This window comes from Coffea arabica, chromosome 3e, assembly GCF_036785885.1.
Source record: "Coffea arabica cultivar ET-39 chromosome 3e, Coffea Arabica ET-39 HiFi, whole genome shotgun sequence".
Taxonomy (NCBI): Eukaryota; Viridiplantae; Streptophyta; class Magnoliopsida; order Gentianales; family Rubiaceae; genus Coffea; species Coffea arabica.
Genome location: NC_092315.1, coordinates 16983584 through 17055672, shown reverse-complemented (window position 1 = coordinate 17055672; position 72089 = coordinate 16983584). Strand labels below are relative to the sequence as shown.

The 72089-nt window shown below is 34.5% G+C and overlaps 3 protein-coding genes, 1 long non-coding RNA gene and 1 pseudogene across 4 annotated transcripts in view; 3 read left to right on the top strand and 2 right to left on the bottom strand.

The window, feature by feature from the left end:
* The first annotated feature begins 12049 nt into the window (after positions 1-12049).
* On the top strand, positions 12050-15484 carry LOC113735671 (uncharacterized). The gene is made up of 3 exons (XM_072083770.1): positions 12050-14693; positions 14794-15067; positions 15212-15484. Exons 1-3 carry the CDS (start codon positions 12050-12052, stop codon positions 15228-15230), a joined length of 2937 nt encoding a protein of 978 aa, XP_071939871.1. The 3' UTR covers positions 15231-15484.
* A 21805-nt stretch (positions 15485-37289) lies between these two features.
* Positions 37290-37796, top strand: LOC113720568 (uncharacterized). The gene has a single exon (XM_027245329.1). The coding sequence runs from the start codon at positions 37290-37292 to the stop codon at positions 37794-37796; it is 507 nt and encodes a 168-aa protein (XP_027101130.1).
* A 2628-nt stretch (positions 37797-40424) lies between these two features.
* On the top strand, positions 40425-41210 carry LOC140038417 (secreted RxLR effector protein 161-like). Its single transcript, XM_072083769.1, has one exon. The coding sequence runs from the start codon at positions 40425-40427 to the stop codon at positions 41208-41210; it is 786 nt and encodes a 261-aa protein (XP_071939870.1).
* Positions 41211-63681: 22471 nt separating this feature from the next.
* Positions 63682-66565, bottom strand: LOC113719644 (auxin response factor 2A-like; annotated as a pseudogene).
* Positions 66566-70223: 3658 nt separating this feature from the next.
* The window catches only part of LOC140038677 (uncharacterized), a 2879-nt gene continuing 1013 nt past the window's right edge, over positions 70224-72089 (bottom strand). Inside the window, exon 2 of the long non-coding RNA XR_011842246.1 lies at positions 70224-70483. This is a non-coding gene — a long non-coding RNA (uncharacterized lncRNA). The remainder of the gene's footprint in view (positions 70484-72089) is intronic.

Sequence of the window (72089 nt, the reverse complement as noted above, 5' to 3'; positions counted from 1 at the left end):
GAAGACACGCAGCTGAAATGGCCACCAATAGGTCCCCTTATTGCGCTTAATATTGTGCCTCCTTTTTTGCAAGATGTGATACATTAAATTCAAAAGGAAATACTGATATAGTTTCAGCATCAAATGAAATCATCAGATGCATGTAGTGCAATAAGCTCTAAAACCACAAATGTGGCAAAAAGCAGTTTTCCTCTTCTTTTTTTGATGAGTAGAGCAAAATTCATCTTAGTTTTTAAATGCTCAACTCCCAATAGGAGACTAATGGTTTGGCAAAGTACATTATGTAAGCTAGCTCAATATAATGGCCTAGAGGATAACAATAATGTAATTGATCATTGCTTGAGATTTTCATTGTAGTGAACAAAGATTTAAAGGCTTATAGTGCAAGTGCTGGACATTGTTTACACAAGCTGCATCTTTCTTCGTTACCCACTCTTTTTATGATTCTTGCCCCTGTACTTTTTTCCACTTTTTCTGCATTTATTTTGTGTTTTTTCCCTGCTCTTTTTTCCTTTATTGTGTTTTATGAATTTTATGATCATCTCCCTGCATTTATGAATTTTTTGTGATTTGCAAGTTCATGAAATCAGTAGAATAAACTTGTTACTCTTAAGATTTTGAAAAAACAATTAAGTGCATGAGTACCGTAGGTTTGACGTACACATGGAAGAAAAAAAATGGAAGAACATGCATCGGATGCATGAACAGTAATGCAAACTTAAACAGAGTAATGCAAACTTAAACAGGACAGCAAGATATGAAGATAAATCATACAGGTGCATTTTTTCTTATAACTTAATAAGTAACTTGCCAATGAAATCTTTGATGCTGCATTAACTTGGTTGCTCAATAAAATAACTTTACAAAAAATTCCCTATAAAGAAGCAAAAGAAAAAAGGGAAAGAAATAAAAGTTGAAGTTAGGAGAATCTTGAGACTCCAACAAACCAGACCAAATTGGAATCCACATCTTTTGGAGGCTATGAATCATATCAAAAACAACTTGTCTAAGATGACATGCCACAGGATAGCTTCAAAATCTTTAGAGTTAATTAATAAGAAGCTTCAAAGTACACTTACATGTATTGTGTCAGAAACACCACTATCATTAGTCATCATTTGAGCGAGTTTGAGCACTATACTCTTCAATAAACATGCAGCACCTCTCTTACAAGCAAACATCACATATTAGGTTGCATTTCAGAGTGAAACACTATGAAGAAAATTTGGGCCTGCATAGCATGTAAACATGCATTAGAAGAGCTAATTACCCGTGCAAATGTCTCTGCATAGCATATAAACATGCATTAGAAGAGCTAATTACCCGTGCAAATGTATAAGACATTTGCCGCAGAATAATGAGTTAATGCTGCTATCTCAAAACAGAGTGCATAATTTTCAAAACAGAGTCCACTTTCTCATTACAGTGCAAAAGCATTAATGTGCAGATGACATTACAGATTGTAATGGCTAAACTACTACTTTATTCGTAATGGCTTATTTAACTGTATAAGCCATTACAGATTGGCTTACTCTTGGTCCCCTTAATAACATCTCTAACAAATACAACTACAAGGTGGACAACAATGCTCTTCTACTCCAAAGCTAACATTTATTTGTTGCAGAATATTTCACGTTCAGTTGGTAAATCCAGGTCAAAAACTCTAATTCAGCAGGGAGGAAACTTAAAAAAGTTATAGTAAACTCCACTGCAACACTAAACGCCATAACGCGCAATAAAACAATCATAACAATAACATGAATTTATCACTTTAGGAGTTTGTATCTCCAATTAGAGTAAACAATGTCTAACTAGTGTTTGGTAATGATAAGTTTATACAGTTAACTTCTAAAGTCAAAGGCCATAAGTTAAGATTACACAATCTGCCTCACTGTCACTTACCAACAGGATAATCCACTCGCTTTGCATATCTTCTCATTCCCTCAATATCTAGAAGTCGCCAAACTGATCAAAATTTCTTCTAAGCTCTTAGAAACTAAATATCGAATTGGCTCCCAAAAGGATACTTGACTTAGAATATTAAAGCATTATTACCTCAAAATCAGTTGTATGTAAGCCATTATAGTATATAATTACTCTTACAAATAGAATCAGAACTGAAACATTACATGAAAAACAGCACATGTTATTAACTTTCTCGAACAATTATAATAAATTGCTGTCAACTACACAAAAATGTTACAATTTTTAACTTATCAAACTCAGAAAAATAGTTCGCTAAAAGTAAAATTTCCACATACAAAATTCAAATTCTCAGGGGGTCTGGACAGTTCGTTTCACAAAGGATAGCTTCCCTTCCACTTTGTTTCACTCTCACAACTCTCTCAATCTCTCACCATTGAAAGATTGCAGTGGAAGATTGGGTCCATAAACTCAAGATTCAGCTCACTCGACCTACATTTGACAGAAAATATCGAAATTAGATGGAAAAATGTAACAGATTATTTACTTCAAATTATGCTGTGACAACCTTAGCTCTTGTTTCCTTAAGATTCAGTCTTCGAACTTTGGCTTTCCCCAAAAATTCATGGTCAATTTTCTGTGTTCTTGCCAGCAAGTAAGTGCTGCCCCGAGTTAGGGATTTTTGCTATCTACAACTCCACTACAGCTGCCCAAATCTTTTGGGTAGCTCAAATTATGAATGAAAATGGTGGGTTAAAATGATTTTCTGGATAATTTCAGCAAGATGATAATGGAGAGAAGGAGAAGATGTAGTGTCCGAAGTTGGCAAGAAAGGGGAAAGCAAGTTTTGGCCGAAATTTTTCTAAGTATTATGAGTGTTTTTGGTTAACTCTTGCTAAAATGATGTTGTTCTGTTTCTTTTGTTCACTCGTCTCTACTCTTTTAGTTTTCAGTTCCCGCTTCCATTTTAGCTTTAGCCAAAAATAACACTTTCAAATGACTTTTATACAAACTATTTGGACCTTTCTTTACAAAAACAACGCCTTCTCTAATATCTCTCTTTTTGTCCCCATCTTTGTGTAATTAAAATTGTTTATTATTTTGAGTTTTTAGCTCACAAGTTGTATTAAAACTTTATTTGTTGTATTAAAATTTTGGAATATGAAATTTAGTGTTTTTTGAGAAATTTTTTTACTAACATAGGTTTTTTTATCTCTACAAAAAAATAATGTTCAAAAACTAAAAAGCTTATTAAAAATATGTTTATGACTCAAAAAATATTTTAATGTAAATATTTTTTGTATCAATTTAATAATTTTATCAATTATATACGAATTATGGTCTGACAAGACCTAACAATCTATTTAGTTGATCAAATAACCAAAATAGTTTGCTAATACATGCATGAAACACTAAATGTATTTAGTACAAGTACTGATTCATAAACCATAAACAATGTGACTATTGTAATTAATAATAAACTCTAGTCATCCAATTATCAAGACTTTACTTAATTTCATATTAAAATTTATCGCTCTTTGCCATTGTTTTCCCACTATGCTAATCAGTAATTTTCTAGGTGTTGTCAAGAGAACTGGATAAGGAAATCCAAGATATTTTTTAACTTTATACCAAGTTATTAACTAAGTTTGGATCAATTATAAAATATATATACATTTTTTTATTACAATACCTTCCGTATTTTGCTAATGAAAAACATATGATAAAGTGCACAGGATAGGGTGCCATAATAGAATTAATGAAATCGATTTATCATATACGAGACTAAATTGCAAAAGATAAGATGTTATGGTAGAGTTAATAAATTAGTTTACCACATATGGGGCTAAAATGTAAAAGTTAGGGTGTCGCAATAGAATTAACAAACTTTATTTACAATATATGGGCCATATTGAAAAAATTAGGGTGTCATAGTAGAATTAATAAAAGTGAGTTAGTTACAAGCACTTTAGATAGTGACGACTAATTGCTGTCACTAACTCTGAACTGGTAACCTAAATGTGACAACAATGTAAGTTGTCACAGTAGGGCCCATTTCAGTGACAACGTTTTTTCAAGTCGTCACAATGGTGATTTCTTACCACGCCAGCTAATTGCATGTCATCCATATTATGACGACTAATCCCGTGCTATCACTTATGACGAGTCTACCTTCGGCCAACTATAACGACATCAAAAATCATCACTAAATTTGTTCAATTGTGACAAGTTTCTCTGTTGTCACTAAGAATGTTGTCACAAAAAGCCAAATTTCTTGTAGTGAAGTTGACCACCGTATAAAACTTGAAATATCAAAGTAGCGAGCATAAAAGTTTATAAAAATGAGCAATAACACTCCAAATAGCAAATAATTAGAAATCCAACATTTTCAAATGAAAGGATACAGTAGCTCTTGCGAATTAACTCGGCCATAGTTTCACCAAGTAGTAGTTGACACTCTGTCAACTCCCAAGTAGAGTAACTAGTCCAGTAGTGCACCATTTAACTCCAATCTCCATCCACCATTCAATCCCCATACCGGGCCCGAACTCCAATATAAATAGTGGTGGTAATACTCGAACTTACCAATTAATCAAGGAGATAACACTCCACTCGACAGAACAGGAGACCTAGGATTCGTTATCTAATCGACTAGGCCCTTGCCAACTCGACTCGATTAACTAGCCATAGGGTTTTTGGAATTTCAAATAGTATTCAAGTCATACATAGATATATCAAGCCAATTGCAACTAGTGCACAATAATAAGTCACATTAGGGCAAATGTGATAAAGTATATGCTTGTCCGACCAAACAAATCAAATATTATCCAATCGCATCAGTAAAACATATCAATCAAGTATCAAGTTCAATCATGCACTTGGAAGCACTCACCAATAGTTCATGGCTTGTCAAAATCAAGTGCAGGTTTGGACCCTTGTCCGCTCGTAAAGTCTGTGATCAATTAAAATGGCAAAATGCAAGTAAATAAGGTTTTCAAGATGCACTATCTTCGCTTAGTAATGCGAAGAGAAAGTCAAGTAAATGAACTTATGCCCTTGGAGGAAGAAAACGGTTAAAATGGTTAAGTTTTAAAACCATATATATATATATATACAACTCAAAAATCGGTTTGGAAGAGGTCGTGACTTCCTCCTTAAAACATGTAACTTGGCAAAAAATTTCAACTTGTGCGACATCCCTAAATTTGCCCTGAGTACCCGCAAGTACCCTAGGCCTGAGCCATCCAAAAATCACAGCCCTAATTGCACTTTCGCTCATTCAAACTACACGAAACCAAATGGGCAGCACCTCCCCTGTTTTTACCCATTTTTCCACCAATTCTGTGGCAACAATGTCACTATAAAACAACTCCAAATCAAGCACAAAAGTATAGGAAACAAAGGCCTCTTATTGTAAGCCTTAAAACCACCAAATTAAGTGCATAACCATCACATAAGCACCATGATATCCAAGTTGGAAATCAAACCCCTAAGTTGGAAAATTTACTACCAAAGCTGGAAATTCCTATTTAGAAGCTAAAAAGTCACAATAAAGCTACCAATCATCACACAAGTCCATAACCAAACTTAATACCAACATATCATGGATGAACAACACAAATCAAGGCTGAAAATCATAAACCCTAGGCTGAAATTTCACTAATCTTCACCAAAACTAGACTATCATCCATAAAATTCCAAGTTTCAAGCCATCTTCACCATAAATTGCAAAAATAAGAAGGAGAAAAGAAGTTGTTCACAACTTTTACCTTCAATCCCTTGAAGAAAATGATGAACCAAGGCTTTCCCTCCAAAGAAACTCTCCACTCCAAGCTTCCTAGCTCCCTTGGTGCTAGTTTGTTCGGTTTAGTTTTGTGATTCCAACTTAAACAAGGCAAGAATCAACGTGGAAATGGAAGTTTTTCTCCTCTCTTTTCCTCTCCAATGGTTCGGCCAAGGTGAAGAAAGAAAAGAAGAAAAATTGGCCAAGATGAAGATAAGAAGAAAGGAAGTGCTCTTGGTCAAACATCTCTTTGATCATTGACACTTGCCAACCAAGTTTTCTTTTTTTTTTTTTTTCTTTCCTTTTCTCAGTCAAATATTTTGGCTGAATTAAGGGTTAATTTAGGGAGATTTAAATGAAATAAAAACAAGGAGATTAGGGTAAGAAAGTATTGGTCAAGTGGTGTACTCAACCGATAACAAATGGCGCATATCGGTTCAAGCTTACTTTCTTAACTCTTTTGTACTTTTGTTTTAATTTATGATCCACTAACTTATTTTTAACACTTCTAATCACACACTTCCTTTTACTTAATACTTGCTCTTATCCACAAAATTTAGTACACACACCTCACTAACTAATCACACTACCAAAATGCGCAAAAACTGTAGTTTACTCTAACTATAGAAGCAAAAGTAAAACTCTCGATTCTATTATTTATTACAACTATTGAGGGAGTAAATTAGTAGTAAATGGAATTTTAAATTAACTTATTCAAAATAAAAGAAGATTATAAGAAAATATAAGCAAATTTTCAAATTCTCACAATATGCATAAGAAAATTACGCCATAACTAATTAAGATAATAGCATTCACTTAACTGGTAACTTCATTTGCAAGAGTAGCAAGCAATTCCATACCTCTAGGAGCTTTCTAGTATTATTTTTGTTACTTTTACTTCATGTTTATAGTATAGATTCAATTTCTAAATAATAAAGAAGTTCAAAAATCACTAGTAATTAAAAATCTTACCTGTGGATTTAACCCTTAATACCATATACTCAATCACGACTCGTATACTTGTGAAAAATCGCGTATGGGATATTTAGAATGTTATAAATGTAAAACTTAACTATGGAATGAGCTAATTGTTATATATATATACCCCGCGTTCGTCAATATGCTAATGGACCATTTGTACTAGTCGAATTGCATTGTTACAATACCTAAAAGAAAAAGAGAAAAGTTGATTTGGTGCAAAATAACTGTGATGATGTTAGATGGAGTAATTAAAAAATTCTTACCAATGGTCTAGCTTTACTGCCTGTTGTACAATTGGAGCTATCAAAATAATAGATAAATCTTGAGTTGAAAGTGTAAGATCTAGTATCAAAGGAAAAAAATATCATGTATAAAAAGTATGGAAAAGTTTGTATGCTAAGAAATAGGTCTGTGTCTCGTAGATAATAAATAATAGTATTTGGTTATAGTTTTATGTGGTGATAACCCAATCAATCACAGAACGTTTGGAAGATATTAATGAAGGACAAGAAGGGAAAAGGATACAATTGAAGAAAGGGAAGCTTTTACATCGAATATGAAGAGTTGGGGTAGGGTGGGATGGGGTGGAGGAGCAAAACTTGGACACATACAAGGCTAGGGAGGGGCAATTTTGATTTTAAACATATCATTAGGTGGCAAAAAATAATTTTGGTAAGGATCCGCTTCAAAACATAATAATGTTCCAATGAGAGCTGAAAAATAAATCAAATTACATGAAACTCAAATCGAGTTCGATTTAATAAGAACTCATTTGAACTAAGTTTTACCAATTACTCAAACCAAACTTAAGTAGCATTTTGTGTTTGGTAAATTATCAAACTCGGTTTGAACTCGACTCTATTAGCATAAAAGTGAAATTTAAACATAAAAAAGTTTAACATACTTGACCTCGACTTGAATTTGAGTCGATAAAAGTTGGTTTAAATTTAGTTATGTAAATAAACAAGTCAATGTTGATCACGATTTCAAATTATTTAAAAATAATAAAATAAACTTGAACATTAAGATGTTGATTTGATTATGCTAATTCATTTCCCTAATTCCAATGTCAAGAAATAAGAGTTTCAAAATCTTAGGGTTGACCGGCCCACCCACCACCCCATTCCCCACGTTGGTGCATCGTGACGAGAAAGAGACGAGGCAATACATCTTTATACCTTAAAATCTGGGATATGGTCCTCACCGTGACTTAAAAAGTCCTTTGGACCTTTGCCAACCAGGACACAACCTCAAATTTGATTGAAAACAAACACATTGCCGTATCCCAAAATCATTTTTACTTGATCCTTATCTAACAGTATTATCATTAACTTTTTGAGGTTGTTGTGCGTCCTTGCTTATATAATAACTTATTGATATGGTTACATCGAATTATTTAAAGTATATAATAGTTTTCCTTGTTTTGATCAATAGATCAATGTGGATAAAGGTTAAATCAATTAGAAAATGTGTTATCATTCAATTTGCTGGGTTTACAATGACAAAATTATGAAAGTTTGTACAAATGGAGGAACATGGTCCATTTTTGTTTTTGTCTTTGTTTTTCTTTTTGTATATAACTAAAATCAATTCTAGTGGCTAAGGTTGAGGTATCAAGAATTAGAAATTTTAGGTTTGAGTCCCACTACCTCCTCCCTACTTCTTATGTACCACCCTTCCCCTTCCAGAAAATAATTTTTGGGAGATATTGATGGAGGACAAGAAGGGAAAAGGAGACAATTGAACAGAGGGAAGATTTGGCAATGAATATGATGGGGTGGGATAGGGAAGAGGAGCAATACTTGGATGCATGCAAGACTAGTGAGGGCCAATTTTGATTTTAAACATAGTGTCAAGTAGCAAAAACTAATTTTGCTAACAATCCACTTGAAAAGAAATAATGTTGCAATAAGGGTTAAAAGACAAATCAAGTTATTTGATGTTCAAATTGAATTCGATTTGGTAAGAACTCATTCGAACTTGATTTTATTAATTACTCAAACCAAACTTAAACGATATTTTTTATTTGGTAAATTGTCAAACTCGAATTGAACCTAACTCTATCATAAAAAGTTTAGCTTACCTAAACTTAACTTAAGTCTGATTCGATAAAAATTCATTTAAGTTCAATTTCGTTAATAAACAAGCTAATGTTAGTGCAATTTCAAATTTATTAAAAATAATAAAATAAACTTGAACATTAGAATATATGCTTGATTAATTAGATTCATTTATCCCCTAATTTCACTGTCAAGAAATAAGGTTTTCAAAAGTTTAGCAGATGGTTGCCCACCCACCACCCTGTTCCCCTCGTTAGCATATCATGATATGAAAGAGACGAGGCAATATATCTTTATATCTTAAAGACTAGGATAGGTTCTCATCTTGACCAAAAGTCCTTGGCACCTCTAAAAATTATATGGGTAAAATATCAAAAAACTCCTTTTGTTTTGTTGAATGTTCATTTAGCTTTATTTTGGAAACCTATATTGTAACTCCTTATGGTTTCAACTACATAGAAAATTGAATGGTAAGCATCCAATCTAAAAGTTGTATATGAAATATCAATATTGCCCTTGCTATATGTGAAATGCTTTTTATTCAATTTTCAATTTAGCCAAAATCACAGAAAATTATAATAGAGTTTTGTAAATTCGAGGGAGTTAAATTGAACATTCAGCAAATCATAGGACTTCATTTATAGGATGACGATATTGACATTTCACATTGAACCGTTAGACTGGATGCTTTCTGTTCAATTTGCAATTTAGCTGAAACCACAGGGAGCTAGTGTAGATTTCTAAATTAGAGGGAGTTATATTAAACATTTGACAAATCACAGGGAGTTTTTTTATATTTTACCCAAAATATATGTATATGTTATTCTTATTTTGATCAGTAGAACAATAGATAAAAATCAAATGTATTTTTTTGATAGAAACGGGCCTATAATAAAATTAATGAATTGATGAGTCCATATAAAGAGTGGACAGTACAAAATGTGGGCAAGAAATGAAGAATCCCCCTAGATGATAGAATCATCAATTGAACTAGCATGCTTTGCATCTCAAGGGCAACAATGTTAATAACCCCAGCCACCCAACTAACTTTCCAGGTGGAAAAATTTTGCAATGCATTTGTTACATGAGCAATTGATTGCTGAAACTTCTATGTCTTGGACATACTTCAATATTTCGGTTGAGTTTTTGACTGCAATGTAAAATTTTAGATTTCATCAATATCATCAGCCCTAAACTTTCTCTTAAACCGCGGCAGCTATGGTTTGAGAGAAATTGCTAGGTCGTGAATCTAAGTTACATAAACAAAATTTTCTGTAGCTTTTGACCATTAATTTTTTATGTTTAGATTTAATATTTGGTTTTATTAGTTTTTTTCAGCTTATTCAACAGACAGGTATATAGGAGTGACGGCCTTATTGAAAATCAATAATAAACCAAACGAATAACGAACCAAATAGAAGATTGTATTGCTTAATATTTGTATTGCTTAATTAAGCTTGCCCAAAAACAGAAAAAGGGCACAACGTCATTTGATAATGATCAACTGATTTATAAACCAACCAAAAACTGCCCTTGGTTTTGCTGTCAATTTGAACTAATAACATTACTCATTTTTTGGCCATCACATCCAAAAAAAAAAAAAGAAAAGAAAAAATCACATACTTGGAATAGTGAACACTGCTTGATGACTAATCCTGCTTTTATTTGTATTTCACACTACAAAGTATGCATGTTATTATAGTAAGCCTATTTAAGCATTATTAGTTCTAAGGCTTAGCATCCACAGCCTGACCAGGATATCCACCATAGTCGCCGCCGCCACTTCCTCCATAGCCTCCATACCAACCTCCTCCAAGGTTCCCTCCTTGGCCTCCTCCTCCAGGATCCCCATAGTCAGGAGGAGTCACAAATGACTTGGCTGCATTGAGGATAATAAACCTTGTCAAATAAACTAGGAAAGACCTTGTCAAATAAACTCATCTGGGGACTGGGATCACACAATTGGAAATTTTAGATTTTGGACTAATGTGTTGCATGCTTTTTGTTTTAAAGAATACTAAATCGATTTTATTATATTCAGGTCAAAAAATTGTCTTTTGACGTGTAAGTCAAAATCAGTGATTTTTTAGATGTCCCTAAAATTGTTTAAACACTGCCTATTAATAGGTAACTTAATCCCAACCAGAATTAGTAACGATCACAACCTATTAATAGGTAACATAAGAGCAGTTAGGAGCAAAGAAAAACAAATTGAGGACATTGGATAAGAGAATAAATGGCTTACAATTGCTAGCTGACGTGGAAGTCTCAGCCAATTCCCCAGCAGCCACCTGTGAGGTCATTGTTAGAACTATAGCCAAGGAGATGCAAAAGAAAAGAAGTTTCTTGTAACCCATTTTTGCTCAAGAAAAAATTATGCACTGAAAACTGGTTTTGTGAAGGATGAGAAAGCTGGTAAAGATTGATCCCTACTTGTAGGAAAATCTGTGCCACATTGCTATCAAAATTGTCCTGCTAAAAATCTTTCTTTCCAATAAGAATGATTACAATCTATTCTTAAGAATAATTTGTTTTAAAACATACCCTTGTACTATCGAAAATCTTGCAATTTTGGGCAAGTTAATTTAATTAATATTTCTAAACTTTTTTCTTGTAATTTATTAGGATCTCCTATAAAATGTTTATAAATTGCATAAATTAGAGTTGCAACAAAGCCTGGTTCACTAATAGTCATAACTACTTCTTGTCCAGTTACTTTGGTAGTTCTACTACTTGCAGAATCAATTGTCACTTGTTTGGTAGCAGTTAAAATATAATTTCTATTGTCTTGGTTTAGATAATTATCCCACCAATTTTTCAATATTTTTGAGAATATATAAATTAATAATTGAGCACGTTCTCTATCCCCATGATCTTTTACTTTGAAAGCACTTATTGCCATACTTATATTTTGAATAATTTGCAAAATTTGATGTTTGGTTAATCCATCTATGTTCCACTCATAGATTGATTCTCCTGAATAATAATAACTTTGATGTAAATGAATCTTCTTTTGTCCGTTAATTTGAAATATCACTGGGTGTTTGGATTTCTTCTTTATCCGACATTTTGAATGGCTAGGTCCCACTTTTATTGAATTAGTGATAAAAGGATATGTAATCTCACAGAAAGATTTCATTACATTTCCTCGCCCATTGCAATTGACATGTTGTGTTTCAATCTCAAAATTAAATGAAAAAAAGACCTCTGAAGTCTTCCATGTACAATTAGGATAAGTACTGGCTTCATTTGTGGTACAAAGTAACAAGGATAGCCAACTTGAGTTAGTTTGAATGTCCTCATGGGTTCTTTCAAAATAATCGCCATATTCTTTTTGGTTCTCCTACTTTTCCCATCAATTCAACCCAAATGTGGAGCTTCAGCTTCTGCTGAAGAGGCTGTTGCTCTTTTGAAATGGAAAGCCAGTTTTCAGAGCCAGATCAATAGCAACCTAACCTCATGGAACCTTCAATCCATCAACGCCAAGAATTCTTCTAGCCTTCCATGCACTTGGGCTGGTATTTCCTGCATTAATGGAAGCGTCAACAGGTTGAACCTCTCAAATTGGAATATTAAAGGTAGCCTCCATGATTTCCCATTTTCATCCCTCCCAAATCTTGAATATCTTGATCTCAGCCTGAATCAGATCTTCGGCAGCATACCTAAACAAATAGGTAGCCTGTCGAAGCTCATTTATCTTGATTTCTGGGTAAATGAATTGTCACAAGAAATCCCACCTGAAATTTGCAACTTGAGAAACTTGACTCATTTGGCTCTTGCAAGTAATCAGCTCTCAGGTCCAATTCCATCAGGAATAGGGGAGCTGCATTATCTCGTGGAACTTTATTTGGATAACAACTATTTAACAGGTTCAATTCCAGCCAGTTTTGGTGACCTCAACAGGCTAGCGGAGTTGAGACTTTTTCAAAATCACCTCTCTGGTCCCATTCCCAGTGCAATTGGGAATTTGTTTTCGCTTCGATTTCTTTACTTGAATCACAATAATCTTATTGGTGCAATCCCAAAGTCACTGGGCAATTTGACCAATTTGATTGAATTGCTTCTCTTTGACAATCAACTTTCAGGTTCAGTTCCAAAGGAATTGGGTAATCTGAAATTCCTTACCAGTGTGGCCATGAATCAGAACCAACTTAATGGTTCCATTCCTGCTTCAATTGGAAACTTGAGTAATTTAAGAATGTTGTTTCTTCGAGATAACCAATTTTCTGGTACCATTCCACAAGAGCTTGGAAACTTGAATAAGTTGGTTGCTTTGGAATTGGATCATAATAAGTTCTTTGGTCCATTACCAGAACTACCATGTCAAAGTGGAATGCTCCAAAACATTACGGTATCTGAGAACATGCTTACTGGTCCAATCCCTAGAAGTCTGAAAAACTGCTCAAGCTTAATTAGAGCCCGTTTTGAGGGTAACCGTTTCCGAGGAAACTTGTCAGAGATGTTCGGAATCTATCCATTCCTGGATTTCATAGATCTCAGCAACAACGAATTCTACGGAGAACTCTCTAGCAACTGGGGTAAATGTAAACCTTTGAAAACCCTGCTGGTTGCAGAGAACAACATCACAGGTGGTATACCTCCAGAAATTGGAAATTTGACTCAACTACATACACTTAATCTTTCTTTGAATTCTTTATCAGGGAAGATACCAAGGGCAGTTGGAGAGTTAGCTTCTATGCTTAAACTGGATTTACATGACAACCAACTTACTGGTAATATTCCTCAGGTAATGGGAGTGTCATTGGAATTTCTAGACCTGTCCACAAACTCCTTGAGTGGAACTCTACCTGAAAATTTGGGTGGTATGAAACACTTGTTTCACATGAACTTGAGCAACAATATTTTAAGTCAAAGGATTCCACTCCAGATTGGGGAGTTAACCCAACTTTCTGAACTGGATTTGAGTCAAAATTTCTTCACAGGAGAGATACCATCTGAGTTTCAAAGTTTGCAGAGTTTGGGGACATTGGATCTCTCCCAAAATAACCTCTCTGGCTTGATACCAAAGGCTTTGGCAGAATTGCCTGGTTTATTGCACATTAATCTTTCTTTTAATAATTTGGAGGGTCCAATTCCAAGTGGTAGAGCCTTTGGATATCTAACCTTAGAAGAAGTAAAGGGAAACAAAGGTTTGTGTGGCAATATTACAGGGTTCCGAGCCTGTGAAAGTTCCCCGCCGATTAAAAAGCATGTCAAGTATAAAAGGAAGGAACTTGCTCTCAAAATTGTATTACCTCTTCTGGGATCATTCATACTTCTTGGTGCATTCTTTGGAGCTTTTAGATTGCATGATCAAAGAAAAACAAATTCAAGAGCAGAAGATATGGAGGTGAAAAAGGGTGATTTATTTGCCATCTGTGCTTATGATGGCAACGCATTGTATAACAAAATCGTGAGGTCTACAGAAGAGTTCAGTGAAATATTTTGCATTGGGAAGGGAAGTTATGGAAGTGTTTACAAAGCACAGCTTTCAATAGGTGATGTAGTAGCTGTGAAGAGACTTCAGAACATGCCTAATGTGGCAAAGGATAAAAGCTTCTTGAATGAGATCAGGGCTTTGACAGAAATCAAGCATCGAAATATTGTGAAACTCTTTGGCTTCTGCTCAAATGCTCGGCATTCAATTTTGGTTTATGAGTACCTTGAAAGAGGAAGCTTGGCCAAAATATTGAGCATGGAAGAAGAAGCCAAGGAACTCGACTGGCAAAAGAGGCTGAAAATCATCAAAGGTGTCGCTCATGCTTTATCTTACATGCACCATGATTGTTCACCAGCAGTTGTACATCGGGACATATCAAGCAATAACATTTTGCTTGATCCAGATTACGAGCCTCACGTTTCAGATTTTGGCACTTCCAAGTTTCTGAAAAAAGACTCGTCTAATTGGAGTTCTTTGGCAGGCACCTATGGATACATTGCACCAGGTAATTATAAATGTTTGTGTTTTCTTTTCCGTTAATTAATTTGTTAACTAATAAATTCAAGTATGATCACATATTATGGTTTTCCAACTTTATCTTGCAGAATTTGCCTATACAATGAAAGTTAACGAAAAGTGTGATGTTTATAGTTTTGGGGTCCTGACAATGGAAATAATCAAAGGAAAGCATCCTGGAGACTTGACTGCTAATCTGATGTCTTCAAATCATGAAGATGTAGAACTGAAAGACTTGGTCGACCGAAGACTTCGATATCCCAATCAAGAAACTCAAAAGATCCTGATATCCATTTTCAAACTTGCAAGAGAATGTCTACACGCTGATCCTCAATGTAGGCCAACAATGCTCTTTATTTCCAGGTTGATATCAACTCAGTGAACCATCTAAATAACTTCTTTGTGATTAACCGGGGCGATATGAGTCTCTTTATCATTTCTTTTCTTGTTAAATTAATAGATGCATCACATATGTGGAACTTGGATGATGTTTTCGAGTTTTTGCAGGTTTCTTGCCTCCTATTAAATGCAGAATGCAGTGCCTCACTTTTTTCCCCCTACATAGCACAATCAGGCATCAGCAGAAGATGATATGATGCAGAGCATGTATTCTATGTGAAAATAAAATTTGAATAGCTAATAGAGTTTATGGAATTGAAACTAGAACTAGTATAGGGGGCAAAGCAAGGTTTTGGAAATGTATCGTAATATTATAATCCTTGAAAGTAATAATTCTATGACATTGTCTTCAGTCTTAAGGGTCTTTGATCTGCTTTTATTATCTCCTTGTAAATCAAAGTTCATATTTTAACTAGTCCATAACTTGGACTTTTTTTTCCAAGTAAACTCCTTTAGTTTGTCTAGTAGTTTTTGAGTGCAGTTATTGACAAAAAGACTGCTCTGTTTGGATTAGCTGTTTTTGGAGGTGTTTTTGAAAAATTTTACTGTAACAGTGTATTTCAAAAAAATTTTATAGTAAAAATTTTTTGAAATATTTGATATATTGTATGGATGAAACGTTTTTTGAGTTATTGTGTATTATTATAACATTGTATTTGAAAAATTTGTTTTTAAAAAAATAGTCAATTTAAGGTTAGAAAGAGTATGGTTTTGGGTAGCACGATAAATTAAATACGCCAATACTACAATGAGATCAAAATCACGTGAAGAAGCCCAATTTATCATTTCAACCAATCCACAAGATGAGGAGCGAGATCAGAGTCCTCTAGCCAAACTGCTTTTGGAAGAGCTGCTTTCCTTAAAGTTTCCAGACTGCAAATGCCCAGTGCTCTTCAATTAGTTTATAAATTCACACCTTTGTTTTTAGTACATTCATTGAATTGGAAATGTTACTGTGCTCACAAACACTGATTCAAAAATAAGGCTAACCGATATCATAAATATGTCATAAATAATTAATATGTTATTTTTATTATCATATAGAATGCTAAAACGAGTCCTATGAATTCATATGCAGTTCATCGGTGTGTTAGAATTAAAATACTTTGGTTCATCATCGATGAAAATAACTTAAAATTTGAAACAACATGCAATATAGATTGAATAAATCTATTTTGACAATGACGACAAATCCAAAAGCAAAGAAGACAATTACATTGCCCCAAACATGAGGCAAAAAGAAAAGAACTAACTTTAGTTTAACATTATAAACAAATAAAAATAGTGGTTAATTTATGAATAAGTATTGGAAAGTCATAAAAAATCAAATTACATTGTAGATAAGCAATTAAAAATGAATTAGCAATAAGAAACATGGAAGTTAGTCAGAAATTCTTTTAAATTTCTAAATAATTTAGAGCTAAACCGTGAGGTAAATTTTCGGTTTTAAAACATTATCTAAAACTCATCCATGTACATACTGTTTGACCCTAAAATAAAAAGGCGTCAAAGATAATAAAACCCATTAGTCAATTAACAGAATATTAAAGATTAAGACCCTATTTGATAATCCAATTCAGCATTTAAATTTAATTGATTCATATTTTAATATGTTAAAAAACTTTTGATAATAAAAAATAGAATATTTGAATTAATTGAGTGGCACTGAATTTTCTAGACAAATTTTACTTCAAATAATAAGTGATAAGTTATTCACTTATCACTTAATGTGATATACACTCCAATGTATCAAATTTAGTTCTTAACAATTCAATAATTTAATGGATTCAGATATCAGATTTCAATTTTTAGACTTCAATATTATCAAATGCGCCCTAAGGGAAAAAGTGATTAATCGGTTAAGGAGTTTACAAGGAGATAAAGTTTTCATCTCAAAAAAAAAAAAAAAAGAAGAAGGCTAAGGATAGGCGTTCAACTGGAGGCAAATTCGTTGGAACATACGCTTGTCAATAGCAACAACACTCATTTTTCATATTACTTTCTCTGTTTAGTCAATAGCAGTTTCCAATTAGTTTCTTTTTGTTCAAAGTTTTGAGTCTTATTTTAAGTCCTTTTGTTCATAGCCGATCGGTGATTGGAATAATACTTTGTTATCGATGCTCTTTATCATTTCATTATACCTTTTAACGCTTCTTTGGATTCTTCCGTTAACTATCTTATATGCTTCATGCTTAATGAATCTGGCAGATTCAATCTATTACATTCATCAAGAATTAGAATTTAAAAAAAGGACACCAAATAATGCCACTGTCAAAGAATTTTAATCCATTTTCTATGGTTGTGTTTAGTATTTTCAAACAAAAGTAGTCTTTTAAAACTCATCATTGAAACACAAGTAAAAAATTGTTTTAGATGACAAAACATCATTAGATGAATTGATAAATATTTCAATTTTATTGTTTGAGGGAAAAATTAGTGTAAAAACTTTTGAAAAAAGATTTTGAAGATAAAAGAAGAAGAAGAAGAGCACAAATTTAACATACAGATCCAACTAGCTTAGTGGCAAAGACACTCCATGTAACATAATCTATCTATCTAGGTCAAGTGGCTAATTGGCCGGCCAGATTTTAGTTTTACAAGGGTTCTTTGGAATGTTAATTTATGCTTTGTGTTTTACTTTTTTTTTTTTTAGCATTATTTTCAGTGTAGAGGAACTTACGTTGCTCATTGATTATGACTGCTCGCATGTTATATGCGTGATAAGCTTTCAAGTTTCTTCCAATTTTGAAGCAAATATAATTTGTGTTAATATAGGATATAAAATGATCAACATTTGTATACTAGAAATGATTCTTGAAACAAAATTAATTTCTTTCATGCTATGTATTCCCACTATTTTGTGTTTGTATTTTTCTATGAATTATTTATCTTGGACATTCTTGAACTTTTTGGGCTAATCTCACTTCTCATCTAATATTGAACTACAACATACATAGCCCAATCTATAAAGATTGATTGTGGTTTAGATATCAGGTAATTACTGCTCATCTCCTAGAGATACTCAAGTTACCCTTTTCTATAGATTCATTAAGAAAAATTAGTCATAGAAGATAAAAATGGTCAATAAAGGGAAGGATAAACGGACAGAACAAGAAGACCTTTGAGTCTTCCTTGTATAGTAGGGATAATCATGGATTCTCTCTAAATAATCTCCATATTCCTTTTGGTCCCACTTTTCCCATCATTTTCAAGACTTATAAAAGTAATTACCATTGATTACAGTCGTCATGACTGTGTCGTCAATCATGAAATGTTTGAAAGACTTTGATGGAGGGCAAGAAGGAAAAAGGGGAGAATTGAAGAAGGGGAAGTGTTGGCAATGAGTATGATGGGGTGAACTGGGGGCATTTGTTTGTGGGGGGGGGGATATTGGACCCTCACAATACTAGTGAGGGCCAAGTTTGATTTTAAATATATTGCCAGTTGATAAAACCTAAATCACTTCATATTTGAATTGAGTTTAGCTTAGTAAGTATTCACTTGAAAAGCAATAATACACTAATAAAGACTAAAAAATGAACTAGATTACTTGATATTCGAATTAACTTTGGATCGATAAGAATTATTTGAATTTGGTTTGGCAAACTATTAAAACCAAACCTAAATAACATTTTGTGTTTGGTAAATTGTCAAATACGACTCAAATTTAGCTCTATTAGCATACAAATGAAATTTGTGTGTAAAAAAGTTTGATCTACTCGAACTCGATTTGAGCTTTGATTAGATAAAAATCCATCTATAATGTACTTGTAAATAAATAAGCCAATGTTGAGCACAGAGTTTCAAATTCATTAAAATTAATAAAATAAGTTTAAATATTAAAGTGTTCCATTAAATTAAATTCGTTTAATCCCCTAATTCCCGCCACCAATTTCCCCGCGTTAGTGCATCGTGATAAGAAAGATACGAGACAAGACATCCTTATACGTTAAGGACTAGGATTGGTCCTCATCTTGACTGCAAGTCTTTGGACCATTGGATCTCAAGCGTTCCAATCTAAAATAGAGAAGACAAAGAAAAATCGAAGAATGAAGAGATAGGACGGGAAGACCTTTGTGCCAAATCCACCAAAAAAGTAAGACCTTTTGTCTTCCTTGAGGGTGGGGACAACCATGGGTACTCTCCAAATAATTTCCATATTCCATTTTGTCTTACTTTTCCAATTATTTTCGAAGACTTATAAAAGAAGTTACCATTGACTAAAGTCATGCTGACCGAGTCAATCACAAAATGTTTGAAAGATATTGATGGAGGACAAGAAGGAAAAAAGCGAGAATTGAAGAAGGGGAAGTGTTGACAATGTGAATGAGAATTTGGATGGATCCGTCACATTACAAGTAGTATTTTACTCTATTTTTGAGATAAAATGATCCTTTTATTTTGTATTACACCATATTCTGATTTAGGTATATGAATATAATTTTCTTTTTACTACACCATTTTTTCAAATCAGTTAAACCAAAGGGCAAAATTACACGAAATTGAACATTTGGAACCCCATCAGCGGGTGGTGAGGCAAAACTTGGACACGTATAAGAGTAGGGAGTGCCAAGTTTGACCTTAAAACATATTGTTAGATGGCGAAAACTAAGATTGAAAAGGATTCGCTTACCAATTTTGCTAAGGATTCACTTAGTACCCCAATAAAAGATTTAAAAAAAAACTAAATTACTTGATATTCGAATTGATTTTGACTCAGTAAGAACTTATTCGAGCTTAGCTTCACCAACCACTCAAAACAAACTTAAACAGCATTTTGTATTTGATAAATTGTCAAACCCAAGTTGAACATGATTCTATTAGCAGAAAAGTGAAATTTACAAGTAAAAAAGTTTAACCTACTCGACTTGAAATTTAGTTTGATTAGATTAAAACTCATTTAAGTTTGGCTCTATAAATCAACAATCCAATGTTAAGCATAATTCCAAGTTCATTAAAAATAATAAAATAAATTTGAACATTATGGTATTTGTCTTGATTAATTCATTATTTTCTCCTAATTACAATGCCGGGAAATAGGAATTTAAAAATCTGGAATTTAAAAATCTTAGGGTAAGTCATCCTACCCGCTGCCCCCTTCTCCATGTTGGTACATCGTGTTAAGAAAGAGATGAGGCAATATATCCTTATACATTACTAGGAGGCATTCACCGCGCATATAATTCAAAGAGTGCCATGCCCAGTTTTGGTCAATAAGCTAAATTGAAATTGAAAAGTATAATAAAGGACATAACAGGCCATTGATGTAGCAAAGTTATGAGTAAAAAAATATTGTAGCAAACATACAAGTAAGAAAATACACTATGTAGATTATCAATCGTTAATGTTGAGATTGTTTATGTTGAGGTTGTCAATTAGACCTTCATCCATAATGTAGGAAGTGATTATTTCATGAGTTGCATATCTAATGAGCCTAAATGTGGAAGGAGAAGGCTTGATGTAGCATACAAGCATCTTGCCATGCAGCAGAGTCATCAGATGATGAGTTAAATATATGTTCTGGTGGAGATAGAAAAAGAAAGTAATATAAGCTACTGAAAAAATAGAAGGAAACAGTTGTTACACAAGAAGAAATGATAATTACCTCCATCCATAAATAATAGAGTTCAATAGTTGAAAAATTAGTTAGTCTTTCAGCTTCAAATGACATGGCATTAGCATATAAGGTTCCAGTTGAATCCGTGACCGCAATTAAAATGCAAGCCCTGGAATTAGTAAACAAATATAAATATGATACCAGTCATAGACTGGTTAATTTAAATACAATATACTATTTATAAGTACCTAGGTTGGAGATCAATGCTTGCTTGACAGTAGATGCATATAATTTTCTGCTTACGTATATAATTGTTTAGATGATTACAATTTGGACAAGCTATATCGGTTAGTTTCTGAGGTTTACAGTGGAATTCGATAACACCTCTAATCCATGCAGTTTTTGGTTTCTATAAAATAAAAGAACAAAAGAAGAAGTTGGAAAAGACTATTTAGTAAATATAAAGACCTTTAGTTGTCTAGTTAAATTGCAGAATTAGAGTTTTACTGAACGAAGCAAAGTAGCTATGTCAAGGATTCGATTGTGATCAATACGGGGAAGAAAGATGCATGGATTAGTATAACTGTTGATAAGTGCATAATTTGTGTGTTTTTAGTGTCTTTTATTAGTTAGTTTTGGTGTGTTTTAACTACTTTTATAGCTATTATCTAAGTTTCTAGTGAAAATATGCATTTTGTGGTTTGAAGTGTAAAAATTGCATTTTTATGGATTTTAATGGCAAAAACTTAATATTTTGTAGGTTTAATGATTCAATCATCAAATAGCATAAATTGAGAAGATAATTAGATTATTATTGATGATTTGAAATAGTTTAAAGAAGACATGAAGTGCAAAGAGGATATGCAAGCAAGAACAAAAGAAAGGAAGTTTCATAGTTTTGATATCTTGTGGTAATTTGGCAATATCTTGAGTTACAAGTATCAGATTAAGGTATTTCTTAAACCATTTTGAAACTAAAATATAGATCTACATTTGGTATGAGATATCAAAGTCCAGTTTGGTTATTTTCATTGTCAAAAAATCGAAATACAGAAGTTTAATTTCATTATCGAAAGTTGAAACAGAGTTCTGACCAATCAAATTATTCTGATCATTTATCGGTCCATAGAGCTCCAAATTAGATGATTCTTGATGTATTGGAAAGCTAACTCAAATATATACAATTTTATGTTTACACAAGAGCTAGTTCGGCCTCCATCATCAAAAAAATATCAGTTGAATTTGGACCAAAAATAGAGCAAGGATGAATTCTACCCAGAAAGTGAAAACCTGTAGAAGCAATACGTAGGGTGCAATATGTGATTCAAGGTCGCATTTTCAAGGTTGTGCATTCATCATTTTCAGCTGCAACTTGCTGCAACTTGTTCTTTGTTCACACAACTTTCCAACTCAATTCCTGCAAGCAATTTTGGCTGTATCTGACCAAAAAGAGTATGAAAAGTTGGAGAACCAACTCTTGGGAGTTTCAAGAGGCAAAAATAATAGCTAAAAACAACTTATTTGGCTATTGTATTCTCTATAAATAGCAGCCTTTGGAGGCCATTTTCACAACTTTGGAAGGCTAGAAAAACTGCACAAAAATATAGTTTTTACTAGAATTTTCTTAGTTCATTAGTTAGAGTAGATTAGTATAGTTAGAGTAGTTTATCCTTCTTGTATTTATAGTTATATTTGGATGAAGATTAAGGAGCAAGATGAAGAGGTTTGTCTCATATGACAAGGGTGATATCTCTTCTACTACTTTCTCTCTTGCATTTGATTTCATATTTAACTATAATACAAGTTTGGATTTGTGTTTTTATCATGTTTAGTTAAAGTTTGTGCCTAGAGTTATGAATGAACTTTCTATATCTTGTTAGTAATGTTTTCTTGGTTATTTGATTATATTAATTTGAGCAATTATTTATCACTTTTGCTTATCTAATCACGATTAACTGGCAATTAATTATGATAATCTTAAGGTGTTAAGTTTGCAACGAGAATTAGAATTTAACACTAGTTCAAGAAAATAAAAAATCTAGAGAGTACCCTCACAAGAGTAGAAATGCACCTATGTGGCTTTAGTGACTTTTTTCATGTAATTTCATAGAAGAAATGAACTTGCAGTTAATTCATAACCACGAGAGTAGGTATGGTTTAATTACAAGTATAATTGATTCACTACGAGAGCAGGTTTCATATGCATAAGAAAATTATGCCATAACTAGCTAAGATAATAGCATTCACTTAATTGGTAACTTCAGTAAGCAATTCCATACCTCTATGAGCTTTCTAGTGTTATTTTTGTTACTTTTACTTCGTGTTTATAGTATAGATTCAATTTTTAAATAATAAAGGAGTTCAAAAATCATCGGTAATTGAAAATCTTGTCTATGGATTTAATCTTTAATACCCTATACTCAATCACGACTCGTATACTTGTGAAAAATCGCGTATGGGATATTTAGAATGTTATAAATGTAAAACTTAACTATGGAATGAGCTAATTATTATATATATATACCCCGAGCTCGTCAAATATGCTAATGGACCATTTGTGCTAGTCGAATTGCATTGTTACAATATTGAAAAGAAAAAGAGAAAAGTTGATTTGGTGCAAAATAACGGTGATGATGTTAGATGGAGTGATTAAAAAATTCTTACCAATGATCTAGCTTTAATGCCTACTGCACAATTGGAGCCATCAAAATAACTAATAAATCTTTAGTTGAAAGTGTAAGATCTAGTATCAAAGGAAAAAAAATATCACGTATAAAAAGTATGGAAAAGTTTGTATGCTCAGAAATAGGTCCGTGTCTTTTAGATAATAAATAATAGTATTTGGTTACAGTTTTGTGTGGTGACTTTCACTCTTATGGCAATGATGATTGGAAAATATTCTTGAGCAGTTGCAATGGTAGGATCATGATCCTCTTCAAACTCATTCCATAAAGTTAAGATCAATGGTTTCATTCTAAGAACAAAAGAAGAATAAATGCTTCTGTTATAAGTTTAGTTGTGCATATAAAACATGGAAAAGTGAACTAGTTTAGGAGCTAGGATGCTTACTTTTGATTGACAATCACATAGTCATGAGCAATGGATGTTTTCCCCTGAAAAGTGATAGTTTTGACAAGTAAAGCATGTAATATAACTCCCATGACATCTGAGGCAATCCAAAATAAAAAAATATAACAGCATTCAAGCAATTTGTTGGGGGGCAGAAAAATATTGTATAGGATAAGTATTAACTTATTTATAAGCTGATCAGTGTCAGCAATTACATCTAACATAGTGAACAGATGCAGCTGAAAATGAAAAAGAAGAGATGGTTGATTGTGTTCTTAAACTTCTTGGATTAAGGTATCTTGAGTGGCAACCCAATAAAATGGATATTCGGTGGTGGGAGTATGAGTATCTTGCTGATCAATAGATGCTCTTGAATTATAGTATATTTTTAAACAGTACAAGCAATCCAGCTGTTGGATCAAACATCTCTTCTATAACGTGCATTTTAACTCTAGTATCCGATCATTAATGACTATTAGATTGGATCAGATTTTAATTTGATGATAAGAAAGAAAAGCGAAGAACAAGATATATATTACCTATGCATCGGCTAGCAAAAAAGTTCACTAATGCTGTTGAAAACTTGAGTCATGTATGACATGAGTTGCTTCAATAGCTTGAAGAGTAATACCCCAGTTTCTCAAAGATGGGTGAATAGAAGACAATGGGATACTAATATGATCCATTTTTGGGATATGTTGTATCATGGACGATCAGAATAATAGTAGGTAAATTTAATACAAATATTGGTGATTTAAATTCAGCATTTGTTAGCATTGTTTATAAATATACATGATATTGTATTAATTTTAATAAGTGGTGCTTTTATAAAATATGTTCTAATATTACTTTTTTTGGTCTAAAGACTTAAGTATTCACACAATTCGTATTGAATTATGGATATCCTTTTTTGTAAATAACATGTTTGGAACAGTAATTTGCTGTAGAGTATCACTAACGAAGTGGTTCATTCGAAATCATTCAAAACGAAAAATAACTTGAAGCATTATATTCGAGAATCGTATCAAGGCATCTAATCTTTGTAATAGTTAAACATTAGGTAGCACAATTTAAAATACTCAGGATGCAAGGGAAATTTGTTTGAGCTTGAGAAGTTGTAATATAGAATACATCTATATGATGCAAAATTGGCCCATAGGAAAGAAACAGGAATAGGTGAAGTACAAACAGAAATTCTGTGGTAATGTAATAAACTTTTTGAGTCCTAATCAAGGTGAATTCTGATTTAGCTATCATGCTATTTACCTGGAAAATAGAGTTACTTGTTTGGATTCAGCAATTAGCTTTTAGATGTATTGATAAGTAGATAAATTATTAAAAGAATTAAATGAAAACTTACAGGTCTGCATTTGTAGTTGATCCTTCATCTGAGACAACTATGTTGCTAGTAATGTTTTCTTTTTCTTATTTGAGTCTGTTGTTTGACCGTTCTTCATAGACAACTTGAAATGATGGAAAATTATTGTTTCCATATAAAATGCTATGAAGTGCATATGTTATAGATTTATTTTGCAAGGCTTTGTGAACAAAAGCCATTATTTCTTCATCCTTGGTTCTGTATCATGGGAAGAAATTTTGGCTAGTGTAGCTATTAACTGGAGAGACTTCTTGGTATTGATAAACAGGCATTTCTACATAATTGTATCCATATTGCCAACAACATTTTTTTCTGCTTACATGGTTCCAAATCATAGTTGTCAATCTCTTCCCCTTTTTTTTCGTAGATGTGTTACGAATGCCATTGTTAATTTCTGTGCAGAGATGAAATAAATTGTTGTCAAAAAAGAGTATGCAAGCAATTTAATTATGAAAGAGTACTCATCCGCTCGATGCTTGAAGAGGTCTTCACAATCTGGTGTTATGGTGGTTATCTAAATTTAACTTTTGATGAAAACCATCACCTATTAAACCCAAAATCTATATGGCGATTATTAAGAAATAAATTACTGATAAAATTACGGAAGCGTACCTGGATTCATATCGACAAACTGATATATGAATCTCCAAGGGTATTTGGGTGGTCTTCCAGGTCAACACGTATTCACCGATTCTTGAGAGAGCCCTTTAGTATCTCTCTGGTATCTTTTATGACGATGGAATATCAGGAAAGAGCTATATTTTGTGGTACTAGTAAATATGACAAATAGAATGATCCGTGTGACCTGGGGACCATAACCCTATTTATAGGTAACATTCCTGTTACCTTTTGGAACCCTATTTCAGCCTATCATAGAAATAGGAGCCCTTAAATCTCTACACATTAAATACCCACATCCTATTAGATACATTAAGTTCAAACCATATTTGATCACTTTAATTGGACTTAACCTTATTTGACAGTTTGTAACTCATAATTATTCACATATAAGTCCAACGTTGGATTAAGGATCCAACAATATTTCACTTGGATTATATGTGTAACCTTATAATTATGTTTCGTAATTAACCGTATGAGTTCAACTTTACTGTCATTGCTAAAATGTATCTGTAGCCAATTCGGTCTATCAATCACACCAATATAGGATCAAAGCCTTTGTTACAATTTCGTAACTCGACCCGTCAATGATCACACATATCGATACAATTGAATAACATGAATCATGATGTGGATGTGTAGCATGAAAATTTTATGTAATGTGATCAAAACATGCCTATTTCCAACTGGTTCACCTTAAATTTTATGAGATCAAACCATATCAAAGTCAGAGTGTAAATAAATCCAAACTTTATTTATGCATAAAATATCCTTAAATCATTAATAACCAAAAAGTATCATAAGAGCATTTAAAATATTAAACTCCCACTAAAACTGTACATCATTTAACAACATGACACCCATACGAGCAGTATGCTCATGAAACATTTTGGGTGGCAATCCCTTAGTAAGCGGATCCACAACCATGGAGTTTGTCCCGATATGCTCTATCGATAACTGCCCACTCTGTACTCTTTTTTTAACAGTCAGGAACTTGATATCTATATATTTAGATTTCGTCGAACTCCTATTATTATTGGAATATAGGACTACTGATTTATTGTCACGAAATAATTTGAGTGGTCTTTCAATACTAACCATTACACGTAATCCTGTAACGAAATTTCGCAGCCAAATTTCTTGATTGGATGCCTCATAACAAGTTATAAATTCTACAGCCATAGTAGAAGATGCTATGAGTGATTGTTTAGCACTCTTCCAGAATATGGCACCTCCAACCAACAAGTAGCTATAACCTGACGTTGACTTCATAGTATCTTGACATCCAGCATAATCGGAATCAGTATACTCAATGATCGCTAACTCATCTGACTTCCGATACGTGAGCATGTAATCTTTTATTTTCTGTAAATACCGCAAGACCCGTTTGGTTGCTTTCCAATGATCTAATCCAAAATTGCTTAAATATCTACCCAACATTCCAGTAATGTACGCAATATCCAGACGTGTACATATTTAAGCATACATTAGACTCTCTACTGCTGATGCATAAGGAATCTTTTGCATCTCTTTTTCCTCAAAAGCATTCTTAAGACATTGCTCAAGACTAAATTTATCTTCTTTAGCCACGGAAGTGTCACTTGATTTATAATTTTGCATGCCATACCTTTTGAGAACCTTTTCGATATAGCCCTTTTGTGATAGTTCTAAAATACCCCGAGATCGATCCCGGTGTATTTGTATGCCTAACACAAAAGATGCATCACCAAGATCTTTCATCTCAAAATTCTTAATTAGAAATTTTTTGGTTTCATGCAATAGACCAATATCATTGCTGGCAAGTAAAATGTCATCAACGTACAATACCAGAAAAATATACTTGCTCCCACAGAACTTATGGTATATACAATTATCTACTAAATTCATCCCAAAATCAAATGAGATGATCACTTGATGAAATTTGAAATACCATTGTCGAGACGCTTGTTTGAGCTCATAGATGAATTTTTTAAGTTTACAAACCATATTCTTTGGATCTCTTGATATAAAGTTTTCTGATTGCACCATATAAATCGTCTCATCAATGTTACCATTGAGAAACGCTGTCTTTATATCTATCTGATATAACTCAAGATCGAAAAGTACCACTAATGCCATGATAATTTTAAAAGAGTCCTTTAAAGAGATTGGAGAGAAGGTTTCTTTATAGTCGATACCTTCTTTTTGTGTAAATTCCTTAGCGACAAGACGAGTTTTGTATCTTTCCACATTGCCTTTCGAATCCCTCTTGATTTTAAATATTCATTTACAACCAATGGGTTTCGTACCTTCTGAAAATGGGACAAGATCCCAAATATCATTGTCCTTTATGGATTTAATCTCCTCATTTATGGTATCAATCCACTTTTAAAAATTTAAACTTTTCATGGCTTGACGGAAGTTGATTGGATTATCTTCCATCAACCCAGTGTCATCCTCATGTTCTTGAAGGAAAACAATGTAATTATCTGGCACTGCACTTCTCCTTTCTCCAGTGGATCTTCTTAATGGCACTGGTTCTTGGAGAGGAAGAGTTTGTTCTTCTATAGCAGTTTATTCTTCGACATTGTCTTGATTTGTCATGTTATGATCTTATTCAGGAATAGGATTCTGAACAAGATCAATGACACCTGTGGAAATAGTAATATATTCCTTTTTAAAGACAACATCCCTTACTATATTTTCTCCCCCAAACTCGACATCCTCAAAGAATTGGGCATTTTCTGTTTCAAAATTGATTTAGTTGTGGGATCATAAAACTTGTAACCTTTGGATCTTTCAAAGTATAAAATAACAACTAATCATTCTTATTCTAATTTCTTTTCATTTGGCCTATAAGTCCTTGCCTCATCTGGACATCCCCAAATATGTAAATGCTTAAAACTGGGCTTTTTTCCTTTCCAAAACTCATAAGTGGTTTTGATAGTTGCTTTAGTTAGAACTTTGTTAAGGATATATGCTGCAGTCTTAAGTGCTTCTCCCCAGATTGACTCTGGTAAGGTAGAATGACATATCATACTCCTTACCATGTGTTTAAGCGTTCTATTTCGTCTTTCAGCTACACCATTCATAGTGGGTGAATTCGGCATAGTATACTGTGAGATGATACCGCATTCCTCTAAATATTTAGCAAAGGGTCCTGGACGTTTGTTTATCTGAACCGTCATATCTACTATAGTACTCACCACCACGGTCAGATCTGACGCTTTTAATTCTTTTATTGAGTTGATTTTCAACTTCAGCCTTAAAATTTTTGAACACGTCTAGTGATTATGACTTTTCTGAAATGAGATATATGTAGTCATATCTTGAAAAATCATTTATGAACGTTATAAAATATTATTGACCATTCCAAGCAGATGTGAAAAATGGTCCACAAATATCTGTATGTATAAGTTCTAAGACGTCTAAGGACCTATTGGCTTTAAATCTCTTTTTATTGGTTTGTTTCCCCTTTACACAGTTAATACAATCATTAAAATCTGTAAAATTCAAGGGATCGAGAATTTCATTTGACACAAGCCTTTCCATTCTCCGTTTGAAGATATGTCCCAATCTCTTGTGCCATAATGCAGCTGAATTCTCATTGGTTAATTTTCTCTTTACTTCTCTGGTACTCAAATGCAGAGATTTATTAAATGAGGCAATTGTATCAATTAAATATAGATTATCGTAGTACTTTAAAGAACTAGAACTAACCAATTTTGAATCATGAAACAATTCAACTTTTTCATTTTCAAATGAACAAGAATAACCAAATTTGTCCAAATCAGAATTAGAAATTAAATTTCGTCGAAAAGATGGTACAACAAATGTCTCATTAAGATTCAAATAAAATTCAGTCTTTAACAATAATCTAAAAATTTCAATTGTCTCAACATGAACTGTTTTGCCATCGCCCATGTAGATATATCTTTAATTATCATTAGGCTTTCGACAATTCAGACAACCCTGCATAGCCACACTGATGTGAGTTGTTGCACCAGAATCTAATTACCTTGTGTGTCTAGATACCGAAGTTAAATTAATCTCAGAACAAACCAAATTAAGAAGCATATCTTTCTTAGCACGCCAAGCGTGATAGTTGGTGCAATGTTTCTTTTTATGCCCTTTAACTCCACAAAAGAAACAACTATTCTTTCTCTAATCATCTGTTTTTCTTGTTGTTTCTTTTGTGGCGCTGTACCTGCAGCTCCTTTTTCCTTCTTTCACTTAAGTCCCTTATTTTATTATAAGTGGTTGATACCAGATAGACACTTTCTGCCTGATCTTGATTCAACATTTCCTCTTCCTCTACACAGTGTGAGATGAGTTCATTTAGAGACCAAGTCTCTTTTTGATAGTTGTAACTCACCTTAAAATGGCTAAATTGTGTAGGAAGAGATATTAAAATCAAATGCACTAATAACTCTTCAGAGAGTGTCAATTTAAGTGCATTTAATTTTGAAACAAAATGAAACATTTCAATAATGTACTCTCTGATATTGTCTTTACCACTATATTTCATTGAAACTAGGCGTGTCAAAAGTGTACTAATTTCAGTTTTTTCGTTTTTGACAAACCTTTTTTCAATGTTTTGAAGGAACTCTTTAGCGGTTACTTTTGTTTCTAACATTATTTTTCTGAATGCTTCTAGAACGGTCTTCTTAATGATCATCAGACACAAGTGATTTGATCTCTCCCACCTTTTCTTATCTCTCTTTTCATCAGAGGTACTCTGATCTGTAAGAGGTGGGGGAGAATCATCCCTTAACGCAAGGTCGAGATCCATTACTCCAAATACTATTAAAAGATTTTCTTTCCAAAACTTGAAATTTGTGCCATTCAACATAGAAATATTATTGATGTTGGTAGTAATATTCGTAGGATCATTTACAACTGAACAAAAAATATTAAATAATTAAAACAAACTCACATAAATCAAAACAATAATAAATTTAAATAAAAGTAACCCCATCTCAAGATACCGATGTTCCATTAATATTTTGTTTTTGGACAAAAATATTAACTTCTAAGTGATATCTTAGTGCAGTAATAAATACTGATAATAATAACATGTCAAAAAATAAATTTTTCTTTGGGTCAATTTATAAATCACATGTAAAAATTCAAATAATTATCACGTATTTATTACCACAAGTACACATGTAATTTTATTAAATATTGACCTTCCTTTGGGCCGATCAATATTCATAAAATTACAAGTACCCAACTAGTTATATTTTAAAATAAATTAATTTTCATAATAGAGATCACTTTGATGGCATATTATTTCAATTAATTTATTCTAAAATATATATATATTCATACCAATATTCAAATTTAAAATTTTTAAAAAAAATTTAAAATTATCCAAATTAAACAAAAATTTTGATCAAAGTCAACTTTGGTCAACTCTGGTCAAAACGTGGTCAAACTTGGTTAAACCAGTCAAATTGGATCAAAACTTATTGGACTAAAAGCCCATATCCATAATTTGATTCAAATTTATCATGCAAATCCAAAAATTTCTTGAAATCCATGTCTTATTTAATTTTATTAGGGTTCACTTAAATTAAAGAAACCCTAATTTCCTTAATATTATTTCTCAAACAAGAAAACAAGTCAAAGAGTCCAATTGTAAACAATTGAGCTACAAAGGCATAATGAAAAAGTCACGGCAAAAAGAAAATATTTTGGCTTTCTGTTTGAGAAAAAGACAAACTACTTGACAATCAATTATGATCCCGAACCATGTGCTAACTAGTCATTAAGCTAAGCCGAATTCTCCAGATGTTAAAAGTAGAGAATCGGCCAAGTAATATTGCATGAAAAAACAATGAATCGTACGACTAAAGCTGGACTATGGTAGGACCCTCTGAATTTCATGTATTCAAAAGCATTGAGTTGTTTGGAATAATTTGACCGAAGGCAATTCATGTCTATTGACTTTTGCAGCTAGTCATAGATTCAATACGTGAACATTCAACCAAGGCTATACATTACTTGCGTAAGCATCCATGAACATAAAAGCCACATAAAGACTGCCATGGAAGCCGAACCCACGAATTCTTTTTTTTTTATTGCATATGACTCAAAGTGGCGCCGTGCAAACAAAACCTGATTTATCATAATTCTAAATTCATGTAGTACGGCAGAAGCAACCAACATCATACACATATATGATCAAAACAGTGAATCAACAAGACTTGAACATATAACAATAATATATTTAATAGCATCAGAGTCCGCATCTAGTAGCCATGAAAACAGAACCAATAGTAATAAAACTATGAATTACTAAAACAAAATTATTTCCTAATAATCAACCATATGGGGCTCTGATACCACTTGTTAGGGTGGTTATCTAAATTTAACTTTTGATGAAAACCATCACCTATTAAACCCAAAATCTATATGACGATTATTAAGAAATAAATTACTGATAAAATTGCGGAAGCGTACCTGAATTCATATCGACAAACTAATATATGAATCTCCAAGGGTATTTGGGTGGCCTTCCAGGTCAACACGTATTCACCGATTCTTGAGAGAGCCCTTTAATATCTCTCTGGTATCTTTCCTGACGATGGGATATCAGGAAAGAACTATATTTTGTGGTACTAGTAAATATGACAAATAGAATGATCCGTGTGACTTGGGGACCATAACCCAATTTATAAGTAACATTCCTGTTACCTTTTGGAATCCTATTTCAGCCCATCATAGAAATAGGAGTACTTAAGTTTTTACACATTAAAGGCTCACATCCTATTAGATACATTAAGTCCAAACCATATTTGATCACTTTAATTGGACTTAACCTTATTTGACAGTTTGCAACCCATAATTATTCACATATAAGTCCAACGTTGGATTAAAGATCTAACATCTAGCTGTTATAGAAAGAAGTATAATGGAATTATTATAAGAAAAAAATGCGAGAAATTTGGGGTAAATGGCGAGAGCACATGTGTAGTATAAGGAAAGATTAAATCGTAAATTGTAAAAAAAATAATGTTAATGGTGACAAAGATTTGATTAGAAATAAAGTGGAAGGACAAGACAGTTATAGTATGATGAGCTATTTGTAAATGTACTAGATATTCTTTGTTTAGAGATAAAAAATGTTAATAAATGTATGGTAAAATTTATAGAATGGAAGTTGTAATTTTTTTTGTAGTTTTGGTGGATGGTAGGAAATGCAATAGAACGAATAGGAATATTCTGAACAGGAAAGAAAACTGTGTTCGATTAGTATTGAGGCAGCTGGAATATTTGATTGAGATGAGATATTACAGTGTCAGGAATCTGTTTAGCTTTTGCAGTAATGGAATATATTCCTGACCAAAATTTTAAAGCACTTCATGTACTCGTCACAAATGTTGTCTATGCTTGCTTATAGGAATGATTGAAAGTAGTTTAGCTTTTTAGAAGGATGAAAATATATTTGATAGTTAGGTGCATGGAACAGTCATGTTCATTATAAGGAAGATATGGATACATATCGAGAAAGATTAGGAAACTAAATTAATCAGCAAACAGATTTCTATTGTCGTTAACAAATACTTGTTATACAGTTAATTAAAACAGTGAGTCTGTTGAGTTAACTTGTAAATAATGTTACATATCTAAATAAAGATTACTCAACTATAAAAATACAGTGGAAATGTATGGCACCAAGGAAAAATCCTCTCAACTCCATTACTATCAAAGATTAATACAGCGAAGGTTGTCTCCAACTCTGGAATGAAGACAAGAATATCGTTATGCTGGAGATGATGCTACAGAACAAAGTTTCTCCAATTTCTTTTCAATCGGTTGCGTTTTATGCCAACCTGAATAGTGTTGTGTCCAGTTTTGAGAATTATAACTGGAGTTTTGTCATTGTTCACAAAGTAACGAACAAAGCGAGGGATTTTCTAACAACAAGAGAATAAAAGTTAGGCTATTAGCTGAAATGACTTTATCAATGAAAATTTTTTTGAAACAGCTAGAATAGATTGATTACCAAACTGCATGGATAGGCTGAGTCAAAGGTTTGATAAAAGCGGGTTGAATTAGACAAATCTTGAGAGAAATCTGGTTTTAGTGATGAGAAAACTGCCTATGATTGAACAGATGAAAAAGCAACATCTGTCAATGGAAAAGAATCATGTGATAGCATATAGTAAGCATCATGCATAAGGAAATAGAATAAAAAAGTTAGCTATACCTTGAGAAGTTTTAGCGTTGTCTAATGCAAAAGATTTGGTAGAGGAATTGTCCACTGAAGATAGACTTGTTTTTTGAGTTCACAGAAATGAATAACATAAAAAATGAGATCTCTGCATGTCGAAGTAACAGCAAATCATACTGATTGGTAATGTTCTGAAAACAATATTCTTTCCAACCTTCTCCAAAATAGTGATTAGTAACCATGATAGTCCATTGGTGTATCATATGTTTGAAGGTGATTGTATTGCGATGGTGCTATCTTAGCAACATTTCAAATTTAATAGGCAGAATCTGTTGGAGTGTATGCCCTAAAACAATGTATTTGTTTTATTTTATGCATTCCTTATTATATGTTTTGTATTTTAATAACTTCTTATTTATCTGTTAAATATTAGTTATAACCGATAAAGTCCTTAGAATATTTACTGATGTGATGGTAGTCACAAGAGTTGGTGACCATGAGATATCAATCGCATTTATATTAATATTCTTAGAATTCCCTAGTTATAGTACTAATGAAATAGGACATCTTTAGTACGGTAAAACTAGTACACAGTTAGCCTCTGATTAAGGTAATTAGTGGTTGTTCTCATCAACCATGGTATGAAGATATCTAGACTAATGTGTAGATGATTTGAAGAGTTCAAATGCATTGGAGTGATCCGTTTAGAAATCCCGTTAGGATATCTATCTAGTGCCAATGGTGTATCTCTAGTGAAAAATTGTGTAAGTGATCCTACGACTTGAGATCACCATAGTATCTTGAGTGTGAATCACTACATTTTGATTCTAATTACTTGTTACTCTTCATGAGTACCTTAAAGTGTAGAAGTTGGATGTAGTGTGAAGCACACAAAGAAAATGGGTGATCAAGATAGAATTTACCACTCTGATAGAAGGAGTTGACATCCGGATGGCCACTAGTAGAAAATTAACCCTAAAGTCGAATATTAGATAAATTGAAGAATGTCTTCAATTTAACCTAATTCAGGGTAAATTTCGGGAACTAGAAAAACTTAATTAGTCATCAGGGAATTGGCACTTATTCCTCATTCCTGACTAATTGGATATCTTTGGTGAAAGGATAATAATTACACGGTAATTTTTCACGGAAAGGTTAGGTCAAATTCCCTTGACTAATTCCGAGGAATTGGGCAATCGCGATGTGTTGCTAGACACCGCTCGTGGTCTAGAATTATGGATTGATGTTTTATTATAAGTTATGATAAAATAAAGTCGTTTATTTTATCTAATTATTAAACCATAATTATTACCAATTTATTCGGGACCTATTGGGTCACACGCAATAGAGATTTAATCCTGGATTAAAACTATGTAAATTATCGGGGTTTAATTTTAAAAGAAAATAAATCCCAGCCTATTTGAGTAGATAAGAGTAAACGATTATCTCTTATCTGTCAGATAACTGATAGATAGAGTCTTGTGTGATGAGAAGTCTTATCGTTTGATTTTGAATCAGACAGTAAGACTCATCATTCTATCTTATTATCTCTCTCTCTCCTTTTAACTCCTAAGGGAGAGATAGAGGATGTGCTTTGAGGGTGAAGGTAACCAAAAAGGCAAAAGGGAGAGTCTGTGAGCGTTACATACTTCGAATAAGAGCAAGAAGGGCTAGCAACTTTTTCTTGCTCTTTAATACATAGTTCGTGAGACGACCCAGAGTTGCTCTAGCGTGGATATCAGTAGAGGCAGGACAGCTGGACTGCTCAAGGGCTGACCATCCTCAACAACACTACATGGAGATGCCGCAAGGATTAAGGTAATCCTATAACCCTCCTTTTAATGCATCATACGTAAAATCTAGGGTGATTCCTGGATAGTTTTAGGGAAAAATTTTTATTTTTCTGCTCCATAGTGTCCCTAAAACCTAACAGTGGTATCAGAGCCATCCCTAAGAATTTTACGTATGATTTTAGGCAATTTTGGATTCATGGATTAATATTGCTAATTGGATTTAATTGAATATGCGGAATTATGGTAGAATTATTATTTTTTTAAGTAACTGGCTCTTTTGAGAATTTTGAAGTTTTTGAATTAAATTTTTTTTAATTGTTAAAAATGTGTTATGGGATCTATTATTCATATTTATTAGGTTGGGAATTGATTCACAATTAATTTGATTAATTAAAATTATTTTCCCAATTATTTTCCTAATTTAGTTAGGAATAAGAATGACCTAATAAAAATTAATTTTACCAAAATTTCTTGCATATGAATGGACCCAAAATTTGTTTGGGACCTTAGGAGTTAAATCCAATTAATCCATGAATTGAGATTGCTTGTTTACATGCTTTTCTTTTATTTAAAGTTGTTTAAATTGTGAGAATGCATGGTGGATGGTTGTGGATATAGTACGCAATATGATTGTGATTTTCTTGAATGGTTATGATTATTCTTGATTTGAATGGTTGTAATTATTTTAAAATAGGGCCTGCGTGTCCTGCCTTTCTTATTTTCTAATTGTAATTTCTTTTCTCGTCTAATATCCCTCCGAATGTATTTCGAGGTTTCTTCTATACTATTTGTAATGTGCAATAGATGGAAATAGATGAAAGAAATTTGTATAATTAGTATAGAAATTGTAATTTTTGAAAAGCAGAAAAGAGGCATACGACGACGAAGGGGTTCATCTCGTATTTAGAGACCTTAGTAAATTGCTAATTTCCCTAGTGGCCGGGGAAATTAGTTTAGGAATATCCACAACCATCCACGATTTAAATTCATGCTTATAAGTTTTGAAATGGAATTATGCTGATGAGGCCAGACGAGCAATTTTTCCAAATTTTAATTATGAAATATTTTGGAAAAAGGAGACAAATCCCTCAACTGCAATATTAAATCAATGAAATACCTTCCATCATTATAGTTTAAAACTAGAGTAGTTATTAAGTGCTAGTTTGTTGGGATTCACCCAAGCCTGCCTTACTTACTACGTGTTTTTGCTATGAGAAATGTTCTCAAAGAATGATGGGTTTGATTTAACTAAAATTATGATTTGTTGGGATTCACTCAAAATCATTAATTTTAAAGGTAAGTGTTGGGTTGGTTCTTATAGATTTAAAGTCAAGAGTTGACGCCCAACTGATCTAAGAATTACAAATAAGTTGTAATTGGTGAAGTACCTACCTTTCATAATTATTTTTGATTTGTTGGGATACACTCAAGATCGAAATAAATTAAGATGGGATCCTAACCACTATGGAACTTTAAAAAATTCCTGAATCAATTTAAGAGGGTAATTGATTTGAGAAATATAGTGGAAATAAAATCATAATTTTTGAAGTTTTTATGATTTTATTAAACAAAATATTTTTCTAACAAATTCTATCTTTTCATTTTGTTGTAGAATGAGTAACAATTTGAGCCTTCGTACCATTCTCACTGATTGCAAACTTAACGACACAAACTTTCTCGATTGGCATCGCAATGTCCTACTCGTTCTCACTCATGAAAAAATTGAATATGTACTTGATGGGCCTATGCCCCAGGAACCTGAACCAAATGCTCCTGCTGCTGCTCGAAATGCTTATAAGAAACATAAGGATGATAATAGGGAAGCTTCATGTATCATGGTAGCTTCCATGACTCCTCAGCTTCAGCAACAGCACATGAACATGGGGGCGTATGATATTGTACAACACCTGAAAGAGTTGTTTGAACAACAATCAAGGACGGTTAGATATGATACCTCCAAAGAATTGTTCAGGTGCAAGATGGCAGAGGGAGCACATGTTGCTCCGCATGTCTTAAAAATAATTGGGCTAATTGAAAAATTGGCCGAATTAGGCTTTAAGATGGATCAGGAGCTGAATGTTGATTTAGTGCTCCAATCTCTGCCAGATTATTTCTCATAGTTTGTTATGAACTATCAGATGAATAATCTGCAGCACACTTTGCCTCAATTGTTGAATGTGCTGAAAACTGCTGAGAAAGAAATCAAAAAGGGGAAAGGCTCTACTGGTGTGCTTGTCGTTACTTCCTTTAAGAAGAGGAAGAGGCAAGAAAAGGGATTTAAGAAATCCAAAAACAAACCCATCCAAAAGCCCAAAAAGGTAAAGGCGGACCAGTCCAAAGCAACCTGCTTCCATTGTAATCAAACTGGACATTGGAAAAGGAACTGCAAGTCATACTTGGAGAGCCTGAAGCAAAAGAAGCTTGCTGAAACTTCATCATCAGGTACATTTATGATTGAGATTAATGTGTCTACTTCCAAATTAGACTCTTGGGTATTAGATACCGGATGTGGTTCTCACATTTGCACATCTATGCAGGGTCTAAGGGATGGTAGAAAGTTGGGGAAAGGAGAAGTCACCTTACGTGTGGGTAATGAAGCAAAAGTTGCTGCTTTAGCTGTAGGGAATTATTATATCACTTTACCCAGTGGATTGATTTTAGAATTATTAAATTGTTATTGTATTCCGGCACTTACTATAAACATCATTTTTATTTCCTGTTTGGATTTAAATGGGTTTCGGATAACCCAGGAGAATAAATGTTGTTCTTTTTCTAAAAATGGTGTGTTTTATGGTTCTGGAAGTTGGAATAACGGTTTATATATTCTAGATCTTGATCATCAAATTCTCAATGTGAGTGAAAAAGGAATGGGAAAAAATAAACTAAATAAAACCTACCTCTGGCACTGTAGGCTTGGTCATGTAAATGAAAAACGCATCTCCAAGCTATACCAACATGGATACTTGGACTCATTTGATTATGAATCATATAATACATGCGAAGCTTGTTTACTTGGCAAAATGATCAAAATGCCCTTTAATAGAAAAGGAGAACGAGCCAGTGATTTACTTGACCTAATACATACTGATGTATGTAGACCAATGTCGATTACTACTAGAGGTGGTTTTTCATACTTCATCACCTTCACAGATGACCATTCGAGATATGGTTATGTGCATTTAATGAAATACAAATCTGAATCCTTTGAAAACTTTAAAGAATTCAAGAATGAAGTAGAAAAACAAACCAATAAAAGTATTAAGGTACTACGATTTGATCGTGGTGGAGAATACTTAAATGACGAGTTTGGAGTTTATTTAAAGGATAATGGAATAGTTCCGCAATGGACTCCTCCAGGCACACCACAGTTAAATGGTGTATCTGAAAGGAGAAACCGAACCTTATTGGACATGGTTCGTTCTATGATGAGCCACTCAAGTGCCCTAAAATCATTTTCGGGATATGCATTAGATGCAGCCTCTTATACTCTTAATAGAGTACCCACTAAAGTTGTCGACTCCACACCATATGAGTTATGAAAAGGAAAGAAACCAAATCTATCTTATATGAAGGTTTGGGGCTGCCCAACTTATGTGAAGAGGGCAGAGTCAGACAAGCTTGAAGCTAGATCTGACAAATGTTTGTTTGTTGGGTATCCAAGAGAGTCTATAGGATACTATTTCTACAATCCAATTGAGCAAAAGGTATTTGTCTCAAAACATGCTATATTTCTAGAGAAAGAATACATTCAAGAAAGAAGCGGTGGGAGTAGAATAGATCTTGAAGAAATTCAGGATCATCAAACAAACATTGAACAACCTGTAGTAGAACAGCTTCAACCACATAATGATGAGGTAGATACAGAAGCTGTTGATACACAAGGGCTTCGTAGGTCAGTAAGAACACGCTCAACTCCCAAGAGATACCAATTTCTTGTGAGCCATAGCAATGATGTGCTAGTCATTCAAGATGACGAACCTACTACCTACCAAGAGGCAATAAGCAATCCAGACTCCTCTAAATGGTTAGAAGCCATGAATTCTGAAATAAATTTCATGTATGACAATAAGGTGTGGACCTTAGTTGATCCACCTGAAGGGTGTAAATGGATCTTCAAGAAGAAGACTGACATGGATGGTAATGTGGTTACCTATAAAACTAGACTGGTAGCCAAAGACTACAAGCAGAAAGAGGGAATCGATTACGACGAAACTTTCTCACCAGTAGCTATGCTTAAATCCATTCGGATATTGCTTGCAATAGCAGCAAATCATGACTATGAGATTTGGCAGATGGATGTAAAGACCGCGTTCCTAAACGGGACATTGCATGAGGATGTGTATATGACACAACCTGAAGGCTTTACATCTACAAATCCTAGTCAAATATGTAAGCTACAAAAGTCTATTTACGGACTTAAGCAAGCATCTAGGAGTTGGAACATCCGATTCGATGAGACGATCAAAGAATTTGGATTTCTCAAGAATCCGGATGAACCTTGTGTGTATAAGAAGGTTAGTGGGAGTTCGATTGTTTTCCTTATTCTATATGTAGATGACATATTAATAATGGGAAACAACATACCGATGTTACAATAGGTAAAGGGTTGGTTGTCGAAGAACTTTTCCATGAAAGATTTAGGAGAAGCGGCCTATATATTAGGCATTAAGATCTAGAGGGATAGAACTAAAAGGCTACTAGGTCTTTCACAATCTACGTACATAGAAAAAGTGCTAAAAAGGTTTAGCATGGATCAGTCTAAGAGGGGTAATTTACCTATGACTCATGGTATAAGCCTTTCTAAAAATATGTGTCCAAGGACACAAGTTGAGACTGATAAGATGCATACTGTTCCATATGCTTCAGCAATTGGATCAATTATGTATGCTATGTTATGTACAAGACCTGATGTCTCATATGCTCTGAGTGTCACAAGCAGATTTCAGGCTAATCCAGGTGAGGGTCATTGGACAGCCGTTAAGAACATTCTTAACTACTTAAGAAGGACCAAAGATTTGTTCTTAATATATGGAAAAGGTGAGTTAGAACTCAAAGGCTATACGGATACGAGTTTTCAATCAGATAAGGATGATTGTAAATCACAGTCAGGCTTCATTTTTACTCGTAATGGAGGTGCCGTCTGTTGGAAGAGTTCCAAACAAGACACCACAGCAGATTCTACAACAGAGGCTGAGTACATTGCGGCCGCCGAAGCAGCTAAGGAAGCAGTTTGGATCAAGAAGTTCGTAACTGAACTTGGTGTGATTCCAACCATTGTTGATCCGGTCACTTTGTACTGTGATAACAATGGGGCTATAGCTCAAGCCAAGGAACCCAGGTCTCATCAGCGATCCAAACATGTGCTTAGAAGATTTCACTTGATTAGAGAAATCGTTGCTAGGAATGATGTAAAGATAGAGAGAGTCTCCACAGAGGATAACATAGCTGATCCTCTCACTAAAGTCCTTTCTCAAAAGAAGCATGATAGTCATGTATTATCTTATGGGATGGAAAACATGGAAAATATGTTTTAGTGCAAGTGGGAGATTGTTGGAGTGTATGCCCTAAAACAATGTATTTGTTTTATTTTATGCATTCCTTATTATATGTTTTGTATTTTAATAACTTCTTATTTATCTGTTAACTATTAGTTATAACCGATAAAGTCCTTAGAATATTTACTGATGTGATGGTAGTCACAAGAGTTGGTGACCATGAGATATCAATCGCATTTATAGTAATATTCTTAGAATTCCCTAGTTATAGTACTAATGAAATAGGACATCTTTAGTACGGTAAAACTAGTACACAGTTAGCCTCTGATTAAGGTAATTAGTGGTTGTTCTCATCAACCATGGTATAAAGATATCTAGGCTAATGTGTAGATGATTTGAAGAGTTCAAATGCATTGGAGTGATCCGTTTAAAGATCCCGTTAGGATATCTATCTAGTGCCAATGGTGTATCTCTAGTAAAAAATTGTGTAAGTGATCCTACGACTTGAGATCACCATAGTATCTTGAGTGTGAATCACTGCATTTTGACTCTAATTACTTGTTACTCTTCATGAGTACCTTAAAATGTAGAAGTTGGATGTAGTGTGAAGCACGTAAAGAAAATGGGTGATCAAGATAGAATTTACCACTCTGATAGAAGGAGTTGATATCCGGATGGCCACTAGTAGAAAATTAACCCTAAAGTCGACTATTAGATAAATTGAAGAATGTCTTCAATTTAACCTAATTCAGGGTAAATTTCGGGAACTAGAAAAACTTAATTAGTCATCAGGGAATTGGCACTTATTCCTCATTCCTGACTAATTGGATAGCTTTGGTGAAAGGATAATAATTATACGGTAATTTTTCACGGAAAGGTTAGGTCAAATTCCCTTGACTAATTCCGAGGAATTGGGCAATCACGATGTGTTGCTAGACACCGCTCGTGGTCTAGAATTATGGATTGATGTTTTATTATAAGTTATGATAAAATAAAGTCGTTTATTTTATCTAATTATTAAACCATAATTATTACCAATTTATTCGGGACCTATTGGGTCACACGCAATAGAGATTTAATCCTGGATTAAAACTATGTAAATTATCGGGGTTTAATTTTAAAAGAAAATAAATCCCAGCCTATTTGAGTAGATAAGAGTGAACGATTATCTCTTATCTGTCAGATAACTGATAGATAGAGTCTTGTGTGATGAGAAGTCTTATCGTTTGATTTTGAATCAGACAGCAAGACTCATCATTCTATCTTATTATCTCTCTCTCTCCTTTTAACTCCTAAGGGAGAGATAGAGGATGTGCTTTGAGGGTGAAGGTAACCAAAAAGGCAAAAGGGAGAGTCTGTGAGCGTTACATACTTCGAATAAGAGCAAGAAGGGCTAGCAACTTTTTCTTGCTCTTCAATACATAGTTCGTGAGACGACCCAGGGTTGTTCTAGCGTGGATATCAGTAGAGGCAGGACGGCTGGACTGCTCAAGGGCTGACCATCCTCAACAACACTACAGGGAGACGCCGCAAGGATTAAGGTAATCCTATAACCCTCCTTTTAATGCATCATACATAAAATCTAGGGTGATTCCTGGATAGTTTTAGGGAAAAATTTTTATTTTTCCGTTGCATAGTGTCCCTAAAACCTAACAGAATCTGCGTGTAACAGAATAAGTTCATGCTTGAATGTTGACTTGACAATGAAAGATAAAAGAACAGCTAAATTGTAGGGAAAAATTGTTACCTGTCCTGTCTTTTCATTTGATAAGAAAGTAATATGTTTGAGGAGCATTGCTTGTCATATGAGAGTAATCTATAGGGATAATACTTTCTGTTGCCATTAAGCTTTTAATTCTAGCTCATGAGAAATTTTTGACAATTTAATGCTAAAGTAATAGCTTGGAAAAGAAAATGATAAATATATGAATGTGAATAGCTGGTGAGCCTAGTTTTTGATAAGTCTAAGTTGTCAATATATAATAAAAGAAATCAGTAGAAAAGATCTTTTTTTGAAGTTGTGTATGAGTTTACTATATCATGCGCTATTTCACGGAGACAACAATATGTATATATAAAGAATGAGTGGAACAGAAAAGACATGTATTTTATACTATTAATTAATAATAATTAATTCATTTACAACTAATGTAAGATGTGCAAGCAGTGAAGAGTACTTTACATGTATTAGTAACTCTAGGTGAAGAGAGGTATTTGATGCAATTGATAGGACATGTTTTACATTCAGTGAATGTTAATTTTACAAGTGTATGGCTAGTGAGTAAATCTAATTCATGAGTAGAAGCAGACCTAGGAAATGACTTAAAGATCAAATTGGATAAGTGATGGCAGAACTTTATCGAGAATTCAAATTCTATTGAGCATGGTTGATTTAATGGTAGGATGACTTTAATCTGATTAAGATGTAATGAATGAATAACACAACAAGGTTAAATGGCAGTAAAATGCTTAGCTATAAAGTTACAAACTAAGCAAAAGTTGTCTTGATCAAGCAGCGAGTTTCAAAAATGAGCTGCTGATAGCATAGCTATTGTATCACAATAAGTTGCTGTACAAAAAAATAAATAACCGCAACATACAGTGGACTCAGGTAGCTATGTCTGTCAATTCAAAAAGGAAAGAGAACAGTCTTATTAATTTTTGGTTTCTTCTTGGAACTTTCGCCTGCAGTTTGGGAGGAATCTCTACCTGTTTCATGCGAGAGATCAAATTTTTCAGAAAGGCAAAGGTAAGCTTTTGAAGCTATTTTGTTTTCTGCAACAGTTGTAGTTCCTATGCCATCAACAGTTTTAGTTTACAAAAGTATAATTTATTTAGATATACATTATATCGAATTGTGTTGAATCAACATCTGTCCAATTGTATAATAGAATTAGAAGAATAGCAAAATCTTTGTTTGAGTTTCATAAGCTATGAGAAGATTGTTTCAACAATGGAATTAGAGCTTTGATAATGTTAGCAATAATAAACAATGTTGCTACCGAATCAGTCATACCTAAAGTGATCATTTGTGCATTATCAACTTGGAGGTCGATTAACAAAGAGTCAATTTTTGACTCTGTTGTTGGTTGAATAGCATCAGTAGTATCCACAAGGTCGTAATAGTAGATAATTGTATAGAGCTATCCTGCATCAGCTATTTGAGTTTGCATTGGCTTTATATGCACCAAAAACTACTTTGACTTCAGTTCCTTATGGACAGTTTCGAGAGGGAGTTCAATGTTCCATGAAAGACAAAGAAAAAACAGAAAATGAGTAAAGATGTGAAGGTTATATTTGCAATCTAGGTGCGGCTTCTGGTAAGAATTAAAATGAAACAATGATACTTTGATTTTTTTTAATGATAATAGGCCTGCTTAAAATGTTCTATTATCTCAAGAGCAGTGAATATCAGAAGTTTTTCTACTTAGTCTCCAAAGATAGAAGCTGTGATAACTCCAGAATCATCACGTAAATCCAAATCAAAGTGACACCTATAAATATATATATAAGTGTCAGAGAATTACATTATAAAAACAATTGTTAAATAATTATTAAAGAAGGTTTATATGCCAGTGAAGTTTAAAACAATTATCTAGGCTGGGCAAGATGCTTTTCTTTGCATGTATTACATATAAAAATAACTTCATAAGCTGCTGTTATGCCTCACCAACATTTCTTGCAGCTTATATACCAATATTGTTGAAATATGTGTTGAAAAGAGAACTGTGCCTTCATCCATGTACTCTAAAGGGAATAAGTTAGAGTTTGAATTTATATGTTGATATGCATATAGAGTGCTAAATAACATAGAAGGGGAAAAAATTGGTAATGGACTGACATTTGAAATTAAGGTGATCTTCTGATCTACTTTGAACGATATTTCAGGGTTATACTTAACATAACTCTTCTCATTAACGATTGTTGCAAGTAGCTTGCCATTTCTCATCACCCTAGAACAGAGTAAACGGAAAAAGTAATGGGAACAACTGACTGCAGTTTAACAACTACTAAGTATAATATAGCTAATTAACCAATACCGGTTCTTTAGTTCTCTTGCTTCATGTATAGAAGAAGGATCAACCAGGATCGCAGAATCAAACCATGTGGACAACGTAACTCCTATAGTATAAATCATTATGCTATCTTAGCAAATTCAGTGTTTCGGATGATTATGTAAATGTAATTTAAAATAACAGGAAGGTAATGCAGAGTTACTATTGTAATTGTTAACTTTAATGCTTTGGCATATAATAACAGGATAGCTATGCATGTTTATCGATATTTGTTGTGCTTCATTCTTGATGAAATCATCCCACATAGAAAGCAACACAACTTGTGATCTAACACCAAAACATCAATTATTAGTTAAAAAGTATCAGATATATGTAGAAGATAAAAATAGAGAGTGCAAAACTGGAAATGGCAGAAGAAACAAAATTTTCACTCCACATTGACAAGAACAAATTTCTAAAGAAATGGATTCTTTAAAATCCTTGGTAACAATTTTGTTCTCCAGCGCTTCAATAACTATGCCTAGCATATCTGCAAAACAAGATGTTCTCATAAAAGCTATTATAAGCTACCAATGCATAATATGTGTCTAATATATAGTATACATACCCACAGACTTATCCTTGTGATCCATGTACAGTGCCGAGTCTTTGAATTTAGTGTAATTAAATTTGACAGGCATTATATCTTCATCATCAGCTACCTCTTCAATGACAGTTTTACTGGTGATCATCCACTGCATTGTCAGTTCATCTATCTGATATTTGGGGGGGATTGGTCTAACCATAGCATTTGATATCTTGTACTTCTTGTATACTTGCAAGATTAGTCCCACTCTAGGAATGTCATGGCTGAAAATAATGCCTTCAACTTTTGATTACTATTACATAAATGAAAATGTTAAGGCATTTGTTACGTATAAATATGAATATAATGTAAAACAGAAATTTTATATGGAAAATTTATGTTCATGTACCTTTGCATCAACAAAGATAAACTTCTGCTTCTTTGTTGGCGTAGACAATGATTGGGTAACTTGTTGCTTTTCTTGAAAAATAATGTTGCATGTCCAATCTTGCATATCAAGTACAATTTCTTTGATGGATAAAAGAATAAAAGAAATAATGTTGCATGTCCATTTTAAATGTAAAAGAATAAAAGAAATATGTAAGAAATATCAGTTTAATTAAAGAGTGCTATTACTATTCTAACAATAAGGAATAATAATCATGGCTAACAAACCTCATGCTTAAATAGCTCTAATGGATTCAGTTCTAGTGTTGAGTCAGCCTGAATATTTCTTCAAAGACAACATTCCTAGTCTTGCAATCCAGTTTTTTGGCATCAAAGGTTCCAGGTACAATAAGAATTTTAAGTGCTGTAGAGGTTTTAACTCTAGATAAAACAACATATAGCTGGCCATGAGAAAAAATCGGCTCATGAAGGTAGATTCCAACATAATCCAAAGTCTGGCCTTGGGATTTGTTAATGGTCAAGGCAAAACAAACACGGACAGAAAATTGTATTCTTATAAATGGCAGGCCATTCTTTTCATCATTAGACGCTTGCAAAGGAATTCTATGAAGGAAAATTCTCTTTCCTCAATGCTGACCAAAAGTTATCTCAGCAGAAATGGTATTTTGTCTTAACTCTCTACATATGAGTTGCGTACCATTGCACAATCCTTCTGCAGGGTTCAAGTTTCTCATAAGCATAATCGGACAATTTTCCTTAAGTAACAACTTGTGAGGAGGAAGACCATTTGGATTTTGAGAATTGAGAAAATCCTCATAATCTACTTGATGCCGTGGATAAACAGTTTTATCAGAACTTATATAAACATGAAGATTTCCTGAAAATCTTTTGATCATCATGTCATTTGTTTCATCGACTGAACTATTTTTTGGAGAAAGAATGCATCTATTGATCATACAATAGGGATATGAATGCATCTATTGATCATACAATAGGGATCTTTTGAATAGGTTGTTAGATCTGGGAAAACAGATTTCATCAACCTGTTCATAAGAAATCCGAGTTAGGATATATACATGGTGAACTATAGAGTAAAAACTTAGTAAAAGTAGCACTTTAAAGGGAAAAGTCAAAAACCTATCCAAGGATTCTTCTCTTTCATTATAAGGAATGATCATGTCACTAGATAAAGTTATTTCACCATGTGCATTGACAGGCTCTCTTCCTTTGCCCACTCTTAATAAAAATTCTGAGAATGCTGGATCTAAGATTGCTCGCATGTTTTCTGTTAACCTCAGCTTTTGTAATTTAGGCCACAAAGAAGAATTAGCACGGCTAGATTCTATAAGAACTTCCTTTGTAGCCTGTATAATAAGAGGCAAAGTTTGCTAGAAATCACCACCAAACACAACAATTTTGCCTCCAAAAGGAAGGTCACAGTCCATTGTATCTCTAAGCAAATCATCGAAAGCTTCAACAGTTTCTCGCTTGGCCATTGAAGCTTCATTCCATAAAATTAATTTTGATTCAAAAAGCAATCTTGCAACACTACCCTGTTTACTAAGCTAGCAAGTTTTAATTTTAGAAAAATCTAATGGTATTTTAAAATTAGAGTGGGATGTTCTTTCTCTCAGAAGAATAGATGCTACGATGCCTGATGTTGCAGTAGCAATAGCAATGTGACCTTGGGATCTTAAAGTAGCAAGAAACGACCTATACAAAAGGTCTTACCAGTTCCTCCAGGACCACCAATGAAGAAACTCTAATCACCAGAAGAAAAAACTGTTTTGAGATCAAGTCATAGGCACGATGTTATTGAACATTTAATTTGGAAGCCATTACAAGATCTTGTGGCAGAACTTCAATATTTCTTTCATTCTCTACTTCTTTTGTTAGTTGGTCAGAGTAGGCGTCTGTTGAAGTGTTTGGAGCTAGATGGTAATCAACAAAGTTCTTACCTATATGTTCCACTAATTTACTGATATCTCCAAGGACTTTATTTCTGATCTCATCAGCTAAATAGGGACAAAGATGTTGTAATTGATGGTCATCTCTAGACAACTCTAGTTCAAATTTTTTCCAAAGAAATTTAGGATCCGCTGGAGAACAATGAACAAGAAGAGTAGCAAATTGCAGTCTTAAGGAAGATGGCATTTGAAAAACAGCAGCTTCTTAAAGGTTTTCTTCTATATATGTATCAAATTGTAAGAGTCCAATGGCTGAACCAGCATCTCTAAAGCTATTCATTTTCTGACCATTAACAGTTAAAAGGTCATCAAAAGATGTAAGCGCTCAAACATGAGTCAGTAGGAGCCTAAGGTAATATCTTTCTCCCTCACGGGAACTAACTGTCACCAATCTTTCAATGGCCTTTTTGTGCTTTCTCTTAGTCCAAACTTTAAACTTAGAAGACCAAACAAAATATTCTGAAAATTCTTCATAGAAGCCCTTCAAATTTTCAACTTTTGTGTTCACTTTGTTCATTTTGAAGAACTCGGTCAGCATAGTTTTTGAAAAATCAATTCTTCTCATCAATTGGAAAAGGTTCGAGTTCTTGTTGAAGGTGATAAGCTACTGGCCAGGAAAATGAACTTAGAGAGTATAAATTGCTGGAGTCATCTCATTTAACCTGAATTCATAGTTTCGCCAAAAAGCCTGAGAGGGTGAAATCCATCTCCCTTGCTGGAATTCTTTAATTTCGTCGACATCAACACGGCCATCATCAGAAGTAATTTTAAAACTGACAAGATCATGGCCTTTAAAGTTTAAACACGTACTTGTATAAATATTTGACAAGCTTTAAAGTAGAACAGATTTCCACACTCATGTGGCAATCGAACAAGGCTAGGAGATATGAATTATATGGGATGACCCATCTGTTGGCAAGTTGAAACCTACAGACAGTTATTTTTCTACCATCATCTCTTCTCATATAGTATGGATAACTATCCTCAGCATGAGTTATACAATCACAAAAGTTTTTTGGGTAATGGTTTTTATAGGCACCATTTTTCATACAAGGGCTACTTTTGTCCACTGTTCCACAAGGGCCATGAATCATGTGTTTAAGGATAAGAGAGTACAAATGAGGATGCTGTTTGGGATCTGGCAATTCAGCACAAACTATTCTATCAAATGACTCAGGGTTAAGTAACTTGAATTGTGGCTTCAAGATTAATAATAAATGAGCATGCAAAAATCCACGTTTTTGAAATTCAATAACATAAATACATGTAACCACCTGTCCAAAAATATTTTCTTTGAAGGTTCAGCTTTGAGCATCTCAAATTTTGCTCTAAATACTTGAGACAAAAGATCTGGTCTATCTTGAGATTTTTCTCTAAACTGCAAATTATCCTGAATTTCTTTCCACATTGGATTACATGTCATAGTTAGAAAAATATCCGGTTTTCCATATTTTTGTGCCAATGCCATCACATCGAGTTATCTATGCCTCATATCTCTCGGTCCACCTATGAAAGAAGCTGGTAATATGACCTTTCGACCAACTCTTGAACCTTCAGTTTGGCCAATTGAAATATTATCTAGAACACCTTCGAGAATTTCTGTCTGAATTTCATTCTGTCTCTTCCACTGAAAATCCAGTCTAGATGTTTCAATTTTTACATAGGAATCAACCGAAAATTGCTATAGCAATCTAAGTGCATGCAACAGCATGGATCTATCATTCTCTCTTATCTTTTTTTTTTTTTTTTTTTTTCCCGAAACGATAGGATTTTTCATTGCTTTAATGAGAAAGAGTACATATACGAGCAACGGCTCGAGAGAAGCTATACAAAAAGTGTTCTAAGAACACTGAGGAAACAGTCTTTCCTCATCAACAATAACGCCTAAAGCATCTTCACTTAATTTTTTGCTAACTAACATATGTTCTTGTCTACATAAGTCAAAAGAGCACATGCAAAACAACCTCTGTAACTTAGAGATGTCTTCCAGTACTGTTGCCATCTTGATGTCCGCAGGGCTCTGCTGTTTGATTTGTCTCCATAGCTCCTTGTTACAAAACTTCAGCTTCACCTTACTCCAGTTTCGATGCACAGCTTTGCACAAGGCCAGCTTCAGAGCTAGTGCATCATCTAGGACTTTGCTTCCCAAACTGATCTCATTCATTAACCACCTTGTCATTCTATTCCTTGCATATTCCTTAACTGTGACTCCTATCCCAACAGTATGCTGTCCTTTTTTCTTTGTTGTTTCTATCTCCATTATCACAACTCCCTCATTCGTAAAGTTCTGATCTTGCATATCTTGTCTAGGGGCTGTTTCTTCTGTGCTCTTTCCAACTGTCGTGCCCTCTTCCTGCAGCTGTTCCATCCAATCCTTGTGTGCTCTTGTTATTGTTTTGAAAGGTGTAACTATGTCAGATTTCTCGAATTCCCTCTTATTTCTTTCTTTCCACACCTGCCATAGGATATTAGCCGTTAAACCAATGTGTTCCAACCCCTCTGGTCTAAGCCGTGCTTCTGAAATCCTTAGCCACCATCGCTTGAAGTTCCCTTGGTGGTCCTTTGCCCCATCCCACTGGATAGGAGCTGCCTTCCAAATGTTCATCGAATGAGGACAGGTCAACAGGAGGTGTTCTACTGTTTCCTGTGCAGTTCCACAAGTTGTACAAGTAGGATCACCCTGTCCCGTTCTCCTCCTCACTGCTTCCTTCACTGGCAGGGCTCCTTGAATGCATTTCCAAATGAAGAACTTGATCTTGTGCTTAATATTTAAACTCCACAGAGTGTTCCACATTTGAACAACTTGGGGGCTACCATCTGCATAACTGGAACTTGCTCCATCAGGGTTGCCCTTTTTTCTTTTTCTGTTTTGCTTCATCAGGAGATTGTAGCCCGAGTTGACAGTGTATTGCCCTCCCGCCTTTGGTTGCCAATAAAAGCTATCCTCCCTCTCTGAAAGACCCAAGGGAATAGCTAGAATTTTGTGCGCATCATCTCTGTTAAAATTTCTGAAGATGATATTCCTATTCCATCTTTGATGACATATGAGCTCTTCCACCTTTTCCAGCCCACAATTGTTCCTTCGACTTGTAGTCGGCCTACCTGTAGTTGTATCTGGAATCCACTTATGTTCCCAGATGCTTGTACTACGCCCATTCCCTATCCTCCTAATCAGTCCTTCATTGAGTAGGCTTCTTGCTCCCATTAAGCCTTGCCAAAACCATGATGCATTTTTGGTGGGACTGCAATGTAAGATGAACTCCTTTGGAAAATATTTAGCTTTTAACACTTTGGTCACCAACAGATTTGGTCTAGTAATTAACCTCCACATTTGCTTTCCTAGCAGAGCTTGATTAAAAGCTTCAAGGTCCTTGAATCCTAGACCTCCTGCCTTTTTTTCCCAAGCCATTCTTTCCCAAGAAATCCAGTGTATTTTGTTCTTTCCATTAGATTCTCCCCACCAAAAATTGGCCATCAGTGCACAGACATCTTTACACAATTTCCTTGGCAGCTTAAAGCACGACATAACGTACGTAGGCATAGCCATTGCGACTGCCTTCAGCAATACTTCTTTACCTGCAGGGCTCAGAAATCTGTTTTTCCAGTTCTGGAATCTTTTCCTTATATTGTCCCTCACAAAGCCAAAAATCTGTTCTTTAGTTCTTGAGACAACCATTGGGAGCCCCAAGTATTTGCCTTGTGTTGCCTCTCTCATTCCTCCCAGAGCTTGACAGATTTCCCCCTTCTTCTCGCTGACCACGTTTTTGCTAAAGAACACTGCAGATTTGTCCAAATTGACCAACTGCCCTGAGGAGTTTTCATATACTTTCAAGACTTTCATAATCTCCCCTGCCACTTCCTTATTTGCTTTACAAAAGATGATAGAATCATCAGCAAAAAAAAGGTGAGTAAGAACTGGACCCTGCCTGCTGATCTTTAGACCTTCAATTCGTTTGCTTTCCTCAGCTCTTCTCAACAAGTTCGAGAAGCCTTCTGAGCAGATTAAAAAAAGGTATGGGGACAAAGGGTCCCCCTGCCTGATTCCCCTCTCTGGGGACACATAACCTTTGACTTCCCCGTTATAGTTGAAAGAGTAACTCACTGTCTTCAGGCAGCTATGGATCCAGTTGATCCATGTAGCACAGAATCCCATTTGTTCCATCATAGCAAGCAGAAAGTGCCACTCCACCCTATCGTAGGCCTTTGCCATGTCCAATTTGATTGCCATGTAGCCTTCTTTCCCCTGTCTTTTGTTTTTTAGATAATGCATATACTCATGAGCAATAATCACATTATCCAAAATTTGTCTATCAGGAATAAAAGCAGATTGAGTTTTGCTTATGCAAGAATCTAGAACATTCTTCAGTCTATTGGCCAAGATTTTGGATATGATTTTGTAGATCACACTGCATAGACTGATAGGCCTGTAATTTTTCAAATTGATTGGATGCAGAGTTTTGGGAATGAGAGATATGACAGTATGGTTCACAGACTTAAGCATGAGACTTGAGTGAAAAAAAGCTTTGATTGCTGGTATGATATCATTCTTAATGGAGCTCCAGAAATTCTGAAAAAACAATGGAGTCATTCCATCATGACCTGGTGCTTTTTCTGGATTCATAGAGAACAAAGCCTCATGAATTTCTTTCTCGCTAACTTCCTTGATCAGATTATCATTCATCTCCTGAGTGATTGAGTGTGGAATACCAGATAAAATTTCTGTCATTTCACCTCTCCCTCCACTCGTGAACAGCTCCTTAAAATAGACAGCAATTTCAGTCACAACCTCATCCTCATTGTTAGTCCAAGACCCATCCTCTCTTTGTATTTTGCTCAAATTATTACTCACTCTCCTCCCCTTGACGTAAGAGTGAAAATACTTAGTATTTTTATCCCCTTCCCGCAGCCAACTAATTCTAGCCTTTTGACTCCAAAAGATTTCTTCCTCCTTATAAGCTTCGGCCAGCTGCTTCTTAAGTTCCCTTACCTCCCCGTTTCTCTTATCTGAATCTGAGTTCCTAACTCTATCCAGCTCTTGCTTAAGATCATTAATTTTGCTCCTAGAGTTAGATTGGACTTTATTTCTCCACTTCAAAAGTTCGATTCTGCAATTTCTAATCTTCCTAGTTACTTTGAACATTTTAGAACCATGTTCCTCCTTGTTCCAAGCCTGCTCCACCACTTCCTGAATCCCCTCTTTGTGGAGCCATCTCTTATCAAAATAAAACCTCTTCTTCTTCCTTCCAATCCCTGGATTAGTATCTAGTAAAAGTATAGAGTGATCAGAAGCAAGGGTATCAATGTGTTGACACCTTGCCCTCTCAAACTCTTGAAACCACTCCACACTTCCAAGACATCTGTCAAGCCTTTGTCGGACTTCACCTTCGTTATCCCAGTGATTACTCCACGTCCAAGGGTGACCTTCAAAACCTATATCCACTAATCTATTACAATCTATGAAATCTCTAAAGTCCCTAAAACTCCTCTCCTCCCTATACGCACCCTCCCATTTTTCATCATTGGACAAAATATCATTAAAGTCACCTGTGATTAAGAATCTGGATCCCCACAATCTGCTTCTATCAGTTAACACCCTCCATTGTTCTTTCCTAAATCTCTGGTCACAACTGGCATAAACTCCAATAAACCACCAAGTAGCCCGGGACTCATTATCTTCCACTTTGGCTTCTATAGTGAAGGCTGTAGTGTTTACCTCCACAATTTGTGTTTCCTTAGTCCATAACAAAGCCATTCCACCTGCCCTATTCATAGCTTCCACTGTCACATTATGATCCAACCTTAGATGTCTAGCTATTCTATCTATCACATTCTTCCTGTTCTTAGTCTCGCTTAAGAAAAACATACTTGGGGAGGAGAGGTTGTTAACCTCCCTCAGACTGGGAACTGTCAAGGGACTCCCCACCCCTTGGCAATTCCACACCACAACTCTCATTTGCAACTGGAGGTCCCATTAAGGAAGGACCCCTCTCCCTTTCCCCTAGTCTCTTCAGAATATAGCTCAACCATAGGTTTAGATTTTTTCCTTTGAGTTGCATCCTGTTGTACTTCCTCCATCAATTCATCTTTAATCAACATCTTCCTTTTTCCAGTTCTAGCCTGAGAAAAGTCATTACCATTAAACACTTGTAATGGTTTTCTAGTTTTGACTGGAGGCTTTAACTTTCTAAAGGATCTCCTGTATTGCCTTTCTATCACCCCTCCCATCTTTTCATCTCCCAGGGAGTCCTGATGAAGCACTAAGACCCCTGCCTCTTTCTCCCTGAGCTCGGCTTCCAGATTTTGGTTGTGCACTGCCACCTCTACATCCTCCTCCATCTCTTCCGTTGCAGTACAAATCTGGATTCCTTCCCCCATTTGAAAAGAGGTGGTGAGAACAAGGCCCTCTTTCTCAACATTCATCTGTCTCTCCACCTTATCATGTGATCCTGCCTTATCTTCCTCCTCTCTAGTTGAGATTTCTACATCCAGCTCTGTTCTAAGATCAGACCCTACTATCTCCCTCTCCTGGTTGCTACTACTTCGTTTACCAGAGAACTCCAATCCATCTACAAGGTTCTTCAGATTTTGTGGCCTATTTTTTTCCTGTTCGACCATCTCCCCATTCCTAAAAGTCCAGTAGCGTTTATCACTCCCCTCAGTCGACCTCCCAAATTTTTCCTGGGGTGAAATCCTAGTGTTCCCTGCTCTCAGCCAAGGACCGTACTGGTTCTCAGCATTGTTACCTCCTAAACTTCGCTTTTCTTTGCAGGACCTCTCACTGTGTCCTACAATCCCGCAGTTATAGCAGAAATTCGGACATCTTTCGTATTTGAAAGCTATCCATTTTCCAGCTCCCGCAATCCTGACCACGGTACCTCTGAGAAGAGGTTTAGATAGATCGACCAAAGCTAACACTTTCAAATGTCTACCCTCCTTCCCTCCAGATTGTGGGACTAAAACCTCCTTAACATCAATAAAAACTCCTCCTATCTTTTTTCCAACCTCCTTAGAAAGCCAGTGAACTGGTAAGTTCCAGAGTTGCACCCACAGAGGTGCTGTCATGAAGGCTTTGTAATCCTCTTCTATACCTTCTACCCATCTTTTCAGGACTAACATCTGATTGTCTATAACCCAAGGCCCCCCTTCTACTATTCTGTGCTGATCATCAGGATTTTGCACGTTGAACTGGAACACGTTAGGTCCCAGTTCCACCACGGACAGATTCCTGGGGTACCCCCAGGCCACAGCCACAAAGTTTTTAATTCCAGTGAAATTAATAACTTTTTCTCCTATAACTCGACCAATAAAGCTGTTCTCACAAGCTTTCACCCCCGTATGAAAGTCCTCCAGCTCCAACGTCGGTCCTAGTAGCTCATTCCCTTCAAGGGAAAATTTCTGTAGGAGCTCCGTCAAATCTCCCTCCATGGTACAGACCAGCAATTTCACGTGGTATAACCACCCACACTCAGGAAAACCCAACGCAAAGCAGACAGCAAAGGGACCCAAAAAAACAAAGGATAAGAGTGGACCAAAAAGCTAAACAGAAAAAAGGTTTCAGCAAAGAAAATAGACAAATAGAGAAGAATAATGATCTCTGCTCACTTGTGCCGCATACGCAAGACAAAGGAAAGAAAGAACACTGACTCTCTTTTGTCCAGGCATTAGCAAAACATCAGTTGGTAGTGGCGCTTGATCTTCTGCCCTTCATGCACTGACTAGCTGTAGCTGATCTACGTACCTTTAACCTTGAATCCAAAGACCCTCATAGTTGATTATTGATCGATGGTTTCCTAGATGTAAATTTGCGGGAATGTGGAATTTTGAAACTATTTGAAAAGTGCTGACTTCCCACCAAAGAGGTGAGAGGGCTCTTAACCCAAGAGAGAGCACAACTACTTTAGAGTGAGAAAACCTCTACTATAGTGAGAGGATTATCTTAACTTTTTATCGACTGTTCTATCATTCTCTCTTATCTGAAACCGATAGAATATATTCTCTAGCTAATACAGTATTCTCATGCTTCTTTCCATGGTCAGCAGCTATAGAAAAAAATGTATGTCTAATAATTACTTGTTAATCATGAAATTCCTTAACTATAAAAGACAAGAGATGTACTTGCCTCTCATTTCTAATTCCATAAGTTCATATGGGTTCTTCATAGAAGAAGGATCAATGATAATCTCTTTATCACAAGGAGTATCATTTCATTTTCTTTTATAGACTTGTTTAATTCCATGGTACCATCTAGATTGACCATGAGGAAATAATAGAGGATATTGTAAAGGATCATAATAAGCATAATAATGCTGGACCTTGTGGCTGGTATTTGAGTGGCTATACACTAGAATGTAGGCTCGCCTTTCAACTAATTCATCAGCACTTTCAATCCATATTGCACCAACTTGAGAGGTAGAAGGAAGATTTTAAACACGTTGATCTAGCCCAGGATAACAAATAAGCACAATATTATGTTTTTCAAGGTTTGGAACATCTCTCAGATCTTTGAAGAACCTAGCATATCCATAAGCAGCTTTAAAGTGCTCTCATGCAGTTTGTCAGAAGCAGCAACCCTCTTTACTAATTCTTCATCAATATCAAAAAAATAGAGATGAATTCCACAAGGTCTATCCCCTCTCTGTGATAAACTATTGAGAAAATGATAAACATGGTCCTGAACATGACAAGTATAAATTCCTTGCGTATTCTTTGTCAATTTTGGATCATACTTCGCAGCAAATAAAGTGAAGGACAAGTTATTATTATAAGTATGGGACATTTTTCTAAAATGCTCACATTCTTCATCAGTCCCTATAAATAGTTGTTTTAGAGCATAAGGCATTGGAGGAGCAACTATAGAGATTTCCCCTTGTGAACAGCACAAGCTTGGAGGTTCCAGATGAAACCTCTTCGCTCCACATAATCAGGAGCATCAGGAAGCAATAAAGATTCTCTAGGAATTTCTTCAATTCTAGAGACATTTGAGCAACCATGTCTACCATTTGTTCCTGCAATTTACTCTATGTATCGGGTACAATGGGTAGGAGAAAATCTTAAACGAACTTAACATAAACGAAACATGGAAAAAAAATCTAAAATGGCATCAGCAATCACATTTTTTTGAATGGACTGGATATCTGGAACCGCAAATCTTAATAAGGTAGCAATAAGACAGAATTATCCTAGAGGAGAGGGAGAAAATTTTTTAAGGATGAGACATTGAACAGGAAAGGCAAGACAATTGGTGTGTATAATAATATCTATGCCTTGAGAAGCACCAGAAGACTGGAGATTGAATGTAATAGAAGAAGAAACACAGTCTTTTGACAAGTTGCTCAGAGATGGACCATTCAAAGAACCTAGAGTTTTAGAATTTAAGTTCTGTGTAGTTTCAAAGATGTTAGCTGTACCTTTACATTGTGTACTAGAGGTTTGTTCGTTCTTATCAGAAATTGCAATGTTAACCTCTGGAACGTGAGATCATGCCTTGGACAAAGCATTTGCATGCCTCCACTTACAAGGCTGGTCATTAAGCAAGGAATCAAAAGATACATGTTCTTTTTCTTTTTTTTTTTCCTTTTTCTAGCATTAGTCTCTATCTGACATTTACGACGCCGAGCTCTCTGATTGAATGGAGTCGCTGCAACGCGTATAAATAGACATCCTTATTTATATCAGAGTAGCGTATGAAGGACAATGATACTAAATGCTGATTAACAAAAGAAAGAAAACATGAATTGCTGAACGTAGTAATATCTCTACCTCGAGGATTGCTCAAAGACCAGGGATCGAATGGAATAGAAGAGGAAACATAATAGTCTCCTGAGCTCGCATTTCACGAATGCGAAGACCCCCGACAGAATTCCTCGCCACAATCACCCCTTTTGTAGAATTTTTTTAAAATTCATCACAAACTTAGAAATTTCTCCGTGGAAAAGAGGAAAAAAGCAAGCCCAATCACAGATTGTTTGAACAAAAAGAACAATTACTATTATTATAATGATTACTCTCTTCAGTGGATTGCATGCAAGCAAAAATACTCGGCAGCTCACAAACGCACTTGGCAGCCCAACTTATCCTGTCAAGTGCATAGCTCATGAAGAACGACAACTTTTCAGCGAATCAAGAAGCAATACGTCAGCAGCAACCACACATCTTCGGACAAGTTCCTAAGCACTTAGTGTATATGTGGTTAAATGAACTGGGATTGGTCCCTATCTTGACCTGTAAGTCCTTTGCACCTTTGCCAACAAGGGTATAGCCTTGAATTCGATTGAAAACAAGCAACTGCCGTATGACAAATAATTTTTATTTGATCCTTATGTATCTAATAGAAGTATTATCATTACGTTTTTGATGTTGTTGCGTGTCCTCAAGTATATAGAATAATTTTTTTAACATTTTTTGTTGGCATGTTAAATCAAGGCTCAAAATTAAAAATTTTCATCTTATTATTTAGTAGTGTTTTAGTCAAATTAGGGTTTTAGTAATTCTATTGGAATCAAGTTATTGTAGTTTTATTGTTTAAGAATTAGTATCTTATTAGGAAATTTTTTATGATTATAAGACTTGCTTATCAAGTCATCTAGTTTATAAATAGGGAATCATATTATTGTGTTTAGTTGAGAATAGTGAAAGACTTGAGAGCCTTGTTATTATAGTGCGTGATTAACTTATTATTGTTGATATTTATACCTCTTCTCCCATACATTTTTATATGTGTTAAATTGACTCTCCATATACATTGATTTAACGAAATATATCTCCTGTATATCTCCCATATATTTTTGTTAGAATTTTGTGGATTCTACATTTTTTTTAGTATAGATGAGAGAAATCGAACTCGAAACTTTTTACTTACACTCCCTCCGTACCACTCAATCCATCTCCCCTCATGTTTATATAATAACTTATTGACATGGTTACATTGAATTATCTTATATAATATATGTGTGTGTGTGTTGTTCTTGTTTTGATCAATAAATCAAATATTGTTGGTTTTTGACCAAAATAAATCATATAAGTAACAATAATTTCTTTAACAAAATTTAACAAAGAAATTAACAAAAATTTCATACCTCAATATTATATTAAAAAATGCAAATAATTTATACCAGAAAAAGTTAATTTGGCATGGGTTGAGGCGTGGACTAGATTGCTCTATTTGAAACGATTCGCACCCCTACGGAGTATCTTCTGGTGTAGTAGGTTTCAGCACATCGCCTCTAGGATATAACAGCTCACCCTATCTCACTGTAGTCTACTCCAATTTACACTATTGGAGTAAGACGGAAACCTCACACAATACTGTTCTTTGCTCTATAAAATCCAATTATAGTGAGAGAAAGAAAAGTAGAAAATAGTTTAGAGATGGCTAAGTATATATTAGGTTTGGTTGATAGATACCTTTATTTGTAGGTTAAGAAATTATGAGTATTAAAATATTAACATTAAGAGGAATAAACACATCATATTTTAGCTACAAATTGAAATGTCTAGATTTATTGTATAACGGAAAAAAATTCACTAAATAAATTCATAATCCTAATCATTACATAGGTCACACAATTCAAGACATAAATCTTATTTGAAAGACATAAGTTACACTTTTGAATGGTTTTATTTGTAGTTGAAAATTCATTTAACATTGTAATTTATTGTGTTTGAATTCAAAATAAATATGTGATATTTTTTATTAAAATATCCAACAAATATAATATGGATAAAAATCAAATTTTTTTGGATAGAAAAAGCCTATAATATTAATGGATTAGTGAGTCAATATAAAGAGCGGACAGAACAAAACGTGGGGAAGAATCCCCCGGATGATAGAATCATCAACCGAACTAAGATACTCTGCCTTCTCATGGGCAACAAAATTAATACCACCATGCACCCAACTAACTTTCCGATTGGAAAAATTTCGCAATGCATTTGTTACATCAGCAATTAAAACTTCTATAGCTTTTGGCCATTAATTGTCTTATGTTTAGATTTAATATTTACTTTTATCAGTTCTTTTCAGCTTATACACTATATTCAACAGACAGGTCTTTTTGAAATCAATTATAAACCAAACGAATAACGAATCACTGAGAAGATTGACTTCGTTGAAAATATTTGTATTGCTTAATTAAGCTTAGGATTAATTCCACTTTGCACCCTTTAACTTTGGCTTGACTCTTACTTACATCCTTAAACTTTCAAAGTGGGAATATTTAACTCCCTAAACTATAAAATCCGTCTCACTTGAGTAGAATCCTTGATGGAATATACAAAACTAACAAAATAATTGGCATATTTCATTAACTTGTTATTGTAACTTTAAAAAATCAAATTTATTAGGGACATAAATGTAAATTTAGAGATTCCAAAGAATATTCTCTTAAAATTTTTGAAATTAAGTAACTTTTCTATTGGGTTATTATCACTTTACCCCTTAAACTATATCATTACTATCAATTTACCCCATCATGTTATCTTTTGGTCATTTTACCTCATAGGTAATTCAATTTAGCATGTTAATAAATTTTTAACAAAAATACTCTTTTATTTTATAATATTACTACATTGTTACTATCACCTTATCCCTTTAAATTATAGTGATATAATCACTTTACTCTCTAATATTATTTTCTAGATATTTTATCCTATCGTTAATCTAGAAAGTATGTTCAAAATTTTTTAAATGTATTTACCTTTTTATATATAATTAAAAATAAAAAAGTTGGAATAATTATTTTTCCTTTTTTTTCACTCTAAGATTCCTAAAATATAAAAATAAAAGAGTTTTCTCAAATTTCTTTTTTTCACACTTATTAATACTTTGAAAAGAAAAGGAGATAGGATAGAAGGAAACAGAAAATTAGATTTTACAAAGAAAGAAACTAAGGAAAAATCTAATATTATTGTATTACTTTAATGTTCTCGAGATTTTGATTGGAATTGGATAGTAAACAGAAAAATAAAGTAATTTTAAAATAATAAAAATATTGAATTCTTTCTTATTTGTATTTAAAAAAAAAAAGAATTGAGCTCTCTCTCTCTCTCTCCTCCTTCTCCCCTATTCTTCTATATATTTTTCAATATTAATGAGATTTTCAAAAAGAAAGAAATTAATGTTTTGACTTTTTTTTATACTGAAAAGGAGAAGAGCCACTCTAAATTTTTTATTATTTTTATTATACAAAATAGAGGGTACTATTTTCTAAAATTTTTTAACTTGCTAAATTGGTTTAATAGTGGGATAAATTGCCTAAAAGTAAATCTAAGGAGTAAATTGATAATGAGGTTATAGTTTATGGGGGTAAAATGGTAATAATTTTAAAGGTTAAACATATTTTATCACTTGAATTAATAAACTTTGTTAAGTTTGACACTTAGTCTTGGGGATAAAATGATCATAAAATAACGTTCAAGAGAAAAATTGATAGTGACACCAAACATTAAGAAGGTAAAGTGATAATAACTCTTTTCTATTTCTTTGTTTTCTTTCCCTTTCTTCCTTCTCCATTTTTTCCTTTCCTTTTCTTCCTGTTTTCCAAATCCAGATCTACCTTCAAATCAACCAGCACCTGTTCTTCCCCTTGGTACCCTCAATTTTCAATTTTCGGCTTTATTAGTTTTAAGGCTCAGCATCGACAGCCTGACCAGGATATCCACCCTAGCCGCCGCCACCACTTCCTCCCTAGTTAGCCACGACCAGGATACCAACCTCCTCCAAGGTTCCCTACTTGGTCTCCTCCTCCAGGATCCCCATAGTCGGGAGGAGTCACAAAGTGTCTTGGCTGCATTGAGGATAATAAAGCATACACGTTCATTGATGTAATCTGGGAATGACCTTGTCAAATAAACTCATCTGGGCCCAGGGATCATAAAATTTGAAATTCTAGATTTTGTACTAATGTGTTGCATGTGTTTTGTTTTAAAGAATACCAAATCGATAACATTATATTCAGGTCAAAAATTTGTCTTTTGACGTGTAAGTCCAAATCGGTGATTTTTTAGATGTCCCTGAATTATTTAAACACTACCTATTAATAGGTAACTTAATCCCAATCAGAGTTAGTAACTATCACAACCCAAGTCCCATGCCAGTAAAGGGCTGTACACTTAAATGAAAACCTTGTGGAAGGTGTATTTAAACTTTAAACTAAAGTAGGCCTTAGCATTGTTTCTTAACAATCCAAAGGTTGACATGTACAAATAAATTTAGTACATAATTGCAAATTTGAAATTTTATGGTCCTGAATTTAGGTTAATATATGTCAGAGAATAAATGTCTTACGGTTGTTAACTGATGTGGGAGTCTCAGCCAATTCCCTAACAGCCACCTGTGAGGAAATTGTTAGAACTACAGCCAAGGAGATGCAAAAGAAAAGAGGTGCCTTGGTACCCATTTTTGCTCGAGGAAAATTTATGTATTGAAAACTGACTTTGTGAAGGATGAGGGATGAGAAAGCTGGTAATAGATTGATCTCTATATATAGAAAAATCTATGCCGCTTTCCCGTCAAAAGGGTCGGCTGGGGAGCACACGGGATCCTCAGTGTCACTTTTCCTATGGCAATTCAGTGTCACTTCTATATTTATGCCAAGTGCCCTATTTATTTAATTTGTCATGTGTTGTTTATTTAAATTTCTTCTACCATCACGTGATAAGTGGATAGGCACTGGATTTGGCACAGAGTAGTGGCATAGAAGATCCCAACTGGGGAGTGAGCCCACGATGTAGTTGGCCGTTGAAGATACTATTGCTGTAATTGATGCAATTAAAGTCCACATTAGCATAAATTGCAGCCCCTTTACGGGAAGTAAGAGAAATAGAGATGGATACAAAGAGCATTTGCTCTACTTTCTTGCAAGGCTGAAGGGATAGAACTTGAGCATTATGAAGACAAATAAGATCCATGTGTTATATCCATCAATATGTCCTTAATCTAATTTATTCACTGAATTTGAAGTTAAAGATATAAGCCTATGATCTCTAAATAAGTAGACATATACATAAGTAAAATTCTGCATCGAAAGAATAACATAGTTGGCTAAAAGTTGAATTTGAAATTAGCTACTATGACCCACAACCTCCTGTGAACATAAGCAAAATAAGCCACAACCTCCTATTTATCGAGAAATCTTTATCCCCTTGTGTCTTCCTTCAAGCGTGAACATTGGCTTCAGATGTCAACATTTTTTTGTTCCAAACTAAATCACATCATTATAAAAAAAAATAAGGTCAAGAATTAAAGCTAGAATCTCTACTTTATAGCTACAAATCTTCCATAAGATGTCCCTCAAAAGGTGCGAAATATTGGAGAGGAAATCAAGTTATGCAAGTTGTAGCAACCATTGTTGACTGGAATTTCTTCGAAAATCCCTCAAATTTCTGGCCGAATTCTGGAAGGGATCCTCCCCTATTTCACCAAAACTTTCTACCTCAAATCCCTTCAGGAATCCCTCCAAAATTCCGGCTGGATTCTTGAATCAGAACAATAAAAGCAAAAACCTACCTTCCCTGGTAAGAACAGAAGAATCAGGAGATTATGGCAAAATGTTTGGTCAAGACCTTTATAGCCTAGGCACCGGAAGAGGATTAAGCGCAGGTTCAATTTTCCAGGGTGAAACCCTATCAGGCCGAAGAATAGTTGAAGTTTCATCCCATCTCACCTTAAAGAAAAGGTTACCATTTCAGCTCCATCACAAAAAACAAAAATGAGACAAAATGAAGTTCAAAGATACTACCTTCAGGCACCTCCACTTTGATTCTGGCCACCTTTTTGGATCAGCTTCTTCAGTACCAACAATAGCTCCAGTAAATCTCTGCTCTGGAGCCTGAGCCTCTTCACCTTCAAATCGTATTTTAAACCTCATTCCAATGGAGTAGCTGTTTTTCACAGACTTCATATACTGGTCAAAAGGAACAATAAACTCAGAGGGGCTCGTCCTGTAGACGACAAATAGAGAAGGAAAACCAGTCAGATTCTCAAGCAAATGCAATTCCACTAGCATCCAAAACCATTCATCAATCATGTTGCTTTAACATATAAAGGTGCATGTTGTGAAACATTCTAATCTTTGGCTTTGTCAGTAGACAACTTGAAACAGAGAGTGATACAAGTGACATGCCTAGGTTTATAATAAACTGTAAGCATTGTTTTAGTTTGAATGGCATGCCAAGCTTTTGCAAGCAGACCAAGATGCATGCTGAGACTGGACATGACTGACGATGGAGCATTTCCTTGCTGTCTCTTGGTTCGTCTCACCCCAACGCGGAGCTCCCCATTTTCACCTCTAAATATGCAATATTAATCAATTTGAAAAAAAAATAATTCTTGTGTAGAGGACGATAAGAATTTTGGGATGATAGCAAACCTGAGAAATATGAAGACATCCCCTGCAACAAGCCTTTTTGAACTAGCAAAAACACTCCCAACTGCTCTGAAGGTGGTGGCTTCGTGGTTGACCTGGAAATCAACAGAAAATGCTTTTCTAATCTGATGTAATACAACACGGTAAAATGGTCTACAGTCCAAAATGTGCCAAGTTTCTACATTATACCACGAAAGATATGTCTAAACCGCCACTCATTTCCATGCAAATCTTTGGCCACCAGTTCTTGATTAGGAGGGTGTTGAGACATGTCCTGTCATAGACAACCAAATAGATATACGCATTACAACCCCCAATTCCCGGAAAAGTACTAACAAACAATAAAACACTTCAAGCCTTGTAAAAGCACTCACTAGCATGGTTCAAAGTCATGGTCGCGGTCGCGGTCGCGGTCGCGGTCACGGCCCGGAACGTTCCATATCGGTCTCGGCATATCGGTTGCGATCTCGGTGAGACACAAATTTTAAAGTATTTAATATTCTAAAAATTGTTAATAATATAAAAAAGTATGCTAAATAAAAATAATTAAAAAATAGCAAAAGAAACGGCCAAGTCAATCCGTCGCGGTATATCTCGGCTGATTTCTCGTCTTGACTCGGGATAACTCGGAATGAGTCGGTGTGACTCGGCCGAGTCAATCCGTCGCGGTGACGACTCGGCCGATTTCTCGGCGAGTCAAGTATTTCGATATCGTTTCGTCACGGTATCGTATCAGTAGGGGTCGAGACGGTAACGACTCGGCCGAGACTTCGAACCATGCTCACCAGTGGTGGCAGACATTCATCAGCATGTCGTCTCAGCACTGAAAATCCACCATGAGTACTTGTATCAGATGCAGGAAAAGTCTTACAAAAAGAATGCAAATGGAACCTCAACGGAGGGGGTGGCACTGGCTCTTTCTTCACAGCATTCTCATCTTGCTGCCATTGACCATATAAAAAAAATTGAAAATTCCAAGAAAATAACCAATTCCAAGACAAGGTAAACATGCAATGAACATGGTTCCATATGGAGACTCACATCTGGCTCAGGCATCAGAGTAACTAGCGCAAACACCTCATCAGTGTCCGGTTCAGCCTGCATATGTTCATACATTTTACATCCAGTTATAAACCACACACACAAGTGACAAGTAGAACCTCAAAATTAACAGCTGATGACCTGATGGTCGAACTTGAAATACCTTTAATTGAACATTAATCACACGACAAAGGATCTTCCAAGGCAGATTATAAACAGGCATCGCCTGGTCTGCAACCTGATTAGTTGACGCTTCAACCTAAAGAGAGGAACAAAACCCATGACAAGTCGGCCTCCATATACAGCAGTACATTCACCCAAAAAAATACAAAAAGGACAATAAAGTTTCCGAAATATTCCCCCCTTTGAGCTGACACCAAGTATGATACGTAAAAAGTTACCAAAAATTAACAAAAAAAAAAAAAAATTCTATCTTTCAAAGCAGTGAAGCATAATAGGCTTGTAAATGAAGATAGGACATAAAAATGAAGAAACCCAGGAAAATTTTGTATGAATCTGAAAACAAAAATTGCTGATAAAGCATTTAGATAGATAAATGTAAATGCACGAAGACAAAAAAAAATGAAGAAACCTATGAAAAACTTGCATGAATCTGAAAATGAACATTAACGATAAAGCATTTGAATAAAAAAAATTAATTAAGAAAACCTGTTCTATGTGGCCTTGAGGAAAATAGTACACAAGCTCTTTCTGACGAGGCACTGTCACCAACGGCCCAGCACATGCCCGCCAAAGCTCCGTATACAGAGCCGTCTCAGCATCAACTGACATGGTAAAACAGCCCAAAATTAGAATCCACAAGAATCAGACCCGAAAATGACTTAGAAAAACGAAAACTCACGCCAGAAATGAGAGCAAAACTTCATGAATTACCTTTTACGGCACCGGAAACACTTTTAGCCACTTCCGGTTGCCCTCTTGGGCCATCACTTGGCTCAGTATATCCCTTGGTCGACACCTCTGAAGCAACCATTTCTACACCCTACTCGTTAACACAGATCTCTCATCCAAAAACCCCCACCAAGAAAACACTCAAAACACGAGCAAAAACTGCAAAAGCCAAAAAAAAAAAAATATATATTCCAGTCAAGGCCACCAAAACACTATCACTCAACTCAAACTCATAAACCCACAAAAATTCATCAACAAACCCACGAAAATTCTCCAAAAGACCACAAAGTTCTTTTAAGTTTTTCTCCCTTAATTCACCAGCTACCAAGAGTTCCAAAGAATTCACCTCAGAAGCAGCTCCAAGAATCTCAGAACTTCACAGCAGTGAGAAACCCGAGAAATTTATGAGAAATTTAGCTAAATATTAGAGAGAAAAAAATGAGGAGAGAGAGGAGGATAGAAATGAGAGAGCAAAGTTTCATGTAAGTGATGTGGAGAGCAGGAGAACAGATCAGAGGAGAGGAATACATATATAATCGAGTCGGCTCGTGAACTAACCAACTTAATATTTTTTAGCTCAAATTTGAACTTGAGTTCGATTTAATCAATTTGAACTTGACTCAAATTCGATATTGACCAAACTCGAGTCGACGTCGAGTTCGAACTCGAACTGCTCGCAAGCGACTTGATTTGTTTGCAACCCTAGTCCATGCCACCACCTCATTAATTTACCACCACCAGAATTGTAGCAGGATTCATCTCGCCCGATTCGTCGTTGTCTCGTTTTCCATTTTCTTGCATCACTTGAGATTCTCCCCTGGTAGTAGGTAATAGTTATCAATTCCAACACGTACACTGGCATTTACATGCCCATAGTTTCATTAAACTAGATATGGGGTAGAGACGATCATCAGGCGGACCATCCTTAAGCAATCCTCTCACAAAGGTGCATGAGAGGATTGCAATGGACCATGTGTAATGGGAGCAATAGTAAAAGAAAATGATGCCGTTTCACTAAGTGAGCAGGGAAACAAATAAAAAAAACATATGAGGAGCTAACGGGCTCCGTTAAAAAACCTCAGCTTCCATTCTAAAAATTCCCACTCAAATTAATGAGGCTCGACTATTCTTATGAAATCTTCAAACGAAATAGACTTTTGGTTTCCCTCCAAAAACTTATCTTGTGAGCATTCCTTCACAATTTTAGAGTATCGATAGAATAATATCCCTGTCCCAAATTGAAAAGTTTCAGATGAGAGCTTTTTGGAGTAAGTGTTGCAGAAACATGGTGTCACCAGTCAATGTACCGAGGGAATACAAGAAGTAACTGCTACGGGATAAGAATTTTTCATAAAAGCTACAAAAGGTGAAAGTTGGTGAGAGTTGAAGCAGAGATACACTCAATCGAATTGGAGTAAACCCCATAGGTAAGAATATTGCAAACTCATTGCAATATTTAGCTTGTTTTGTGACTTAAGAGGGATGAACTTACTTGCATGGTTTTGTTTGTACAACTTATTTAAGATGGTGTGACATGAATAATGAAATTGAAACTATGGCAGAAACTCCTAAACAAGGAAACCATATGGGTAACACAAGTTAGATACACTAAGAGCCAACTTGGGAGAGGTATGCGCTGGAAACTTATGCATGCCAAGTGTTTGTAAATTTGACTTAATAGACGAATTAAATAACTTAGGAAGTTTATAGGCATATAAAATAATAGGGAGAGTACGAAGGTAATTGTCACTTGCTTTTTTGTTTTTTTATTCTTGTCGCGGGATAATAGTGACACCGTACAATTTAGATTGTATTACTAACTGTATATGGGCGCTCACATCATAGTAAACTAACACATACAAAGATAAAAGACAAGCAAACTGAGTCATTGTAAATTACATGAATGAAATAGGAAGTACAACAAAGAGGGATTCCTTCAAGATTACAAGGTATCTGAATGCTTGTGGTTAGCTGTACTTCTTGATCACAAATACTTTTTTGAGATAAAATACTGACGATTGAGAAATACACTCATGTATCTCTTAAGAGGGATTCTTCTAGGATTACGAGGTTTTTGAGTAATTGTGGCTAGTTATACTTCTTGATAGTAAATATTTTTTGAGATAGGCTAATGATGGTTAAGAAATACTCTTATGTATCTCTAATTAAGTGGGTTCTAACATGGTTTGGTATCTATATGCATAGAGAATCACATTGGAGCGAGAAATGAAAAAAGAAATAAGGGGTACAAGGGGGGAGGGAATTGCACACTTTATTAATTAAACATTGTTGGTTAGTACCTCATGTTAGAAATTTGGTACCTATTAGAATTAATTAAAAGGATTTCTTCTAAACTTAGTATGAGTATAGATTGTAGCTATATGTGTTACGTTATGTACATATTGTTTAGTTGGACTTACCTAGTGAAAGAAATTAGTTACAATTCAGTGTTCCTTGACATCATGTTGGAGAAGTAATATTTTATGTGAATAAATAGTGATCATGGAGTAAAACTGTTATGGTGTTGTAAATTAGTATTTCACTAATGCAATGATGTTAAAACCATGTTTGTCTAAATGACAATAGAAGGAAAATTTATAAAAGGATGGGAAGGAGAGGGAAGGAGGATGTGCACACAATATTAAATAGTAACTATTGTTATCTCATGCTTCTAACATTGTACCTTTTTGTAGAATAGTAGTATAATAAATGAAATGCATTTCTTGAAACTAGATGGGTATGAGTATAGATTGTAATTTGTATCTAGTAGGTCAAATGACATATTGTTTAGACTGCCTTTCTTATAGTGTGAAAAAATGGTTACTAGTTATCTTAATTAGTATGCATGCACATCTTGTTACATAACTATTACATTATATGACAGAACAGTGACAGTGTAGAAATACTTTGACGTGGTCATAAATGTACAATCAACTAGAATAATGATGTTAAATCAGGTCCAAGAGATTGATAATGGAAACCTTGTATGGAAAGAAATCTAGACATTAATAAGTATATATTAGTAATTTTTTACTCTTGTTTATAAGTTGGAACCTCGACTAACTGTATCAATCTAATAATTGAAGCCCACAGTATGAGAGTTGATTGGCATGAGTCTTTGTTTTAATGTCTATATGTTAGGCTGAATATACTTGTTGTTCAAAATGTTTTACTCATAATTGAATCTGCTATGTTCACTACAAGAATTTTGGTCATCAGTGATAACTACTTTTCGTCACAAAAAATCAAAAAGTCGTCACTGATGACCATTATTGACAACATTTCAGTTGTCGCATGGTCGTCACTGAATCTCCGTCGGTAAAAGTATACAGTGACAACTTTAAAGTCGTCAGTAAATAGAAGCTTTTTTATGACAATCTATGTCGTCAGTAAAAAATGAAAGTATACAGTGACGACCTTAGAGTCGTTAGTGAAGGAAATTTTTTATGACAACATATGTTATCAGTAAAAACTATAAATCTAGTGACGACACCTGCTCTTGTCAGTGATGCATGGAGGGACAGTAGTGAGGGCATAGGGGAATTAGTGACAACTTTGTTGTCAATAAACCCCTGATCAACTATGGCAACAATCCCTTATCAATAGACAGTTTTGATTGAGTGACAATAACAATTGTCAATAAAGACATCTTGCCTAGAAAGATACTACTCATTTACAACACCTTACACATGACTTTCCTATTACAATAATATCTAAAAAATGAAAACATCGGCAATGTTTAATAAATAACAAACGTCGGCACCCGTTACAATAGAATATGCCAGAATAACATATTAAATATTCAAATGTCATAAATAAGTGCAACATCATAGTACAAATAGTTTCATAAGTTTGAGTAGAACAAATACTACTCATATAAGTCAAGACTGCACTAAAAAACATATTCCAAGTCCCAAAACATTTCCTGCGCTTCCGAAACATTTTCTAAACTTAAGACAGCACTATAACCACAGTTTTTGAGCCGACATGTAAGCCGTACTGCTAATCTTCTTCGAAACCTCCAAAATGAGCAATATATCTGCAATAAAGTAGTAAAGTTATTAGTAAAGTTATCAGGTGACAAAAGCAAAACAGTCTCTAATTGCTAAATAAACAATAAAAGTAACAAGCATTCACTAATCTGATACCACCGTAATGAATGCAGCAATTGCAGCAGAAATAGAGTGATAAGGGGGAGAGAAACTAGACTTGAGGAAGAAGAAAGAGAGATATTATTCAAAATGATTTTTCGATGTTGCCCAATCCGGATTTCTGCATTCTTATACAGCTCAAGAATAACAAAATAACTACTTGATTGTTGACTCAGCACAACAGTCTAACTAACAAGGAAGAATCCCTTTAACTACTTGAAGGAAATACATTTCGCATGTACTATATTGGTATTCTTCAAGTGAAATACTATACTGGAAATACATTAATTCTTCAAGTTGAAACTGACAATCCACTGCAAAGAGACCAAACAGTACTATACTAGTATTAAAGGCTAGACGGACACAAATTAATGGAAGGGGAGAAGATGGAGAAGGGGAGAGTATGTGTAACAGGTGGAACTGGACTTTTGGCATCATGGTTGATCAAAAGGCTTCTTGAAGATGGTTATTCTGTCAACGCTACAATTAGGTCCTCTTCAGGTTCATGTTTGCTAATTTACTAGTAATTAGTTCTTTACTTGAATTACTTTACCATTTCCGTCTACAACTTTACATATCATTAGAACAACAGTTTTTGGCAACTAAGTAGGAGCTAATTTCAGAAACGAAGGGTCTGAGACAGAACAACAAATTGTCTGCACCATATTTCTAACAAGAAATCAGAAGCTTTGGTCAGCAGAGACAAAAGGAATGAAGAAGACAGTGCCATGATAAAATTCAACAGGGAAAGAAAGGATTTTCCAGAGTAAAGGCGGTAATTAGGAGCCATCAAAGTTTCCGTTTGAGCTTTAAAGCCTAAATGTCATTGCAAAACAGAAAAACTAGAATCAGGACACCACATAGCAAATCATTAGGCTTAACTGGAAATTGCATGACATTAATGTTTAGCAAGTATTCAAAAAGCTAAATCAGTACTTTGTTTTTGCTGTTCATTTCTAACCTAAATTAGTAAGCAAATATCAAATCTTCCTACTCTGTCCACAACGACTAGTAGTGATAGCAAAGTTATGCATGAGCTTACTTTATAAACTCAAGGTGATTTACTCACAACAAGAGTAAAATGAGAAAAAGAAACATCATGGAGCATAAAAAAACACAAGTGAGCAAAAAAGGAAAACAACAACAAATTTTCTTCATACATTTGGAGACCTGGAAACTAATCATGATGAAACGATCATAACCCAAAGGATAAACCTCAATGCTAACAAATGCAAATGAACATAGAGCTTGTGAATTGCTGTGCAACAAATTTATAAGCCGCGGACTTTACGAATTGCGAAATGCGAAGCATAAAAGAAAAAGGGTTCCAGCTAAACGAAACTCACTGCTTCATGTAACAAGAGCGAAATTAAACATGAGAGATGGACTTAAGACATCACAAGCAGAATGCAAGGAAGGAGAATCAAGAAAGACGGCCATATAGGCGTGTGAGTAACCAACAAGGAAAAGAAAACACCCATCAACAAACTGCCA

Coding starts and splice junctions, on each gene's coding strand:
- LOC113735671 (XM_072083770.1), top strand. CDS start 12,050: ATGGGTTCTTTCAAAATAATCGCCATATTCTTTTTGGTTCTCCTACTT. Junction 14,694..14,793: donor CTATGGATACATTGCACCAG/GTAATTATAAAT, acceptor TTTATCTTGCAG/AATTTGCCTATACAATGAAA.
- LOC113720568 (XM_027245329.1), top strand. CDS start 37,290: ATGAGTAACAATTTGAGCCTTCGTACCATTCTCACTGATTGCAAACTT.
- LOC140038417 (XM_072083769.1), top strand. CDS start 40,425: ATGGATCAGTCTAAGAGGGGTAATTTACCTATGACTCATGGTATAAGC.